Source organism: Schistocerca americana, chromosome 1, assembly GCF_021461395.2.
Source record: "Schistocerca americana isolate TAMUIC-IGC-003095 chromosome 1, iqSchAmer2.1, whole genome shotgun sequence".
NCBI lineage: Eukaryota > Metazoa > Arthropoda > Insecta > Orthoptera > Acrididae > Schistocerca > Schistocerca americana.
Genome location: NC_060119.1, coordinates 210843393 through 210915481, shown reverse-complemented (window position 1 = coordinate 210915481; position 72089 = coordinate 210843393). Strand labels below are relative to the sequence as shown.

The following is a 72089-nucleotide window of genomic DNA, read 5'->3' as shown; positions in this document are numbered from 1 at the left end:
AATTTCATCTGAAATTTCGGTTCTGATTTCAGGATAAACTACTCATATAAAAAGAAATCCATACAAGTTTAGGCCACTGACCTAGCAAGGTTTCTACCGAATCTTTCCACAGAGTCATTCTCTCCTTAAGAATAGCATGAAGATGAACCATTACATCATAGTGGTAGCGGGGAAAGGCTTCATTTTGTTAGAAATAAAGCTGTTTATCATCAAACATTGTGTTAATGTGTATTCCAATTAATTCTTCAAATTAGTCATATTAATTATAGCATTGCAAATGAAGAATGTGGTAAGGGGATTAATGCTGTCATCTCACATTGTCCTATAACTCTTAGTAAGATCAGATTGTGTTTCTAACATGTTTTTGAAAACATCTTAGGTTGATTAATTGTGCCATTTAAGTTCATTATGGGTTTGTCCCACAATAAAGGACAAAGAACCAAATTGTCAGTCCCATTGAAATTCATTCTATTTATCAATATCAGTATAATGTTTGCAGTCCCCATTTAACATTTATGACTTTAAATATAATTTGCTAACAATAACTAGTACCTGACATACCTTTATGTGAGTGAAATCAGTGATATTCATTTTAGGAAGAGCACTTGCATCGACAAGAAGTAAGGTTCGGCCATTAATTCTGTTCTTGGTGAAACATTCCTGCAAAACATTATATATAGTCAACTAATATGCATTGATAATGAAGCAAAATATATACATTGATAGGTTGTAGTTTTTTATTGGCAAATATATTTTTGCTATGTCATTTTTTCACATACATTTCCTGTGTGTTCCTATATTTTACCTTACACCTGTAACATGTTAGAAGCTATACATTTTCTACACAAACATAAATGTCAGTGTGAAAATTAGTCATTTCTGATTAATGTGTTCTCGCTTGTGCCTTTCAAAATTCATCATTAGTCAGGAACACATTAAAAATGTAAACTACTAAGAAACAGAACACATATAAGGCACAGTTAAGCCAATGAGAAACAGTACTTGGTTTTCTTACAATTTGTTGAGTTAATCATTAATCTTCGTCACTGGCACCACAAGAGCAGTAAAACTGGAAGAATGAGTATACTCTAGCTATGCTACAATACAGAATCAAAATTTAAACATTTTACTGTTTGTCTAACTCAGCTAAATTGAGTAAATCAGTTGGTTCTTTTGCAGTAGGTGTAGATTATGGTAGGTCTTACATAGCTTATAAAAGCACAATTAGTTCAGTAGTGGTATCTGAGAAAGTCCTGAAACACTATGATTTTGGGTATGAAAAGTACCAATTGTGGCGTGGGCATGTGTATAATTTCTCTTCATGGTAGATCGTCGAAAATCTTACCATATGTTCTTAAGATGATATTCTCAGGGAATTTTGAAACTTTTATCGACATCATTACCTGTTACCAACGATCCAGGGGCTTAAACTTACCATACTTCTGCAGAAAACTGTAAAACTGGTTTTTATTCATTTTTTGCACCGTGGGCTGCAGTTATGTAAATAACTTACCAAAGAAAATGGCTCAAATTTTAATTGTACAGTCTTTCGTCATTCATCTAGAAATGCCGTTTACCTGTTTTCGAAATTATGTATTCATTATCAAGATACATCCAAAAAACCTGTACATATAGAGAATGTCTAGTTTAGATCTGAACCATTTTTATTGTTAGTTATTTACATAATTACGGCCAATAGGGTAAAAACGGATAAAAATCTGTTTTTGTGGTTCTGAACGTAAGTAAGCTACCTGTAAACCTCTAGATCTCAGTGACAGATAATGATATCGAAAAAAGTTATGACGTACTCCAAGAATACCATCTTAAGAACATGTGGTAAAATTTTCGACGATGTGCCAGAAATAGAAATTATACATATGGCCATCGTACTTTTCGTACTCAAAATCATGGTTTTCCAGGATTTTCTCCGGACTTACCCATGAACAAATGATGCTTTTATAAGCCGCCTAGGTCCATTCTAGATAACATTTAATGCAAAATAACCAATCGATTTGCTCAATTTGCCTGGACTGGAGCAACTGTGTAATATTAAAATTTTGATCCTCTGCTGTAGGTCAGCTGCAGTACGTCCAGTCTTCAGAAACATATACAGATGGTAGATAGGCCAAGAGCTATCTACAACACTTGATCTTATTTCTGCATCAATAGAATCCAAGATATGTCTCCCGAAAAATCGCGTTTTCACACGCAGCTTTTTGGAACATATGGGTACCCTGCGCTGTCACTTATGGACTGATACATGTGTCGAAATATACAAACAAACTCTCATAACTTTACTGACCTATAGAATTTGTTATGTATAAGCAGTACACGCTGCCGTAGCAGGGAAAAGAAGGGAACCAGTGGCTAGATGCTCTTGTAGGGGAACGAAAAAGACGAATATGTCAGTCTTTAAAAGACGCTGACAGAAAAGAAGTGAACCAGCTCTCAGTCCTTTTTTCACCTACCTCGCCGAAAACTTTGGCATAGAATCATTTTGGCACTTTTTTGTGGTGATATAGAGTAGCAGAGAGAGAGTGATGGTGGATGAGAGAGGAGACACTGCCAATGAGAGAGAAAGAGCGAGCAGACAGTGATGGTGGGAGAGAGAAAGAGGCAGTGAAAGAGAAAGAAAGATGGATGAAGACAATACCACTGAATCCCAAAGGGAGAGGAGATATTGGTGGTCAGTAAGGGACAGTGGCAGTAAAAGACAAAGTGAGGTAGATTGGGACAGAAACAGCAAGAGCACAAAGGAAATGAAAACTACAGATGAATGGAGACGATATACAGGCTTCGGGGCTTGTACCATCCCAGATCAGCGAACTTTAATATGTAGATGTAGGGGAAGGCCCATTTTGGATAGAAATTTTAAGCACGTGGTTATAGGGGGGCAAATTATGTAGGAGCCTTCAGAATTTTTGAGCTACTGAGGTATGGTGGACTCAGAGGCAGCGGCAAATAAAGGAAAAAGGAAACAGTGTAAGTGAAAGAGGAGACAGTAGAGGTAGTATGGACCAAATCAAGAAAAACAGACGAATAAATACAGGCTTTAAATACAGGCTTTAATATTCATGTCTTAAGAGCTATGGGCACTTGTTCAATAGAAGAGATGTGTTTCTCAGAAATGAAGATGATTAAACGCCCATAGCTCTTAAGACACGTTTTCAGAGCCCTTGCTTGCTAAATGTTTTTTCTAGTTTTATTTCTACCCTACAATCTTTGCAACAACAGCACTGGTACATGTATTCCTCCGTTAGAAATATCAGAACGATTTTCCCTTATAACTTTCGACTTGGCCGTTATTCACCAGAACCCCTGATCTCAAATTGATACATGTCCCCTTCTCATCGTAGGGACTGATGACGCTATAGTTTGGTCCTTGTACTGCCCAAAAAACCAACCTTCTCATCGACCCTGAAAGTTTGTAGCATCGTCACAGAATCACACTGTATTGACCGCCAACACTATTGCCTTTCCTGGACATGTATGTGTATTGATTTCCTTAGTTATTGCTTGGTTATTGTTACAGTGGCACCAAGAGCTACACCACGGTATTCCAGTTGCAAAGAGATACAGATATGCACATAGCAATTCCAAGGAATGTGTGGATAATTTACAAAAGATCGCAGTCTATATGAAAAATTTTTGAGGAAGACTGAAAACAAATTGATACTTTTTGAGATACTTAAGGAAATGATCAGAGAAACTCTCAAGCTCAGTCAATATTACGTGAAGGTAATAATTCATAAACGTAACTCAGTCTTCCATGTTATATAACCAGGCCAAGTAAAACTGACAACGAAGGTCTCCAGTGGTGGGATCGACTTTTTAAAACAGTCTATATGGAGCTGTAAGTTACGGTCCAAGGAATCACACTCTGCAACAGTTCAGCCTGGTGGTGTCTCATTTCCGTGCAATCGACGAGAAAGTTTAGGAATGTCACGTGAAATGGTAACAATGTACAGTCTGGTTAAGTAGCGTAAAGATTAAGGTACTGACCTCACATGCAAAAGGTTGTTGGTTTGAATCTCGTCAGGAACACTGAATTCTTTTTTTATTTTTAAATCTTTATCAAAATAACTTTGATCATTATTTTTATTCGACTGATTGTTCCACACAATATTTATTGGTATTCTTTTGTCAAGTTATTTTAGTCAACATTTTAACTTCTTCAGTTGCACTTATTTTTTCTTCCTATCATCCTCTTTGTACTTGGGATCTTTATGCATGTAAATCTAATTATTTTCATTTAGCGGTCATAATGTTTAAACATTGGAAATGCAACTCTGTCAGTTAAAAAAAGAAAAGATGTAATAATACATTTCTACTGACTGTGCAATGGTGTCAAGAACGTATTTTTTGTTACAAGATGTACATCGTTGTCGATGTAAATCGTCATACAAACATTTAAAACGTAAATTCTCATTGCACTATGGACACAATAAGATGGATGATCATTTAAACGAAAGTAGGGATTATAACCAAAACGAAATTCAAGCAAAACGCGAAATAGAAATAATGAATACAATATCAGATGACAAAAGGGAAGCAATTAAATCGAAGTTAATACACCACGATAGTCAAAATCACATGAACAATGCGTCTGCTTCATTGTGTTTCTACAGGTTATCAATGGAAGGAATTCCGAAAATTCCACACCAAAATTAAATACTCTGAAATGAGTGAGCACAGCTAAAATAAGTTAACCTCAAACGTTAGAGATGACGACGCTGTCAAAACTTTCTTTCCAAGAAGCCTTGACATGATGTGATGAGATGGTTCATTGATGACCTGTGTGAATATCACCATGTGAAACACATTCTTGAATTTTTCATGTGACATGACATAACAACCAGTGTGAATTGGTCTTAACTGCATAGTTAACAATATGTGACACTTATTCAATGGGATAAAATTTATTTGCTCAGGAACTAGTCTCACGAAATCAAAAAGTAAACTGCCATCTGTGAAACAAGCATTAAAGGTTTTCTTTTAAAATTTGGGAATGTGTAAATTAACTTTGCATCAATGTATCTGCCATAGTTGTTTGGGAAGTGATAAAATCATGAATTCTAACATAGGAACTGACAAACTGTATACCAAAATGAGAAGCTTTGAACCAACAATGCAGGCAACGATAAAATCGTGACGGAAGGTCGTCAGAAAATCCACAACAGTAAAGAAACAGATTTTGCTCAAAAACTTGTAGACGTTTTTGACATAGCCCATACGAATGGCTAAAGAAGGACACAATCAGTTTAACAAATGGTTGGAAAGACACCCATGGCTCATTCATGGAATCATTCACCAACTGCTTTAAAAAGAGAGGAGAGAGCATTTGAACAAGTGGAGGCAGCAGGAAAGAGGAGAGAGCAAAGTGAATACGAATGTCAAAAATTCGGCAACCCATTTTTTATGAATCTACAACATATATCATACATATAAATACATTAAAAGAAGTAGGAAAATCGAGTACTGAAACAAAGCCCATAATTTTGTTTATATTTTGGTCATGGAACTTGCTAATGTTCAAATATTTCTAATCTTTTGTCAGACCAATATACTGAATTAGCGATGTCGAGTTCACGTGGTGTTGAAACAGAATCACTTGATTTTGCGGAAGCTTCACCAACACCGACTAACAACAGTGTTTCAAATATTCCATTGCCACAAATAAAACAGAGAAGAGAGCATCAAGCAGTAATGTCCTCCACATTTGCTGCTACCATTAGTAAATGTAGGCTCAGTGACAAGGAGCAGTTCATGTCCTGATAGCTACAACTGAAGCATTATGTCAAAATACCTAATATTTTGCAATGAACACGAGTTCTATTGACAACTTCTACCAGAAACATCACAAGAAAATGGCTACTGATGTCAGAACCCAGTTTAAGAATAAAAGGAATCGAACAATATGGCAGAAAGACTTTCTATGATTCTTTGAAGTTGTGGTACTGAGCAACTTTTTGGGGTACTCTCAGTGTAATCTACAACAAGAAAATAGCAGGTTACATACTGCGTATGAAAGTCTTATTGAATATAATCTTCAGGTCTATGTCAAAGAATTAGTCATTCAGAACAGCATCAAATAAACTGGAGCTTATGTAGGTACATGCTGTTTCGTCGCATTTTTTTTAGAAACAACGGCTTGTATTTACAGTACACGCACCACAAATATGAAAACATTCTCAGTAGTGTTTTTGAGAGAAAACTGAGCTAGAGAAGAACATGTCTGACCATAAACATTTTTTAAAAATACCAAAACTCTTAGTGTGTAATCAATGTTGGTAAACCTCAAACTGGCATTCAGTAAGAAAGAGTCAAGGAATAATTGGGCGAAGTCGACGTTTCTCGAATGCTCGTTTTTCGTTTTTTTTCCGAGATACTCTGAGGGAGCAACAATCTGAAGAGGATTACAGGGAATTTTCAGAGCTAACTGTGATCTTTCTTGTCAAATCACCATCTTGTGGAATACCATATCTTTCCATGATTCAGGGGCTGTTCATGATGCAAGAAGGATGGCGGAAACCCTGAAAATATTTGTGTTTCCTGATAAATCGTAATTACCACCAAAAGGAAAGACTGACTTATTTATTTCTTGTTGCACTAATGCAGATCATATGGCCTCAAAGAAATTTCGCCAGTGCACCCGATTTTGAGCGAGGTTCATCTACTCTGGAAACGTTTTCCTCTCTTTCTTGGCCTCTTCCCGCACTGCCGTTCTTCATGGTGTCCTTGGTCTTCCTCGTTTCCTTTCACCATTCCTTGTGGGTTCCAGCAGAGACCTCGTTTCTCCACAGCATTCTAGCTTTTCCAGAGGGTGTGTTCAGTCCAGCTCCACTTCCTTCTCGTGATCTGGATGGTGATGGGTTCTTCTCTACTTCTGTTACAAAGGTCTTCATTGGATATCACATTTGTAGAGGTAACCTGCCACATCTGTATTGCAGCAATGATTTCACGTTTGTTCTAAATTTTCATAGTTAAGTTAGTATGGAAATCTCTCTTGCCCTCCATAATTGATAAAGTTGGACGAAGGACCCATTTAACTCTCAGGTTCTTGCTCTGACGTCAGCAGCTGCTCCTCCATCTTCATTAACTACACCCCAAGGTACGTGAACTCATTTACCTCTTCAACATTCTCGTTGTTCAGTCTCAGCTTTCCTGTGTCTCTTCTAATGATTTCCATAATCTGTTCAAGTTCCTACAACTTTCCCTCCATATCAACATGGTTCTGCGAGAGAAACCAGATGATGTTGGCAAATTCAAGAGCTTTCGATCGTTCAGTCACTCCCTATTGTATGCCTCACTTCTTCTTTTCCACCACTTTCCTCATCATTTCATCCAGCACCAGTAAAAACATAGTTGGAGATGAAAAACATCCTCGGTGATCTACAGACTTAACAGGGAAGAACTCCATAACCTTATCCTTGTGGATGACTCGGCATATGTGCATACGTAGTTATTATAAGTGTCTCTCATAATCTACAGTATCTACTCTGATGTCGCATACTTTTTCAAAGTTTTCTACATATTTAATGGAGTCGAAGACCTTTCCAAAATACTACAGAAAGAATGTGAAGACTAGTGATTTGATCATTCGATAACCACTCTAAGCATGTTTATTTGACCTGTAAAGGAACGGTTACTTCTAAAACCAGCTTCCTCCTTTGTTACCACCTTTGTTACTTGCGCATTGATTAAGCATTATTTGAGTCAACACTTTGCTTGGAATCGAAGCAAGTTTCCTCCCCACCCCCACCCCCACCCGCCTCACCCCAGTTATAGCAGTTGCTGATGTCTCCGTTTTTGGGCAGTTGGACAAGGAGTCCTTTTCTCCAGTCCTGTGGCGTACTCTCCAAGTTCTCAATTCTTTTACTTGGGAGCAATCCCACTCCATCCCCCATGTGGATCATCAGAATATAGAAATGTACGCCCACGCAGGGTCTTCATTTCTCCACAGTCATTTCATCTCGCTTTGCTTGCCCCTAGTCTTTATCTCTCTGCTACTGTTCTGGGCTGTGCCTGTCTCCCTAGCCAGGTATAAGGTTCGAACGTTCCACAATCTGATAATCGTATCCTTCTTCATACCAAATGATTTTGTTGTTAGGTCCATCCAAGCTGCTTCTCTCAGTTCCTTTAATGTATCGATTTTAAGCAATTGGAGGTTATTAGCCTACAACAGCTGATTGCCATGGCGACGCTGCCACCTCTGAGCCTTGGCACTTGCTCCCAACCAACATCTTATAGGTGTGTAAGGAATATCGTTTTCTACAATTTCCTTTGCATTGTTTGGTTATACCGCCTGTACTCGGTCGTGACAGCCTCGTCTGTGGTAATGGAGTGCACCACTGGAAGGTGAGGTTAACATTTGAGCATGAGAGACTATCTGAGTCACATCACTGTATCTTAAAACACACAAAAAAAGGATGCTACTTCTGATATTTTTATTTTCCTTGTCACTGTGTATGTAAAACGCAGTTCTTTGCCGCTTCTGTAGCCTAAGCACCATATCCTTCATGAATTTCAGCTTTCTTTCAAAGTTCTGAAATATTAGGTTATATATGGCAATATGTTTCATTTACCTTTACAAAAACGAAGCAGTTGTGTAGTATATCTGTTTTCTGAATTTGTCATCTTTGTGCATTTTGATCGTAATTTGCCTTCTGACTTAAAAATGTAAATGGTCTGTGGATTGAAACCATCAGACGAAAATATTAAAAGGGTTAAAGAAGGAATCGATAAAAACCCAGAACCGTCAATAACAGGGTCAAATAATTTGGTTCTAACAAATCGAGACTAGAATTGACTTGAAACGAGTTTCTTATGATAGATCCATTGTGGTGGTGTGAAAATGGAGATTTCGTCAAGGCTCTACACTGAATGAATGAAGTGAAAATTATAAATAAGCAAGCAGAAAGAGACATCAAGCTTGTGGAGGGCTACAATAAATTATTAGCAAACAATCAGAAGCAGAAGCAATACTTGCCTACATAATGTATCCCAGCATTGCATAAGTTTCTAGGTACTGAAAAAGAGACTTTATCGACAATTAAGGATTTAGAAAATAAAATTTCATATTCTCATCCGGTTTTCCTCATGAAGAAAATGCCTAGCAGTATTGTAGATTAAATTATTACAGTTAATACAACAAATTTAATAATTAAGTTGATAGTTGTTAGTTTATCGGCAACTTCAGTGTAATGTTTTTGAGATAAAAGTGAGATTTTTATGTTTTTTTTCACGTTTGCAGAGGCCTACAGGCACAGTTGCCACTTTTCCTATTGAGCCTAAATTACAAACAATTGTTTTTTTCGTGTAATAGAACCAAATTAGAGTAAGAGCCACCATAGTATTTATGTTGCATCTGTACTATGCATATATCCTAGGGCAATATGTGTGTTTGCACCACTTTGTGATGCTTTGAGGAAAGCTTGGTGGCAACCACACTGAGCACTTCCTGTAGTGTCAACAGTCAGGTGGCTATCATAAGGCAGAATGGCCCATACTCAAAGAATATTTGTTTTCAAACATTTGTTTTTTTTCTAGTTTTAAGCAGTAATATCTCCTATAAGAAAATGGGACCTTTTTAAATATCATGTGTATTTATGATTTACTAAGTGCCATGGCAACCGTTTAAAAATAATTTAAGTATTTTTGTATTATCATTAAATCAGTTTTGCTATGGCATGCACTTTTACTGATGGACAAGAAAGAGCTGCAGCTTGCATTTCAGTTAACTATAACACACCTTAACCATCTACTGTCTCCTTCAAATGTTAATCTGATGTTTCACATATTTTCCTTCTATATATCTACAGCTACATACAATGGTTTACTGAGGCTTTGCAATACAGAATCTCACTTTCACAAGAATGACTCTGATAGTTTTATGTGCAGCATTTCCCTAATAAAGGGGTTTCTTTATCCAGAATCATCCTTTTATTCTGCAGTGTGTTCTATGGTAGAACAAAACTATCCAATAGATTAAAAATTCATGTTGGGTCATCATATCACTCAGTGAAAGATGAGAATCTAAATTCAGTTCTTGCTGGAGCACAAGTTTCACTCTGTCAGGAAAATTTAGCTATTTTGGTGATAATGTGGATTGCTATGTTGCAGCATTGTAAACTATAAATTATATTTACAGTTTTACATTTCTGTCAATATGTTACAGGTTTTTAGGATCACTTAGGAAAATTTATCATAGAGTCTCTGTTCTTTTCTGTAACAATACCTCCCTTCTTTTATCTACGAAATGTAAAACATTAGTTTTATTATACGAGGGTCAGTCAAAAAGTAATGCCTCCTATTTTTTTTTCTACGTTTAATTGTCAGGAAATTTAAATGCAATTACATAGGTTGAAAACCACAACATTGAGGATCATTTTGTCATTTTTCAATGTAATCTCCGCCCATCTCTACAGTTTTGGTCCATCTTTGAACAAGGGCATGTATCCCAGCACGGTAAAAATCACAGCTCTGCTTCCTAAGCCATTGACGCACGGATGTTTTGACGGCCTCCTCATCTTCAAAATGAATCCCACGATGAGCTTCTTTTAGTGGCCCGAACAGATGGAAGTCTGATGGTGCCAGGTCAGGGCTGTATGGGGGATGAGGCAAAACTTCCCATCCAATTTTGACAATCTCGTCAGAGGTGTGACGACTGGTGTGTGGTCTTGCATTGTCATGCAAAAGAAGAACATCTGCCATTGATTTTGTTGGGCGAACTCACTGAAGACGTGCTTTAAGTTTGTTGAGGGTTGTGACGTATTGAACAGAATTTATTGTGCATCCCTGCTCCAAAAAATCAACCAGAATCACACCCTCTGTATCCCAGAAAACTGTTGCCATAACTTTCCCTGCCGATCGCACAGTTTTGAATTATTTCTTCCTCGGCGAGCTTGTGTGACGCCACTCCATTGACTGCCTCTTTGATTCGGGTTCAAAAAAATGCACCCATGTTTCGTCCCCGGTCACAATTTTTTTCAGAAACTCATCTCCCTCCAAACGGAAGCGCTGCAAGTGTTGGGAGGCTATTGTTTTCCTTGCCTCTTTATTCTGATCGGTTAACATTCTTGGAACCCACCGTGCACAAACTTTTGAGTACCCCAATTGTTTAATAATCGTGATCACACTGCCTTTACTAAGAGAAATAATGCGACACACTTCATCTGCAGTCACCCGACGGTCACCACGAATGATGTCATCAACTTGCTGAATGTTGTGTGGAGTCACTGCACTCACCGGCCTGCCGCTCCGCTTTTCGTCAGTCAACGGTGTTTGCCCTTCAGCTTCCTTACAACGACGAACCCATCGTCTAACAGTGCTGACATCCACTGTCACAACACCATACACCTTCTTCAGTCTTTCATGAATGCGTATGGGCGTTTCACCTTCTGCATTCAAGAATTCAGTCACACAACGCTGTCTCAAACGAACATCGATGTCGGCCATCTTACAAACTTCTGCTGTGCTGCCACCTGTTGACACAGAAAGTTACTACTGCAGTGGATTGCAGAAGAAGGTTTGAGGAATGGCGCCAAATTCAAATTTTTCACTTAACTTAATTTCTTTAAGTAGAAAAAAAATGGGAGGCATTACTTTTTGACCGACCCTCGTAAATTGTTATTAATGTCATTATTAGTAGCAGTAGAACTATTGTATTGTACTTTGTACTGTGGGAATTGCAGCTCTGAAGCAACCCAGTTGGAAACCTCATCTGGGGTCCAATTCCATGGAGGTGGTAGGGGTAAACCATTAGCAATTCTTCCAGCAATTTCGACAAGGGGTGCTGGACTAGGAAAGTGATGGTTGCATGCTCTGAAATTAAAAGAAATTATGTGTCTCACAATCCATTTTGACAGTTAATGGAACTATAATACAAAAGAAACACCAATTTAGAACAATAGTTTTGAAAAATATTAGTTCTGTTCATTACATATTTATACACAAGGTATAGCAGCCAAAAACAAAATATTCTAAATTTTCTCAATGGTTTACAGTACTAGTTAACGTTCTACATGAGATTTACATTCTAGGTTACATGTGTCACACATAACTCCTTTACTCCTTTAATTTAGAACTATTATTATATGCTCAAATTGATGAATTTTACATGCTTTTCTTTCTCACTGCATTGCCTATATAAATACAGGCAATGCAGTGAGAAACAACATCATGCAATATATATAATAGAGGGAAACATTCCATGTGGGAAAAATATATATAAAAACAAAGATGCTTTAACTTACCAAATGAGAAAGCGGTGGTATGTTGATAGACACAACAAAATAAAAAACACACAAACACACACACAAATATTCAAGCTTTCGTAACCCATGGTTGCTTCATCAGGAAAGAGGGAAGGAGAGGGAAAGACAAAAGGATGTGGGTTTTTAGGGAGAAGGTAAGGAGTCATTCCAATCCCGGGAGCAGAAAGACTTACCTTAGGGGGAAAAAGGACAGGTATACACTCGCACACACACATCCATCTGAACATATACAGACACAGGCCTGTGTCTGTATATGTATATTTTCTCATTACGTGGCCTACACACAGTAGCTATATCTGTAGCCACCCTTTACATCTCCAGTAGATGTTGCTCTCTAGCGGCTGCAACTTGAAGAATTACGTATGTTTCAAATCTTAGCAGTCACACAAGTGAACAAAAACAGCCGTTTTTGTATGTGGTACATGATAGTCTTTGTTTTCAAACTGTGACTGAATTTGTCTCTATAAGGCACGTTTTGCACGTGGATTAGGTATAGAAAACTGTCCTGTTAAAATTTATACTCTGTGCACTGCAATAATAATTAAATTAATGTATTTATTTTCATAATTATTGTGGTGGTTCCTTTTGACACCACTGAGAGTTTAAGGACAACATGAAAAGCTGGGGCATGTTGTTGTACTTCCAGTTTCACATGACATACTCTCACAGAAAGAGGAAATTCCTCATGTGCTTTTTGGAAGTGATTTCCTCTGATGCCGAAACAGATTGGCAGTAGTAGCGAAAGTGGAGATGATGTGTTAGCTGAACACAGTGATCTCGGTTTTCGAACAAAAAAATCAGTTTATCTTACATTATTTCAGAGAGTGAGAGTGAAGAAATGTAAAACTGTTGTTCCAATTGAAAAACATACAACAGAATCCAAACATCTACCAAAATATGGCACCTCAAGGCACTGTGTCCACTGTATCACAAAAGAAGGAACATCTCAGAAGCAGATGGAAATGTATTGTCTGTCCCTATGCTTAACTCCAGAAAACAACTGCACTTTACCTTACCATCAAAAGCAGCGCCGTTTCATGCTCAGTGTCTCTGTTTGAAATCGCCCTTTATGTGTTCAATTAAGATATGTAACATTGTTGTTTTCTCACATTGTTCTGTCTCAATGTATGCCTAATGATCTAGTAAAAACAAGAAAGTTCGAAGGATTTAATTTTTAATATCACAAGTTTGAAAGGGTTGAAAGCTTCCATGGGAAGCAAAGCACCGATGGCTCGTGGCCACTGAAACCACTTCATACCTTATTTCACTTGGGCACAATGTACTGTTAATGAAGAGAGTGTACCCTGCGGTACCAAATGTGGAAATATATGACTGGTGTGGTTAATCATTCTGTTAAAACAACTGTGAAAGTTAATGCTAGGTGACTACTTCTTGTAAAAATATAAAGGGCTAATCGTTTGAAAATGTTAAATAATATGATAATGAAATTGCTTTGTTCACCCTTCTTTCTATTGTGGACTCAATGTGCAACAATGTGTCTGGCTCTCACTCCACTCAGTAAGGTCTCCTACAGAGGCAGTTGTACCATTGGACTGTTTTTTTATATGCACGCACTATAAGGCAGTATCGTAACAGTCTGATGAAATAGGCTGGTTTGGTGAAAAATCTCACATAGAAGGATCACAGAAGTGCCACAATTTTATATGATTCAGGTGAGTGCCACAGTTTTATATGATTGAGGTTACCTATGATCGCAGTGAATCTACACAAAAAATTATGTGAGTAAAAGGAAGTTGCTAACTGATTAAACGTGAACATGCACCTATGGTTATTGACCTTAGATGGGGGACGAATTTTCCATATCCATGTCAAACGAATGAAGCTCTAACAGAAAAGTCTGCTTCTAGACCGTCCCCCAGCCACAGTCCAATTAAGACGGATCACCTGATGTCAATAACGTGCTGCCACTATATTTCGGCGCAGAGTCTTCTGGCCTTCTTCATGTGTATATTGGTGAAAGTGTACCAAGTTCCCCTATTTTAAGGCCCTACATGCATCGTACATCATGATGCGGCAGCGATGTCTTAAATAGGGAACTCGAAGTGCTTTCGTTAGTATACACCTGCAGATAGCTGGAAGATTTTGCGTCGAAATACTGTGACAAGAAGTTATTGACATCCAGCAATTTCCCCGAAATTTCATAGAACAATCTATATGCAGTTTTAAATTTGACATCGCAAATGCTGTTTATTGATACAAGCAGTTCCTCATTTGGTCTCATAGGCCACAGCACACAGCTTAAGCAAATTGATGGCCGTTCAGTCAGAACTGAGCCTGGCCAGAGAAAATATTCGCAGTCTTACCTCTGACGGTTGACAGTAGCAGTTCAGTTCGCTCTGTGACTCAAGTGTATTACGTCATGTATTCTTGTATGTATCAAGTTTCTACAAATTAAGGTGTGTTGTATACTCCGAACCATTAGCTATCATTACGTACTGGAGCTAACCACTGGTGACCCCGACTACGGCGTCACGCCGTATTTTCTGTTTTTACTACCGAGCCGATCACCACGCTACGACAATTGAGCCATTATCAGACTCTGGTGCTAAGTATATCGTGTGAACTGTCCTCCAGCCTTTTTTTACGTGCCATTCTACGACATACAACATTCATGAGCAGTGGATCAAACTGTGTTCGAACTTTGAAACAACAACACAACTGTGTAATGTACTGACTCCCCAGTGCATCTATGGTATTAGGCCCTCCATCAGCGCTGAAGAGATGGGTCGTTCGGACATGGAATATAAAAGCGACATTTTTGGTGCTCTGCAACATCGCATCCAACAATCTCCAAGGGACTTAAATTCAGATACAAAGTGTCATTACAGTGCCAGACAGAGACATGGTATCCAACTAGTTACGCAGCGTGCTCTTATCGACGCTAGTGTTTCGACTGCAGTGTGTAAGACAGTAAACATTTTCACTATTATGCCTTTCAACCAGATGAACAGTGCTCGAACGTTATTTTCTGCCCTATTATTTTGTACAGTCAGCAATGTGTACCCAACTCTGATAACAATGGCAGCCATGTTACCTTGCGGCAACCTCCACTTGCCTCGCAATGACAGGAACCAGAACTCGCATGCATTCAACCATCACCAAGCATAGCTCCCTTGTCAGTGTGTCATCCCAGATGGCCGAGGTATCACGACTTCGTCCTGCCAGCGCGGAAGAAGCAGGCATCCCCTCCCCACCTTGGCAGTCGGCTATTATATCACGCCTTCAAACGACACCAAGACGACGCGACTCAGTCTGATCACTGCCTCATGGGGGGACAACACTTCCCCACAGTGGCTGCCAGACAACGAAAACTTTGTCACGTGGCGGATACCAATCTCCCGCCGTGCGGCACACGTCTATGCTGGTTCCAGCGGCGTTTCGGCTCTTCCGCACACAAGTGCCGATGACCACGCACACTTCGCCACCACATCTCGCGACCTGGACCATGCCCGGTGAATAGCAGATGCTACCCAAATGCGACTACGTACCAGATATGACGACACTCTCAACAACGCCATACTGCAGCATTTGCGCCACCTCGAGAAGAATGTTACTCCACAGAACGAAACACTTCAGCAGCAAACCATGGTTCCATCAACATCTAGTGGGCAACCTGTTACACACAAGAAGCAATCTGTACAACATCTGTTCCCTCCTGAACGACTACAACGCCATGCACATTTCACCAATGACAGCCACCTGTCCATCGCCACTACTCGGCCGCCCCCTCCAGACAGCGAGCTCCTCACAGACACATTCAATGCACACAATGCACATTCATCTTCTCCATTTGCCCCATCAATGAATACATACTCCTGCTCAGCAGCTTCAGCTATTTAAATGAGGATTCATTGTTGGTCTGCACGAAGCTGAATGGATGTAACAACAGGTTGCTGCATATGTTGGACATGATGCATTAGTAATGTGTCACTGCTTTAAACAGTGGTCTGTGAAACATTCCCACACACATAGATCAGGTTATGAACATCCACATTATACAAACATATGTCAAGATCGACGCATTGTGTGCACAGTGGTGGCCATCCGAACATCATCCAGGGAAGAAATTCAGCCACATGTTACACTTGCTGTCATCAGAGATCATTGGAAACCATCTGCTTTGAAGAGGATTAAGATTACATGTGCCTCTGGCCAGTAAACCACATTTCCACACCTATAGACCAGGTTTTCGACTTCCACATGGTACAGATGCAATTCAGGATTGACACATGTGTGAGCAGCAGTGACCAATCAAAGATCATACAAGGACGAAATCTGGGCACGTGTTGTACCTGATGTGTCAACACTGGAAACCATCTGCTTGCAGCAGAATTAAAATCATTCGTGCCTCTGGCCAGGCTACCCCTCACACCATGACACTACCTAGCACATTTAATCTGGTGCCATTAAAGAGTTGACTGAAGAGTGAAATGGGGCTCTGTTGTCTTCAGTGATGAGAGTGGGTTTTGTCTGTATGCGAGTGATGGATGTACAGCTGTGTGGCGTAGACCTGGTGAGCTGCCTATTCCCAATTGCATGACAATGCACATCCACATATGGGTGCTGCAATACAACATGCGCCTCATGGTGTACAACAATTGCCCTGGCCAGCAAGATTACCAGACCTCTTGCCAATTGAACATGTATGGGACATGATAAAGTAGGTTCTGACTAATTCTCCAGGGCCTACAAGAACCATTGCAGAATTGCAACAAAAGATGCAAGATTCTTGGGACAGTCTACATCCTCATCTACATTTATACTCCGCAAGCCACCCAACGGTGTGTGGCGGAGGGCACTTTACGTGCCACTGTCATTACCTCCGTTTTCTGTTCCAGTCGCATATGGTTCGCGGGAAGAACGACTGTCTGAAAGCCTCCGTGCGCGCTCTAATCTCTCTAATTTTACATTCGTGATCTCCTCGGGAGGTATAAGTAGGGGGAAGCAATGTATTCGATACCTCATCCAGAAACGCACCCTCTCGAAACCTGGCAAGCAAGCTACACCGCGATGCAGAGCGCCTCTCTTGAAGAGTCTGCCACTTGAATTTGCTAAACATCTCCGTAACGCTATCACGGTTACCAAATAACCCTATGACGAAACGCGCCGCTCTTCTTTGGATCTTCTCTATCTCTTCCGTCAACCCGATCTGGTATGGATCCCACACTGATGAGCAATACTCAAGTATAGGTCGAACGAGTGTTTTGTAAGCCACCTCCTTTGTTGATGGACTACATATTCTAATGACACTCCCAAATAATCTCAACCTGGTACCCGCCTTACCAACAATTAATTTTATATGATCATTTCCACTTCAAATCGTTCCGCACGCATACTCCCAGATATTTTACAGAAGTAACTGCTACCAGTGTTTGTTCCGCTATCATGTAATCATACAATAAAGGATCCTTCTTTCTATGTATTCGCAATACTTTACATTTGTCTATGTTAAGGGTCAGTTGCCACTCCCTGCACCAAGTGCCTGTCCGCTGCAGATCTTCCTGCATTTCGCTACAATTTTCTAATGCTGCAACTTCTCTGTATACTACAGCATCATCCACGAAAAGCCGCATGGAACTTCCGACACTACCTACTAGGTCATTTACATATATTGTGAAAAGTAATGGTCCCATAACCCTCCCCAGTGGCACGCCAGAGGTTGCTTTAACGTCTGTAGACGTCTCTCCATTGATAACAACATGCTGTGTTCTGTTTGCTAAAAATTCTTCAATCCAGCCACACAGCTGGTCTGATATTCCGTAGGCGGAATTGTATCGAAAGCCTTCCGGAAGTCAAGGAAAATAGCATCCACCTGGGAGCCTGTATCTAATATTTTCTGGGTCTGATGAACAAATAAAGCGAGTTGGGTCTCACACGATCGCTGTTTCCGGAATCCATGTTGATTCCTACAGAGTAGATTCTGGGTTTCCAAAAACGACATGATACTCGAGCAAAAAACATGTTCTAAAATTCTACAACAGATCGATGTCAGAGATAAAGGTCTATAGTTTTGCGCATCTGCTCGACGACTCTTCTTAAAGAGTGGGACTACCTGTGCTCTTTTCCAATCATTTCGAACCTTCGCTCCTCTAGAGACTTGCGGTACACGGCTGTTAGAAGGGGGTCAAGTTCTTTCGCGTACTCTGTGTAGAATCGAATTGGTATCCCGTCAGGTCCAATAGACTTTCCTCTGTTGAGTGATTCCAGTTGCTTTTCTATTCCTTGGACACTTATTTCGATGTCAGACATTTTTTCGTTTGTGCGAGGATTTAGAGAAGGAACTGCACTGCGGTCTTCCTCTGTGAAACAGCTTTGGAAAAAGGTGTTTAGTATTTCAGCTTTACGCGTGTCATCCTCTGTTTCAATGCCATCATCATCCCGGAGTGTCTGGATATGCTGTTTCGAGCCACTTACTGATTTAACGTAAGACCAGAACTTCCTAGGATTTTCTGTCAAGTCGGTACATAGAATTTTACTTTCGAATTCACTGAACGCTTCACGCATAGCCCTCCTTACGCTGACTTTGACATCGTTTAGCTTCCATTTGTCTGAGAGCTTTTGGCTGCGTTTAAACTTGCAGTGAAGCTCTCTTTGCTTTCGCAGTAGTTTCCTAACTTTGTTGTTGAACCACGGTGGGTTTTTCCCGTCCCTCACAGTTTTACTCGGCACGTACCTGTCTAAAACGCATTTTACGATTGCCTTGAACTTTTTCCATAAACACTCAACATTGTCAGTGTCGGAACAGAAATTTTCGTTTTGATCTGTTAGGTGGTCTGAAATCTGCCTTCTATTACTCTTGCTAAACAGATAAACCTTCCTCCCTTTTTTTATATTCCATATTCAGAGATGCTGCAACGGCCTTAATGATCACTGATTCCCTGTTCTGCACTTACTGAGTCGAAAAGTTCGGGTCTGTTTGTTATCAGTAGGTCCAAGATGTTACCTCCACGAGCCGGTTCTCTGTTTAATTGCTCGAGGTAATTTTCGGATAGTGCACTCAGTATAATGTCACTCGATGCTCTGTCCCTAGCACCCGTCCTAAACATCTAAGTGTCCCAGTCTATATCTGGTAAATTGAAATCTCCATCTAAGACTATAACATGCTGAGAAAATTTATATTAAATGTATTCAAAATTTTCTCTCAGTTGTTCTGCCACTAATGCTGCTGAGTCGGGAGGTCGGTAAAAGGAGCCAATCATTAACCTAGCTCGGTTGTTGAGTGTAACCTCCACCCATAATAATTCTCAGGAACTATCCACTTCTACTTCACTACAGGATAAACTACTACTAACAGTGACAAACACGCCACCACCGGTTGCATGCAATCTATGCTTTCTAAACACCATCTGTGTCTTTGTAAAAATTTCGGCAGAATTTATCTCTGGCGTCAGCCAGCTTTCCGTACCTATAACGATTTCAGCTTTGGCGCTTTCTATCAGCACTTTAAGTTCCAGTACTTTACCAATGCAGCTTCAACAGTTTATAATGACAATACCGATTGCTGCTTGGTCCTCGCATGTCCTGACTTTGCCCCACACCCTTTGAGGCTGTTGCCCTTTCTGTACTTGCCCAAGGCCATCTAACCTAAAAAACCGCCCAGCCCACGCCACACAACCCCTGCTACCCGTGTAGCCGCTTGTTGCGTGTAGTGGACTCCTGACCTATCCAGCGGAACCCGAAACCCCACCACCCTATGGCGCAAGTCGAGGTATCTGCAACCCACACGGTCGCAGAACCGTCTCAGCCTCTGATTCAGACCCTCCACTCGGCTCTGTACCAAAGGTCCGCAGTCAGTCCTGTCGACGATGCTGCAGATGGTGAGCTCTGCTTTCATCCCGCTAGCGAGACTGGCAGTCTTCACCAAATCAGATAGCCGCCGGAAGCCAGAGAGGATTTCCTCCGATCCATAGCGACACACATCATTGGTGCTGACATGAGCGACCACCTGCAGATGGGTGCACCCTGTCCATTGTAGGATGCCATCGCATTTGAGAGGACGTGCGTATTGGGGAGGGGGGGGGGGGTTGCTGGGGTATACTTTGTACTGATGCTATAGTTTGGGGGCACCCTTTGCTATGTCGTGTGTTTCATTTGGTCTGAATTAGTTACGTATTCCTACAATGATGAACTACCTGTTGCCTTGCTTGTCAATAAAGTGCAGTTGACCTTGACAATGTTGAATGTGTGTTTGTGTGTGTTTGTGTGTGTGTGTGTGTGTGTGTGTGTGTAAGGTAAACCAGAACTTCACTGACGGTCTTTCAGAGATTCGTCAGGAATACATTCTGAGTGCTTTGACATAAAGTGATTATGATTCCTTCAGTTCGTTATCGCAGTCATTCTTGTTTCTATATAAATAAACTAAAGTAACAAAAGTCATGGACAGCAATATGCACATATGCAGATGTCTGTGGTCTCACATACACAAGGTATAGAAATGCAGTGCATTGGCGAAGATATCATTTGCACTCAGGTAAGGACGGGAATTATTAGACTTTGAACAAGGGACAGTAGTTGGAGCTAGATACACACGACATTCCATTTCGGAAATCGTTAGGGAATTTATTATTCTGAGACCCACAGTGTCAAGAGTGTACCGATAATACGAAATTTCAGTCATACCTTTCACCATGGATAATGCAGTAGCCAACAGCGTTAAGACAACAACTGAGAGCACGCTGTTTGCATACATTTGTCAGTGTTAACAGACAAGCAACACTGCGTGAAATACCCACAGACATCAATGTGGGATGTACGACAAATGTATCCGTTAGGACAGTGCAGCGAGATTTGGCATTAATGGGCTATGGCAGTAGACGATCAATGTGACTACCTTTGCTAACAGCATGACATCGCCTGCATCTCCTCTGCTGGGCTAATAACCATATCAGTTGGACCCTAGACGACTGGAAAACCGTGGCCTGGTGAGATGAGTCGCATTTCAGTTGGTAAGAGCTGATGGCACAGTTCAAGCGTGGTGCAAGCCGTATGAAGCCATGGACCCAAGTTCTTAACAAGGCACTGTGCAAGCTGATGGTGGGTCCATAGTTTTGTGGGCTGTGGCCTCTGGACAAATTGAACCGATCATTAACTACAAACTGGTATGTTTAACTACTTGGAGACCATCTGCAACCATTCATGGACTTCATGTTCCCAAACAAATATGGAATTTTCGTAGATGACAATGTGCCATGTTACCAGATCACAATTGCTTGCAACTGGATTGACAAACTTTCTGGACAAATGGAGTGAATGATTTGGACACCCTGGTCGCCCAGCATGAATCCCACCCAACATTTGTGGGATATAATCGGGAGGTCGGTTCTAGGACAAAATCCAGCACCAATAACACTTTCGCAATTATTGATGGCAATGAAGGTAACACAGCTCACTATTTCTGCAGGGGACTTCCAACAGTTGTTCAGCCCATGCCGCATCGAATTGCTGCACTATGCAAGGCAAAAAGAGGTCTGACATGATGTTATGACCTTTGTAACCTCAATATATCTTCACAACAGTGAATAAGACTGTAATGTGCAATAACCAAAACATACAACACAGGATACAAAGCCGTGCAGCACCACTCATATGCAAAGGTACAGTGATGTGTTTGCCATCAGTGCAGGTACAGCACAGCACAGTGAACCCATACACGAGGTGCACATCAGCCATCTCTTCATCAGTAAACTTATCCATAGTGCTGCTGTGTATCACTGCTAATGCACAATTACCATTGCCAGAAAACAAAACCCTAGACGGAACCGAGTATTACTGAATGCAAACTAGAGGGCAATGAGTTGGAGGCATTACTGTTATCAACAGCCGCTACCTCGAGCAAATGGAAACTAGACACTTAGTGCATAGAGTCGAAATTTGCACTGCTGTGCACTGTTTTCGGTGCATTAGAAACAGAATGCTAATTTGGCCAAGACACTAAACGAAATGCAATAGCTTTGTAACGAGCTGCCAGGGACTGTGGGTACCTGATGCCAAAATATTCAGGATGTATCTCTGAATAGTCTTTGAAAGTATCCCAATGGAGTTCTAGTTCACCCACACACACACACACACACACACACACACACACACACACACACACACACACACTCACTAACATGCACACACACACACACACACACACACACACACACACACGCACGCACATATATATATATATATATATATATATATATATATATATTATATGATCACGCAAGGCATTTGTCTGGCCGGCTGGGGTGGCCGAGCGATTCTAGGCGCTACAGTCTAGAACCGCTCGACCGCTACGGTTGCAGGTTCGAATCCTGCCTCGGTCATGGATATGTGTGATGCCCTTAGGTTAGTTAGGTTTAAGTTGTTCTAAGTTCTAGGGGGTTGATGACCTCAGAAGTTAAGTTCCGTAGTGCTCAGAGCCATTTGAACCATTTGTCTCATTTGAGCGATTTTTCTGAGCTTCCACGATTCTCTAGTTTTTCTCCATGGAGTCTCTCTCTGTCTTCAGTCCACTTTGTCCCTGGTTTCTTTGGGACTTCATTATCTAACCTCACGTTCCACTTATGTATCTTGTCCCTGTATACATTTCTGTCTTCAATTTCTACTGGATCGCTTTTTGCTGCTTCTATGTCCAGTTTGACTTGTGTGATCCATGCGCTTGTTAATTTGACACCTTGTATGTATCTTAGAATATTCTTGGTGAGTCGTTTTGGTGATAGCCTGATGATGTGCCCATAGAACATCAACCTCCTTTTCCTGACAGCTGCTGCTATGTTTGACATCTTCTCTGTCGTTTGCCTACAGTGTAATCTGCATCCCTCTTCCGTCAGTATTGGGCCTAGATCTTTCCTTGTGATTTTCCGTTCTGTGGTATGATTTCCATGTCACTTTTCGTATGGAGTGTTAGCGTCTCACTTGCATATAGTGTTTCAGGCTTGATTATTATGTTGTAGGGTCTGACTTCTTTGTGAATGGGCATGCATTTTTTATTATATATGTGCTGTGTCTTGTTGAACGCTCTCTTCATTTTTTGTAGTCGAGACTACTGTGCGATCTTTTCTCCTCCTGTAGTTTCAATGATTTCACCTAGATACTTGAAGTGTGCAACTGTGCTTATTTTGCCGTATTTTGTGCCTAATTTTGTTACGTTTCATTTTGCGCAGAGAAATTCACTTATCGAAAGAGATTTGCAACCAACTTTTTCCGCGCATTCTTTTAGTACATATATTTGTTTGGTTGCTGTTGCTTCGTTGTCTGATAGTATGGCCAGGTCGTCTGCGAAAGCTATGTTTTATATTTCTATTTTGTCCCAACGTCTTCCTAGTTATGTTGGTTTCCAGTGTTCTTGAGTTTTCAGTTCTTTTCCCCATTCCCTCATTACTTTGTCCAGGACTAGGATGAATAACAGTGGGGATAATCCGTCGCCTTGGGGCACTCCAGTTTTGATCATGAAGGCATCAGAGATTTCACCCATGAATTTAACTTTCGATGTTGTGTTAGCTAATGTCTGTCTGATTAAGCGTAATGTTTTGAGTAGAGTCCTTGTTCTTCTAAGAGGTTGAACAAGGATTGTCGATCAACAGAATCATACGCTTTCTTGAAATCTATGAAGGTGCAAATGATTGGCGCATTCCTGATGACCTTGTATTTTAGAATTGTTTTCAGACTGAGGATTTGTTCTGCCCATGAACGACCAGGGTGAAAGACTGCTTGGTAGTCACCAGTTTTATGTTCTAATTGTTCTTGTGTTTTCTGGAGTAAGCATGCTGAGAAAATTTTGTAGGTGACTTGTAGCAGAGAGATTCCCCTGTAGTTGTTCACATTGGTCCTATCTCCTTTCTTGTGCAGTGGATGGATAAGAGCACATTTTCAGTCGTCAGGAAGTTTTTCTGTCTTCCAGTTGATAGAGATTATTTACGTAAACTCCTGTAGTGACTTTGGTCCGAGGTTCTACAGTAATTTTGCAATGATGTCGTCATCAGCAGATGTCCTGCTATTTTTTAGTTCTAGTATGTGTTTGTTGATCTCTTCACATGTTGGTGGGAGTGATTCTGGTTGGGTGGATGTGCAGTTCTGTTCTGGAAATCTTGTTATAGGTTCAGGGCAGCTAAGGAGATCAGAAAAATAACATGCCAGTTCTTTACAATTCTCGCGGTCAGTTAGTTCTAGTTTTTTGTCTGGTTTTCCGAAGCACAAATTTTGAGGTGTGTACCCGCAGATTTTCCTTGAGAAGAACCTGCAGACTTCTCTCGTGTTGTGGTTGCGGAAGTTCACCTCTATAGCATACAGTTGCTCCTTAATGTCCCTTCGCTTCGTTTGCCTAATACGTTTTGCAGCCTGTTTTCTTGATACTTGGAAACATCATAGGCTTTCTGGGGATTTTTTTTTATTATTGTAGTCCTGAAAAGCTTGTTTGCGTATTTCTAGTGCCTATTCAACTCTGACTCCCACCAAGGGTGTTTAGTGCTCTTTTTCCATGGTATGTTTTTGCTTTTTGTATGATCTTTCTGCGGCTGATCCCGGCGGAGGTTCGAGTCCTCCATTGGCCATGGCTGTGTGTGTTTGTCCTTAGGATGATTTAGGTTAAGTAGTGTGTAAGCTTACGGACTGATGACCTTAGCAGTTACGTCCCATAAGATTTCACACATTTGAACATATTTGTATGATCTTTCTATGGAATTCTTCCCATATGTTTGCTGGTTGATTTCCCATTCCTGTTTACGTTGGAGTCCATGATCTTCTTGGTGTCAAACTTTTCTATGTGCATTGTTTTCTGATGGATTACTTTTGGTGTAAACTTTATCATGATTCGAGTTAGATAGTGGTCTGAATCAATATTGGTACCTCTGCGTACTTAACATCACGGATCTCCTCTGGACTGGGTGGGAAATCGCTACATGGTCTATTTGGAATTTTCTGATGGAAGTTTTCGTAATATTTCCCACAGTTCTTTGATACGTTTTTCTTTGTCGATTTGTGCGCTGAAATCACCTGGCAAAAATTTTATATCGTCTTTGAGGATCTTGGCCATCACTGTCTCTAGTGTTGCCCAGAATTTCTCTCTTGATATGGGGTCTTTTCTGTTATACCCGTTTGTGGGGTACGTGCATTGTCATTAACTTGTTGTTTATTGGAGTGACTTCTCTAATTGAACTGATTTCTTATGTACCATGAAGGCCATGCCAAGAAGCGGAGCACTGTTGGCGACTCGTTTGTCTGTCTTGCTCTTGAAGATACGGTAGTCTCTGTCTGTCATGCGGGTTTTCTGCAGGGCAAGTATCATATATATATATATATATATATATATATATATATATATATATATATATATATATATATATATATATATATATATCTGGGCGGACCAAAAATAGCATATATACATAAAGAATAGGGTGTTTCAAAATGAATTCCGAGGTTTTAAAGCTCTGTAGCATTTATTCCTTCCATCCAACTTACAATTATAAATAATACATCATATGAAATAGATCAAAGAGTTTTAGTTGTTTAGGCCAATCTGCTACAAGCTCCTAAGCCTACAAACTATGGTTTATCTGCCAATTTTGTAAACCAAATATTGCTGCATGACGATGGAGATTTTATGGATTGTATTGTTTCCAGTGATGACTCAACATTTCACCTTAGTGGAAATGTCAACACACATAATGAGCTCATGTGGGGGGTCTGCAAATCCCAATGAGATGGTGCAGTTGCAACGAGATTCTCATAAACGTAATGTTTTTGTGGCGTATCCCAGCGGAAAGTTTCGGTGACGCAACAGTAACCGTAGTTTCTGAACTTGATGCACTCATACTATGGCTGTTTCCTCAAGTGGAAGAAACTGAACCGCAGGACTTTATTTGGCAGGAAGATGTTGCGCCGTCTCACTAATACAACTCAGTACACGACTGGTTAAACGAATTTGTCACACGACCGCAGGATGGACCATAAGGGGCTGAGTGACAGAGCTTGTTTCGCATGATTTCGACCTTCACCTGATGTGTCGCCATGCGATTTTTACGTTTGGGTATCAATAAAGGATCATATGTATGTGCCTCTGATACCTCACTCAAGAAAAAGGACTGAAGCAGTTATTGTAACAATTACTCCAGACATAATGATCAAGGTTTGGAAAGAACTTGCCTACTGACGACGTGTGCTGAGTGATGACTGGTGCTCACACTCAACACTTTTAAGAAAAAGTGTTGGAGTTGCTGTTTCATTTCGTATATTATTTATAACGTACATATTTATGTCCTTCGTCCAATTTCTCACAAATGATGTGTGAAACACTTTGCGTTGATAGTAGGAAGGGTGCCTCAAGTAATTCTAACAGCACCAAGTGAGGTGTCGCTTTTGTTCTTATGGTCACTGGTTTTCTGAAGAGAAGCACAACCATTAATTCGAAGCCTGTTGTATCGCGATTTAATTTGCTTCAGGACCACACTGACAGCTTTCAAAGAAAATAATAGAGTATCTAGCCACATTTTCAGCTGGATCGAAAATTCCCTAAAATACAGTCATTACACGTTAACCTCGATAGAATCACCTGTACACATAGTATTAGTATGTGCTGCGCCCCAGTGAGCTGTAATATGATCAGTGCTGTTTATGTTACATGTAATGTATTAAACGTTTTCTCAGACTCTTTGCGGGTCATGCGGTTGTCTATGGGGAAAGTCTGCCTGGTACTAATGATAATAATAATATCTATTTCGATCTTGACAAAATACCTATCTCATTCACTGGCAATTAGCTGTTAATGTACAGAAATGTGAACTTTTGCACTTTACAACTGTCAGCGGGATTAAGAATTCACAGCTAGAGTCAATGTTATACAAATATTTTGGAGTAACAGTCTGTAGAGATCTGAAATGGAAGGACCACCTTGTCTCACTTACACGCAAATTAAATGGCAGGTTCTGATTCATTGGTAGAATAATCGTAAATGTGGCGTCACGTATCGATACCATCCTACGGCATATCATAGTTGGCAATGGAATTGCAAGTTTCCGTTTGACGCCGATAGCAGATCTGGTGGATCCAATAGTAGGCGCGCGCTGAGCCATGCCTCCAACGCTACATAAGCGCCCACTGCTACAACAGCGGCAGGCGCTCACCCCACTTGCACTTGGAGCTTCTACGCTACACCACCATCATTCCTGCTTAGTACAGCGAGCCTCATCCTGTTGCTGCCCAGCTTTCCTACGATGACAGTTACACCACCACTCTGTGGCCCACCTCTCCTTCTCAGTGAAAATTTTTGGAAATTTGTGGTAAGTCCTATGGGACCAAACTGCTGAGGTCATCGGTGCCTAAGCTTACACTCTACTTAATCTAACTTAAACTTACACTAAAGACAACACACACACCCATGCCCGAGAGTGGACTCGAACCTCTGACGGGAGCAGCCGCGAGAACCGTGACAAGGCGCCCCAGACTGCACGGCTACCCCGCGCGGCCTTTCTTAGTGGGTACGAAGTTGTGCACAACAGAAAACTGCACATTTTCTACACAAGACAATACCTACAAAACAGCTGAGTACAGCTTGAAGTGTACTGGATCCATTTTCAGTTCCTCTAACAGCGTACATTGAACTTATTCAAAGAAGTATGGAACGAATGTTCAAAGGCTTGCCTGACTGGCGATAGAACGTAACAGAAACGCTCAAAAATTTAAAACTGGCACTTATTCGACAAAAAGAAGCTCTATGTCTTCCAGGAACCTACTTAAAAAAGCTAAGAACTTTATTTCACGTCAAAAACTAAAGGATGTCCTATAAAGAACGCAACTTTTGAAATGCTGCCCATTTCTGTTATAGTAAATAAATTTATAGATCTGAACATTGCACGATTTTCAATTGTTTTCTTTGTGGTTAAATAGTAATGGAGCACTTACCGAAAGAACAGTGTACTACAAGGGCACCCATACCTGTGAGCATGTGCCCCGCTCCCCTAGCTCTCAGGGAAACGAAAAATATAGTGTAGTCAGGTGTTTTTCTTTCAAGAAAGTGATTTAAGAATCGGTATTACGCAGGTTTTTAACAGGGTCAGAGTTGGAACTTTCTTATGGCTACTTACAAGTCGCCATATGTCTTCCAAAATATTAAAAATACTCTGTACCCCCATGTCTAACCACTCCCCCCCCCCTCCCCCCCCCCCCCCCCGCCATCAAAACTATCATACGGGAGCATTGGTGTATTATCATAGCGAAAACTTATTAAAAATGTGGTGAATGTTATACAGAGACAGTTCATAATTTCCATGGAATGACTGGTCAATGTAATGAACCTAGGAAGTCAACTGTCATGAGACTGATAACTTACGATGAGGAAACTGGTACGGCTGTGAACATTAAATCCTCTGGGACGATCTCGTGTTAGTCATTCTGTCGAAAAATCGCCACACAGAGGGATAATATTGCTTTACGTCCGATGAAATCTATTTGTCAGCATTCACCACTCGATGTTCCCAGAACCAGTATGTACCCAAATATGAAAGAAAATCTGCATGTTTGGGCCTATAAAATGCAACTGATACAAAACTGAAGTAAGGTGACCATTTTTATCAGTTGAAAACATTAAGTCTGCAAATGAGTCCACGATCATGTTACAGCACTGTATTTGTGTTGTCAAGATGGACACAAATAAGGTGACCATATTCCTCGGAGTTGAAGCTGAGACCAATTTTATAACTGTTTCCTGCTCTGAATGCGACAATGTTTGTAATTGTTATACATTAAATAAGCTTGCAAAGAAATGAATAGTAGGCACCAAGTGATAATAAAACTAACATAAAACGTAGGCAGATTCATAGTTACTGTATAACTACTATACACTTAAATCTCAAAAGTTAAAACACCTTACAACTGTCGCCTAGGTAACTATACACATCTTTTGACACTCAGTTATTCATACCACTATACGTCTGCAGATGAATAAATTGGATTCAGCGGATATTTGCATTCCTTTAAGTTTGATACGTCATAGAACTACGAACAACGGTATTTCAAATTAACTTTCACCATCATTACTGCCTTCAAAGTCTCTACTTTCACTTGAGTTTTGATGTCAAAATCTTATTCGTCAAAGAAAATACACACTCAGGTGCTACATTTGTACAGGGAAATCATAGCACAAACTTCATAATGTTACAAATATTTTCATAAGACATATGTCTGAATGTGAAGTGCTGGAACATTTTTATCCAATGCATGTCAGCGTCAATTTTTTTTATGCTCCATTTCTCTGTTTGTAGATGCAGTATTGATACTGCGCCTGCCACGAGACGAACAGCAGGTTGGCAGCAAAGTTGCTGCGGGCCGGCAAGAGGGCGCCCCGCTACGAGGCAGCCAATAGAAGAAGAGCACCGAGTCTTCCTGCTGAGAAGTGCACCAGCTTGCCAGCGGAGAAGAACAAATTATCTATGAGCATTCTATCCTGTACTTTGCTTCGCTCAACATATCAGAAGTTATTTAATCTGCTTATTTCTCTTAACACAAGTTATTACTAATTGTTTGCTTTGTGTTGCATATCCTCACATCCTGGAAAACTTCCTCGAATTGAACCCACATTTTTGCCCTGCTTATCCACTAAGGATACAGCAGTAGATATATGACAGACTGCTGCATATTAACACGCTCTTAGAACAAGTCATTACCGTATCATTGATTTTGTAGGTTGGTAACGCATTTATAAGAGACTCGTAAAATTTTTGTACCTCACCCCATGTCGGTACATAGCGCAAAAGAACCAGTTTGTGGTCTGAACAGGCATTAGTCAGTACGCCGTTCAGTGTGTTGTGCACTGCTATCATAAAATTCACGCACGGTTTCAGTGAACTCAAAGACGTTTATAATCCCCTCGCATTCAAGATTGCTTAAAACACTTCCTATAACGTGTGACGTAAATCTGATTTTTCGTTTTTCTTTCACATTCAATGTTAAATCCTGAAGTGCTTCTCCAGCTTCTAAAACTGCAACGTGATGTCTGTCCATCGTCAATACTGCCACATGAAAATCCCTACAATATTCACACTAAGGAAATAGACGTGAAAGCATTAGGGTTAGCACTAAATAAATCCAGCTCAGTAATACCAACTTCAGCGCAAGTATTATTGAAGATCTCGATCTTGAACACGTCATCAAGTAGGCCATGTGAACCCATTTCATAATACAGTGTCACATGGTATGTTATATTAGGGCTACGATATTGAAATAATTTATATATATCTGCTAGAAATATAAAATGTTATACCAGGTGATCAAAAAGTCAGTATAAATTTGAAAACTTAATAAACCACGGAATAATGTAGATACAGAGGTAAAAATTGACACACATGCTTGGAATGACATGGGGTTTTATTAGAACAAAAAAAAAAAAAAAGTTCACAAAATGTCCGACAGATGGCCCTGGACAGCAAACCGTCAGTGACTGCGCATGACAATCGTGTATAAAAGGCGCTGTAATGAGAGAGAGAATCAGATGGGCCAGCTGTCGCAGCATGTTGACGTTACCTGAAAAGGCGCTTTTAGTGAAGCTGTATCATCAGAATGGGAAATGTGCTAGTTCAGCGTTACGATCCTATCGCCGTAGTAAGGGGATTCGAACGGGTAAAGGTCCGTTGACAAATGCAGCTGTGGCAAGAATGATTTCGAAGTCCGAAGCCACGGGTTGTTTAGACGATAGACCCCTTAGTGGCCGACCGAGCACAAGGCGTAATGTTGCTGAGACAGTTCAGGAAGAAATAGAGACTGCAGCGGGCCCGTCTATGCACGGGGAAGTCAGCGCTCGTGCAGTCGCACGTCACACCGGCATTCCATACAGTACTGTTTGGTTGGCACTGAGGCGTACCCTCTGAGGCTATCCGTACAAAATCCATCGGCATCATGAACTGTTAACTGGCGATTTAGTGAAGCGGAGGGCATTTACGGTGTGGGCGTTTCAAAACATGGCGGAAGATGACGATTGGTTGAGTAACGTGTTGTGGACCGACGAAGCTCATTTCACGCTCCGAGGGTCTGTCAACGCCCACAACTGCAGAATTTGGGCTACCGAAAATCCAGGAACTATCGTGGACACTCCATTGCACGACGAGAAAGTCACGGTATGGGTTGGATTTACCACATCTACCGTTACCGTTATCGGGCCTTTTTTCTTCGAGGAAATGCGTGATTCTGGTTTTGTAACTGCTACCGTGACGGGTGAGGGGTACGCCGATATGTTATGCAGGATGGCGCTCCACCCCATATTGCTAGACACGTGAAAGATCTCTTGCGCGCGTCGTTTGGTGATGACCGTGTGCTCAGCCGCCACTTTCGTCATGCTTGGCCTCCCAGGTCCCCAGACCTCAGTCCGTGCGATTATTGGCTTTGGGGTTACCTGAAGTCGCAAGTGTATCGTGATCGACCGACACCTCTAGGGATGCTGAAAGACAACATCCGACGCCAATGCCTCACCATAACTCTGGACATGCTTTACAGTGCTGTTCACAACATTATTCCTCGACTACAGCTATTGTTGAGGAATGATGGTGGACATATTGAGCATTTCCTGTAAATAACATCATCTTTGCTTTGTCTTACTTTGTTATGCTAATTATTGCTATTCTGATCAGATGAAGCGGCATATGTCGGATATTTTTTGTTGTATTTTTTTGGTTCTAATAAAACCCTACGTCATTCTAAGCATGTGTGTCAATTTGTACCTCTCTATCTACATTATTTTGTGATTTATTCAGTTTTCAAATTTATACTGACATTTTGATCAACCGGTATGTTGAAACCTCATTTGGCCGAGAATTTGATTTGATTTCTAAAAACTGCAACATTTAGACGTCCCTAAAAAGCCCAATGGGGACTGGACTCCAAGACTCGGAATTGTCATAGCCAAATCGGGACTTCTGGTCAATTAACTGAAGCCAAACAGTTACGAAAAACGCGAGCATTTACTCTTTGGATGCTTACGAAACAAACAGTGGACAACAATTTCACCAAGAAAATAAAGTTCAGCGCCCTTGCTGTTGAATAATTTCATAAACAAGCAAAACTGGTACGATTTGGAGTATAGAAAACACACGACAATTTTTGGGAAGCCATTACATCCATAACGAGTGATAGGGCATTGTGGCTAAGAGCGTAATTGGGCCATACTTCTTCGAAGATGGCACTGGAAACGTATTAACAGCGGATGGTGAACACTACTGTAATATGTTAAGACGTTTCAGTGGTCTGAACTTGATCGTGTGAAGGTTCAGGATGTTTAGTTTCAACAAGATGCCGCAACACAATAATGGACTCGTTACAAGAGAGGTTCTCGGGGTTGGAGGTTGGGTTGTTTGGGGAAGGAGACCAGACAGCAATGTCATCGATCTCATCGGATTAGGGAAGAATGGGGAAGGAAGTCGGCCATCCCCTTTCAAAGGAACCATTCCAGTATTTGCCTGGAGCGATATAGGGAAATTACGGAAAACCTAAATCAGGATGGCCGGACGCGGGATTGAACTGGCGTCCTCCCGAATGCAGTTCTCGGGCCAGGTGATTTCTCAAAAAGGTGTCGTGATTTGTGGCTAAGCTGATAGTGTAATTTGACACCCATGTAATCTATACTAATAAACGGCTAACCCAGTTCATGGCGCACGATGCTCGGTCCCAGTTTCAAGGGCACCTGTCTAACGGCTTCCAGGGAAATAAAAATATTACCTGTAATTACTGACCAAATTTAAAATGTTGTCATAATCTACTCATTAGGAGGTATAATCGTAAGCTCAGGAAACAAAAATAAGTCACCCTTAGAGAAACCGTTACAAGCATCATTTAACACAAGGTACATTGAGGTAACTATAGTCATAGGATAACGATATGCACATATACTGATGGCGGTAGTATTGCGTACACAAGGTATTGTATTGTATTGGACTGGGGACCTTGAAAAGACGGAGAGCCCTCAGTGGTTCACAACCCCACAACAGGCTACAGCAGTCCACTCACCCCACCGCCGCCCCACACCAAACCCAGGGTTATTGTGCGGTTCGGCCCCAGTGGACCCCCTGAGAACGTCTCACACCAGATGAGTGTAACCCTAAATGTTTGTGTGGTAGAGTAATTATGGTGCACGCGTATGTCGAGACAGTGTTGCATGCCTTCCCGCCCGGAAAGCAATGCCTTAGATCGCACAGCTAACACATGGTATAATAGGGCAATGCATTAGCTGAGCTGTCTTTCGTACTCAGGTGTTTCATGTGAAAAGGTTTCCGATGTGATTATCGCCACACGACTGGAATTAACAGACTTTGAGCGCGGAATGCTAATTGGAACTAGAAGCATGGAACATTCCATTTCGGAAATCGAAAGGAATTCAATATTACAGATGCACAGTGTCAGCGTGAATACCTAATTTCAGGGATTACTTCTCACCACAGACAAAGCAGTGCCTGACGGCCTCCATTTAACGACCGAGATTGGATTGGATTGTTTTGGGGAAGGAGACCAGACAGCGAGGTCATCGGTCTCATCGGATTAGGGAAGGACGGGGAAGGAAGTCGGCCGTGCCCTTTGAAAGGAACCATCCCGGCATTTGCCTGGAGCGATTTAGGGAAATCACGGAAAACCTAAATCAGGATGGCCGGACGCGGGATTGAACCGTCGTCCTCCCGAATGCGAGTCCAGTGTTTAACCACTGCGCCACCTCGCTCGGTAAACGACCGAGAGCGGAGGCGTTTGCATAGAGTTGTCAATGCTAACAGACAAGCAACACTGTGTGAAATAACCGCAGAAATCAATGTGGGACGTACGACGAACGTATCCGTTAGGACAACGCGGTGAAGCGTGGCTTTAATGGACTATGGCAGCAGACGACCGACTTAAATGCCTTTACCAACAGCACGACATCACCTGCAGCGCCTCTCCTGGGCTTATGACCATATCGGATGGACCCTAGACGACTGGAAAATCGCGGCCTGGTCGGATGAGTCCCAATTTTAGTTGGTAAGAGCTGATGGTAAGGTTCGAGTGTGGCACAGACCCCATGAAGACATGGACCCAACATTTATGGTGTGGGCTGTGTTTACATGTAATGGACTGGGTCCTCTCGGCTAACTGAACCAATTATTGATTAGAAATGGATATGTTCGGCTACTTGGAGACTGTTTGCATTTATTCATGGAGTTCGTGTTCCCAAACGACGATGGAATTTTTATGGATGACACTATGCCATGTAACTAGACCAGAATTGTCTGTGATTGGACTGAAGAACATTCCGAACAATAGAAGTGAATGATTCGGCCACCCAGATCACCTGACATGAATCCCATCGAGCATTTATGGGACATATTCGAGGGGTCAGTTCGTGCATAAAATCCTGCACTGGCAACACTTTCGTGATTATGGACAGCTATAGAGGCAGCATGGCTGAAAAATTCTGTAAGGGACTTCCAACGACTTGGTGAGTCCTCCGACAAGATGTTAGGAAACATCCTATGACTTTTGTCACCTCAGTGTAATTCATGCCTTAACTCGATAACCATCTGGATACCATCAGGAAGTGAGTCCACAATGTTATGCAGGTACGTCACATCCAGGTTAAGCCTCATGCTGAGGATACGATTGCGCAGTTCGACCAAATTAGGGCGATGCTGTTGTTGGCATTGTCCCACAGTTTTTCCATGGGGTTCAAGTCAGGTGATTTTGTAGGCCAGTCAGTTGGTTGGTTAGTTGATTCGGGGGAGAGGACCAAACAGTCAGGTCATCAGTACCATTGGGTTAGGGAAGGATGGGGAAGGAAGTCGACTGTGCCCTTTCAAAGGAACCACCCCGGAATTTGCCTGAAGCGATTTAGAGAAATTATGGAAAACCTAAATCAGGATAGTAGAACGCGGGTTTGAACCGTCGTCCTCCTGAACTCGAGTCCAGTGTGCTAACCACTGCGCCACCACGCTAGGTCAGGCCAGTCGGGATGGGGATGCGTTCAGAAAACCGGTTTTTCCAGCCTGATATTCTTTGCTGTTGCCTTTATGTGCCTGTGTAGCAATGTCCTTCTGGCAGATGACTGCCGCCGATTGTTCATTGCATGAGTTCCTGTCGCAATGTCATCTCGCTAACGGGTTGGGAAGGACCTTCATTTCCTGGTTGTAGCAGTTCCTGTTGGATTCAGAAGCGATTTTGATTTACAAGCAGTGAAACGCGTCCTCTGTCCCTCTCAGTCAGGGTCGTTTTCCGATAACAGTTCTGACATCGTGTTTCGTGGTCATGTGTCTTACACCAGTCTGCCGCGAAACACCAACAAATCCAACAACTTCACACACAGTACGGCCAGGGGCACGGCCAAACACGATTGCCCCTCTCTGCCACGTCCTTACATTTACCCATGTTTACGTGCAATGTTCGCTTGAAACATAAATGTCTCACTGGTCGCTTTTTCCTTATTCTCACGTAGAGACTGCGCACGCGGTTGAACACGTGACTCAATCGTTGCGCCATCTGTAGAGGCCTAACGATTCCTCAGGGCTTACGCTCTGTGATAACTAATTTTTTGTCGCTGAGCTTATGTTAATTGTTCAGGACAGTAAGACAAGTATTACAGTTAGAAACTGACAGCACTCAAATAACCGGACTTTATTCATCTAGTACTTGAGAATGAGATCACTCAGCGACTTGCAATAAACTTTACACACAATTTCAAACCTTTACGAAACTTTTTGTTGATGACAATCCGCTTCACCCCATCACAAATTGATGAAATGAAAAAAATTTATCGCTTACTATATTTTCCGTGTTCGTGCACTAAAACTGGCGCATCAGGCATGATTTTAAATTTGCTGCTCCTTTACCACTAATTACTATAATTTCGCTGTTCGTGTAGTAAAACTGGCGCATCAGGTACGACGTTTTAGTTTACTGCTCGTTTACTACTACTCCTATCAGCAACATGTTTTGCAGACAGAGTCCACATATGCCACTAAATATACCTGCAAAATTATGCCGTTGTACGACCCATATCTAAGGAGATATGATATCATAAACATTGACATGCATGACAAACTTGCTTCTGCTTAAAATGGTGCACAAATTACTCAGACTACACACATCCAGTGAATGAGCACTTTACGACATCCAGCAAACTTTATACTCAGTTTCAAATTATTTCAAAACTATTTCTTGCTAACATGTTTAACGTAAAACATTTAACACTAATTCTTTTGTGAAGCAATAACATGTTTGAAGCTGTTTAACCCTGCTGTTCTGTTCACTTTTACTTGACATATATACTGTTCGGGTCAATATGACCCGACATATCAAAATGCTTTAGAAACATAAATTTTGGTACAGTTTTAGCTATCGACATTGTTGTTCTATTCCAGTACCTTGTTAGTAATAATAATAATAATAATAATAATAATAATAATGGTAATAATAATAATAATAACAATGCATACAACTTTATTGAGGGATATTTTTCATTTAAATATGCACATAAATTTGAAACAACAGACAGTTTCCATTACAGGCATTCAACTTAGAAAGCACTACAGTTTTTCCATACTTCTATTCTTATTGTTGACAGTTTAGACGTAAGTATTGACATTTTCTAACAACAGACAGTTGTCATTACAGATATTCATCTTAGAGCACACTACAGTACAGAACACACTACAGTTTTTTTATTACATTCCAACATAGAAAGCACTACAACTTTAGAATCCTCTCTTCTTACTGATTGTAGTTTAGGCACAAGTATTCACATAAATTTGAAACAACAGAATTTTCAATACAATCATCTTATAAAATACTACAGTTCTTTTCTTACTGCTTGCACTGTGGACACAAGTAGGTTACATGTTTCTTGCAAATATGTTTACTACATTTTCCACACACCATGTTTGTTTTATTGTCATTACTTGATGGACAGAACTTACAGCGTGCACGTTTTGTAGATTTTCTTGTTGTTACCGATTCTGACACACCACCCACATCATTCGGGTTTTGGATGCTTGTGACCATTCTCAAAGAAACTTCTGTTCTTGGGAAATGCGTTCTTGATGCAATATGTTCTTTTATCAGTGACTTTCCAAGTTCCTCCAAGAATATTCTCCTTCTAGTCAATTTGCTTGCATTCCAATTAGGGTCAACCGAAATCCACAAAACGTATGCATTATAAGCAGAAACATCAAGAATATTGTAGAAAACTATCATTGGCCACCTATTACTTTTTCGTTTGCATGTATATGTACCTAATAACTGATCAAGCGTGTCTACAGCACCTTTGGTTGAATTATAGTCCAAAATCATTTTTGGCTTCTTATCAGCCCTGTCACTGATTTCCGCATCATGGTGGAGAGTGCTCATAAGTACAACATTCTTGTGTCTCTTAGGAATATAATTAACCACAGTAGTGTCATTTGTGAAGTAAAATGAAGAGCTGTGTACCTCCTTGTTGGTCATTTTGTGTGGAAGCTCCGGCTTATTTTTCCGTATAGTTCCCAACATAGTCAATTTCCTTTTCAGAAGCAGCTGCCCCAAATTGTACGACGTAAAAAAGTTGTCACACGTGATATTCTGACCACGTAACTCAGAAGTGAGATCAGATACCACCCTCATTCCCTGATTTCTTTCTGGTGCCGCTCCACTCACCTTTCCTGTATAAATTTGGGCTTTCAGTACGTATGAAGTTTTGCTGTCACACATGGTCCATATTTTGATCCCATATTTTGCCGGTTTACTTGGGATATACTGCTTGAATGGACAGCGACCTCTAAATGCTACTAACTGCTCGTCAACAGTAACATTTTCTCCTGGATTATACAGTTTAGGAAGGACCTCTACCCACTTCTCCCAAATACTACGAATTGCGGCAAGTTTGTCAGTACGTCGTCTTTCCTCTCTAGTAGATTTCTTGTCAAATCGCAGGACACGTGATATCTTACAGAATGTTTCATGAGACATGGTTGCTCGAAATATGTTTCGCCCAGTATCTTTATCCCACAAACTTTTTGTAGACTCCCCATGAGATCGATATACACCCGCTAGGAGTAAGAGTCCTAAGTATGCATGGAAAACAGAACCATCAATATCTGTCCACTGTTCACCATAAACTCGCTGCCCTTCAATATTTGTCATCTCTATTATTTCATTTTGAAGCGCTGTGTGAAATACTGCTTCAAATGAACATTTTACATCAGATATTCTGCTGACTGCATACCTGGTAACTCCTGGGGTACTCTTGATGATGTTCGAAGCTGGTAGGCGACCATGTTGTGCTGGTGGATGCAACTGCCATTCTATATTCCCATTTTTAGAAAGAAAAGTCTCTACACTATTTTGTATGGGCTGTGGACTGTCGTAACTGTCATCGGAACACTCGCTTTCAGATGCATTGCTGATGTGATCTTCAAACTCAGAAAGTGATCCTTCATCTGGTGAGGCATTTACTATTTCTTCCAACTCACGATCATTCAATGGTCTCATCGCCATGGTGTCACAAGTCAAACTGGGCAGAAACAAAGCATTCCAATTATTGAGAACTGCCAATTATTATTTCCTGGGGAAAGCAACAAACAAGCCCATTGTTGTGAACGCATGGAGCTTTAGGTGATTGTTGAGAGTAAGTTGGAATGATGCAGTCACTATTCCCACACAACACAACAAAAATAATTTTCGCCATTTCCAGATTTTAGAAATAAATACGAGTTACACTAAACATATTTGTGTCGGGTCATTATGACCCGAACATTACATATGCAACTATTACAGTTGAAGCCCAAACTTCTTAAACTTTTTTAAAACCTTTTAAAACACATGCTGCTCATCCATTTTCAGACAAAGTCACAAAGTTTCATAAATATATATTGGTATTTACATAATGTAAAATAACGTTCATATTCGTTTCGGGTCATATAGACCCGAACAGAACAGCAGGGTTAATACATGGGTGTTTCTATCTGTGGGAGTATTGGAAATCTCGGATGTATGCCAATCCCTAGAGCTCAAGTTCGAGATTCAGAGAGTAATTTCAGAACTACAGGTGCAAGTACGGCGAAATGACACGGAAAATTTCATCCAAAGAACGAGTGAGTCTCTGCACAGTCGCGGAGGGCATTTGAGTACCATAAACTTTCATATGTAGACACAGATAGCATGTACTGACTGCAGTAATACGTACATTATTTAATTTCATCTATAAATTTGTGTCAGTATGTACTCAAAAGTTATGTTCTTTATGGAACATCCGATATAAATATTTCTAGGCTGCTATCTATCTGCACCATTGAGATGGTGTAGAATCGGCAAATAAAAACACGCACAGTGACCTAAAATCGCACATTTCTCTCCAGTTCACTTCGTGAAATGAGTGGGCCGAACCTTAAAAAGCTGGTAAGTTTAAAATACACTCTCTTTCTCGCAGTTCACGGTGATTTGCAGACTAAAGATATAAATGTACCTGAACTTAATCTCTGTTTATATCACGGAGAATCCGTCTATGACGAAGCTGGAGTGTGCTATCACTTATAGGTTTTGATGCATTGCCTGATAATATCGAGCACCTTAATGGGTATGTGTCCCTGTAATGTTGTTTACGTACTACAGGCCCAGATCTTCTACAGAACAATATTGGTACATTGTTTCATGATCAGAAATGATCGTATGAATCTATTTTCGTAGAATGAGAAATAATGTAGACATATTCCTGTTTTAGCACTTGAATAACGTCACATGGTAGAATTGGTTCAAATAAGCACTCTTATAGCGATACGAAAGATTTTTTTTAATACTTACTTGGGAATGCAAACCTTCTCAACAGCTTCAAGAGCTGCTGGTATACGTGTAAGATTCCCTCTGTACATTTTGTATAGAACATTTTCAAACTTTTCTATTACAGTAATTTATTTATGGGGAACCACATTACTAACACTAATACATTATTTTGCTAAAGTGTCAAAGATTACCCTTATCCAAATATTTTAGATTATTTGTAGTGTCTAAATCTTTGACCATAGATGATATAGACTCCGCATGAAGCCATTACATTCAAATCAACCTCTTCGGCATCTGACTAGTGGCTGCATCCATTTGTAGGCGACACGTGACCTGCTGTTCAATTTATTTTCGTCTTAACTGTAGTGTTTTCAGTGAAGATTTCTTTACTATAATAGTGAAATCTTGTGCAGCATTTGGTTGCACGAAGTAATATTTCGACCACACGCAAAAAAATTTGTCAACACATTTGTTGAGAGTAAGTCAGTGGATTTAGAGGCTGAAACCAAGAGATAATATCGTTCTCAAGCGTACGCGAATGATTTTCTATTTGAGAGCGATTATTTGTATCTAAATATTAGGAATTGAATGATAAGAACCATTCTACATTTATCTCGTAAAAACAGGCTGGTCCCCAGATCTAAAACTGGATGAATGACACCTATTTTGAGGCGACAGGATGCTAATATCTAAATCAATGCAAGAGTTGTCACTACATTCAATATTTTCTAGTGTGTTATACTTCTTAACTTTATACTGCTTCGATATCTGTTCTGGATTAAGCAAACAAAATAAAATATTAACTTGTTTTGTCCATAAATTGAACTTCATGAACAGAAATTGACTTCAGTTCTCATAAAAGCGTAATGAAACACATCACACATATCATTGAGAAATCGTTAGAATACTAAATGCTTTCTGCAAAACTGATATTTTCTCTTGTTCTGTAGTAACAATGAACTTAACGGCTCAGTTCACAGGGACCTGCGCGGACTTTCAGGTCAGCAGGGGCAAAATATTTTCTGTATGCATTTGATTGAGAAGATTTGAGGACATTGTTATTTTCTCATAATATTCCCCTTGTTCCGTTGGGTGCTGGGAGGACTTAGGAGTGGGCATCCAGGATGGAAAGGACACAGAAATTAAATACGTTGGCTTATTTATTCCAGCGTTCGGATTACATAGAGTGCACCAAAGAAAAATGTCGGTGTCCGAAGGGCCACACGGCCGAATTAGGCAGGCAGAGTACCAGAGGCAACAAACTCATTTGTCTTTGGGATCTAGTTCACTGGTGATAGTTTCTTTTTGGGAACCGTTCGTTTTCACGCGTTCACAGTTCCTTTTTTTAATGTAATTTTGCACGCTTCACGGTTTTTACTAGAGTTCCAGAAAAATATCAAGTACGCACAATTATTACTTCTGCGTGTTTATTTCATTGGTTGTCTTTTGTAGACACTTTCTTTACTTAGGTTTCCTTGACTTAATGCTTCGGTAGAAAGCATTACATTAACCTGCTGACGTGACGGGCCAGTGACAGCTAGATAGGTAGAGGAAGTGCCGCAGCACGCTGTATGGAAGTATAGATTACGTTATCTGTGAGGACCACTCCCATCATCATTCACTTTCGAAGGAAGCTCGCAGTTGTAGGAAGTGCACTGTCTTCGTTTCTAGTTCGTTTACAGAAAATAATTATACAGTATCGCTCAAAAGTATTTTGATAACATAAAATTCGTTACTATTTCTCTTAAAATAAAACACTATCGGACAGTGTCTTGGGGTATAGTGGAGACCAGTATAACTGCGATTACTTGAAGGTCTCAGGTTTCGACTTGCTTTTTTATATTTTGTGTTGCCGAACAAATGCAACCTTCAGAGAGCTCAAAATTATTTTGACACGCAGTTTGATCCATAAATTAGTGGACGTTACTTGCTTCTTAGTTCTGATTTCTACTGATATGTACTTACAGTGATTTTTTTCAATATGCCGAAACGTAAGAAAAATTACAGTGACTTTAGAAACCCTGTGTAAATGCACTTACGCAAATACTGAAACAAACCGAAGTTCAAGAATGGTTCAAATGGCTCTGAGCACTATGGGACTTAACTGCTGTGGTCATCAGTCCCCTAGAACTTAGAACTACTTAATCCTAACTAACCTAAGGACATCACACACATCCATGCCCGAAGCAGGGTTCGAACCTGCGACCGTAGCGGACGGGCGGTTAAACCGAAGTTGCTCATAGTTTTAAAATGTCTCGTCAGGTCGTTAGTACATGAAGACAAATTGTATAACAAACGAAAGACTGTAGAAAATAAGCCTCGCAGTGGACCCAAAAAAAAAGGTCTTTCCTAAAAAAGTCGATCACATCATAAATAAATTATCAACAAGTGATGCTCGCAAGTCGGCTGTGATTATACAAATTACAAAGAGAATTGAAAGAAAACTGTAACGTCGACATTCACGTTTCCACTGTCAAACGACTCTTGAAACTCTTTGGAATATATGGACGAAGACCGACGAAAAAACCTTTAGTATCTTCAATAAACAGGAAGGCCCGACTTGCGTTTGCAAAACGGCACAGATTATGGTCAGGTTAAGACTGGTCTAAAATTTTGGGGAGTGACTAGAGCAAATTTAATTTAATGTCATCTGATGGTATCAAGTATGTTCGACGACCTATAAATAAAAGATATGACTTGCGGTAGCCAATTCCCACGGTCATATATGGAGGTGGAAGTGTGTTCGCTTGGAGATGTTTTTCATGCTCTGGAGTTTGATCATTACTTCGAACTGAAGGTAATATGGATTGTTTCGTTTTCGAAGAAGTATTGATGACTCAAATGCATCGTACGCTAAACACCCCATGCCAGCTGGACGAAATTTTCAACAAGATAACGATCCCAGGCGCAAGTCCAACTACATTAGTGATTTTTTAAAACGCAAAAATATCAAAGTTTTTGAGTGGCAAAGTCAAAATCCGGATTTGAATCCTATAGAACATCTGTGGGAGGAGTTGGTTCACAGAATAAGAATAAAAAGTTGTTCGAACAAAGACGCTTTTTTTGAAACTCTCAAAAATGAGTGGGATAAAATTCCAGAGATGTTACGCTGCCACAGAGTCCCCATCCCGCCCCCCGTAGTGTGGAGCATGTGAGCAGAGACTGCAGCTGGGTATCATCTGTCGGAAGTGAAGTAAATAGCTGTGTGACGGCGGATGCGATGGATGATGTGTTATAATCAGCAACATGCGCTGGGGACGACCAAAGCGCGACATCGGCGCTGCGACCAACAGGTTGCTGCCGGCAGCTTTAGTAGATGAGGACGTAGTCTCGGCAGCATCTGTAATTGTTGCTCCGCTATGCTACGCTATTTCCTAGCAGATGATCCTGAGCCTGTGTGGACGGAGACTTAACAAGTGTATGCTATTCCTCCATTAATCCTGACGCGTGGATCTGGGTGGGTCTCCCGATGTGAACTGGTCTGGCATTCTCTCTGGCGGGAACTCTGAGAGATGGAGATGCTGAAGATGCCAGGTACCCAGCATGAGGAGTGGCTTGAATGCGTTCACATCTGTGGGAGTTGGATTTACCTACAGCAGAAGCAGCTGCCGGACTGTCTCTATAAGTTTCTCTTCCTGCATCCACACAGATGAGACTGCAATAATGTGATCCCAGTCCACCGATAACTGTTCTTCCTGAGACTACAGAGTGCAAGACCCCTACGTGCCTGGTGAAGTTGTAGAGTTCGTGAGGGAGGTCGCGCTTGGGAGGGGGTAAATCCCCCTCATTGAACGACCCAGCAACCTCCTTCAGTATGGCTTGAACACTGCGCGCATCTGGTAACAGTAGGTAGCTGCGCTCATCCACTGCCAAAGTGGCCACAACATGTGCAGCAATGATAACGGATGCGCCCTCTTGTCCATATGCCTGCCGCATATCCTCCTGGTTGGGAGGGAGAGCAGACAGCTTGTAGTCCATGGACGCCGGTTCTAACCCCAGTGTGACTGTGGGAACCAATGGGGTGTCGGTCTGTGCAGCTGCATCCACTGTGGCGGAGTGGACATGCCTGTGTTTGCTGCCCTCAGCGTCCTTGAGCAGCTGAAGCTGATGGCATGCAGCCACCACCTCCATACACAGTGCTCCAATTCCGCTGCCACAGCAGTGCGAAGGGCAGACACTGCCTCATTGGTCGCACCTGCAGAGCAGCAGGCGAGTTGACTCTGTCCGTCGGGCAGTGCGTCCCACCTTCCTCTCTTGGAGAAGGGGTGGGGCGACTGCTGGCACTGCCTACACAATGTCACAGGATGCTACAACAGCACCAGGAGCGGCGTTACGAGAACGTCTTCTCCATGAAGTCTTGTCACTGCGGCCCCAGTTCTCAAGGCAAGGCTGCAACCGCGATGGTTTGCTGTATGCACACCTCCACAGTTGACGCACGGAGCAGGTTCGTCACGATTCTTGGTGCAGTTGTGAGTGTCGTGGGCTTGCACACACTTCAATCAGCAAAAGCATTGCTGCATGACTTGGCGATGTGACCAAGTTTCTGACAGCAGAAGCACTGCCAAGCCTTCCTCGTCGGCGTCTTCCTGTCGCCGCAGTTGTTCCCGGCCAGTGTGAGCAGTGAATCTACAGCGCCATCAAGCTGACCTCCCTTTCCACACATGCAGTGGAAGTGGGGGGCAAACAAGACGAGCGACAGCGACGATGTTTTCAATTGTTGCTGGCTCGGCGGCGGTATTTGAAGGGGAGGGAAGTTGGTGGCGTTGCCTTGCATTGTCAGGTCTACAGGAGGTGTTGCGGGGCTATGGCAGTGTAAGTTGGGGCGGTGAAGGTTTATGTCTGCTGAAAAACAGGAGGTGAGTCCTGCTGTGTCAACTTCTGGGGGGACATGAGTGATATGCACGAAACTGTGTATGACGATGCTTGCACCTGACGCCTGTCTGTGTAGGTATCAGTAATCACGAGGTAAGTACCGCATAACGTGACAGGTATGTCGTCAGGCAGAAAATCGTGGAAATCCACACACACACTTGTAAACTGACTAAAGGGTACATAGGAGGCGATGGGGTGGGGAGAGTCTTGCTAGTTTATGTCGGTTCAACTACACTGTTATTTGTTTTCCAGAAATTTCGAAATCAAAAGTGTTGGTATCTCATTTCAACACTAGGTATGGTCCTGCAAGTGGCGGTTGTAGGGCCAGTTTCACTGCATCTGTACATAGCATCACATGAGAGCATATGACTAGGTCTTTGTCCTGTAAGTGGCGGTTGTAGGACAAGTTTCACTGTGTCTGTACATAGCATCACATGAGAGCATATGACCAGGTCTTTATCAATAAAGATTGTCATGTGATGGGACGGGGTGGCACACTGATGTTTTTATATGTGTGTGCATTTACACAACTAAGTCTGGTAAGTATTGGTCTGTGGGGACTGTTTCATGCACTACAAATTCAGCGGGTATGGTGAGTGATGCATCAAGGTCATCTTTTGTGCTGTGTGGATGCCTAGGAGAACCCATAGAAGGGCCTCTACCCACAATTCTGAGTGCGCATGAGAGCGGCTTTCATTATTCGATGCCACTGTTCCACAACGCTATTGGATTGACTATGGTAGGCGGTTCTGTTGAACCAGTGGCATCTGCATGGGCTCCATATGTCGTTGAACAATTGGAATTCGAACTGACAACCCTGGTGCAATGTCAAGGAGGCTGGGCAGCTGAATCTAGCAATCCAACTGTTGACGAAAGTTTTTGCTACTGTCTCTGTTGATATGTCGGAAAAGGGTGTGGCCTCCAGCCATCTTGTCACACCATCTACCATTGACAAAATATAACCATAACCATGCAGTTTGTGGAGTGGCCCTATGATGTCAATGTGGGAGTGTGGAACCGCCCCTTTGGAACCGGGAATTTACCAAAGGGTAGCTGAGTGTGGTGGCCAGTTTTTGCCTCCTGGCATGAAATGCAAGTCCTGGCCCATGTGGCACAATTCTTTCTAATGTTTAGCCAGGCAAACAAATCTGTCATCAGGCATACAGTAAGGCATCTACTCGGATGTGCAAGATTGTGGAGAAGGTCAAAAATTTTCTGGCTCTGGTACGACTGGTCAGACCAATCGATTGTTAGGTAGCTCTGGGTAGTGTACTTTGTTGAACTGGAGTCCGGAATATGTTTTTTTAAACAAGTTGTGGAGATCAGCGTCTGTCGCTTGTACATCTGCGGTACTATCAGAATTTGAGCAGAGGTAGCTGTGATATGGAAAAGATAGTCCACCACAATGTTATCAGCACCTCTGACGTATTGCACATTGGTAGTGAACTGTGTTACGAAATCTAGATGGTGAAATCTCCTGGGTGCAGAATTCGCTGGGGGTTGTGCAATGCATCTTCCAATGGGCCATGATCTGTATATATGGTAAGGGGTCTCCCCACTTGAAAGCGACGAATTGCTTCATATGCAGCTAGTAGTTCGCGAGCAAATGTGGACCATTTTTTCTGGGTGTTGGTAAAATTGCACAAAAAAACATGAGCGTCAGAGTGACTCCATCAATCTCTTGCTGTAAAGCAGCCCAAATCACGTACTTTCTAGTATCTGATGTGATAATTAGATGTGCGTCGCATGATGGGTGGGGAGGGATGTCACATGTAGCATGTGTTCTTTTATTTTGTCAAAGGCTGTCTGCATTTGCGGTGTCCAGATGTATACTTGCCGCACAATGCTTGTGTGAGCGGTAGTAAAGCCTCAGTGGCGTGTGGCAATTGGTTCCCATAAAAATTTTATAATCCCTGAAAACCTATGCAGCTGGGAGGTGAGAGGAGGCGTATCTGTTCAATTTTCTCAGGAGTAGGACGCACCCGAGAAGCGTCGACGTTGTGTCCGCCAAAGGTCACATGGGTTGCCAAAGTTGGCACTTGTCATCGTTTAATACACCCTGTGAGAGGCCAGCTTATCAAGGACGATACACAGATGGTCATTATGGTGTTGCTCTTTTTGCAAAAAAATTTTGACGTCATATAGATAGACGTAACAAAAAGACAAATTGAACAGTATGCTGTCACTAAATCGTTGCCATTCTGTGGCACGTTCTATAGTCCATACGGCATGTAGAGGAAATTAGAGAGACCAAATGGCGTGATTATCAAACTTTGTAGTACATCTTCGGCCGCCATCGGAATTTGCAGGTACGCTGTTTTCCAATCGACAACACTGAAACTTTTTGCCCCAGCCAAGACGTGGGAAAAATCGTTCACGTTCAGAGAGGGGTAGCTGTCAATGACTGCAACGGCATTGAGGTAGCGGTAGTCACCACATAGGCGCCAAGTACCCTTCTTTGTAGGAACTAATTTAATTGGGGAGTCCCAAGCACTGTCTGATGTCCTGATTACGCCAGCTAACATAACTTCGTCTGCTTTAAGTTTGTGGGGAGCTAGACGATGAGGGTGGCAATGGAAAGGGGACCCTAGTGTGGTTGTAATGTGGTGGGCGGTATCATCCTGTATGATACAGATTGTATGTGGCCTAATGGAGGAGTGTGTAGTGAGTCCAGGAGGTGGATCGAGATGTGATTCGCCATCATTGCATCACTGTTAATGTCACAATGCATTGTCTCGGTAGCACACTAAAATAGGGATTGTGATGCTTCACTAACCTGGGAAGCGCCTGTAGTAGCAGTGCCATGGTAGTGATCAGTGGCGAGATGATGAAGGTAGTCAAGATGCTGTCAAGCTGCATGAAGTGATGCAGTGACGTCCACAATTCATCTCTGCAGTTGTTCGTTGTTGAGGCGCATGACCTCGTTCTCATGATATAATGATGAGTACTCGGCTGCCTTTAAGCATAACTAGTTGAAAAGTGCTTCACTTTGTAGCTTTAGGCTTTAGGTGTGTCGAGCTGCGGCAGTGTGAGTGAGGGCGTTTCTGTGCCGGCAGGTAGTTTATCGCTGACCACACCATGGATTGGATGCTGGCTGTCCCGTCATAACAGTAGGGCGCAATTTAAATCCATCAGTAGCTAGTAGTGCCATAGGAGATTGGCTCCCAGGACTGGCTCAAATGTCTCTGCCACTAGGAATGCCCAAGGTATTTGCGTACCTGTTCTGAGGTTGAGCATGGCCTGTGCAGTCACAGCAACTGCGATTGCAGTGTAATTGGCCACATGTAATTGCAGTGGCGACGGCGACAGTTAAGCAGGTGTGAGAGCAGGCAGTCGGATGCTCACATCAGCCACGGTATCAACGAGAAAATACGTTTGCAGGCGCCTGTCATGGACGAATAGTCGGCAACTGTCTGCTCATTAAAATGCTGCATCAGTGCTGTTTTGTCGTGGTGTGCAGAGGCGTCTTGTTAATAAAGAGTGGCCTAATGTGCCTATATCAGGCCGCCTTTCTAGTTTGGGCAGGTGCAGGGTTGTCTGCAGTGGTGTGTGTCCTGCCCAAATCTGGTGTGAAACCAGCAGTAGCATTGCTGTGTTGTTGTTGTGGTCTTCAGTCCTGATACTGGTTTGATGCAGCTCTCCATGCTACTCTATCCTGTGCTAGCTTCTTCATCTCTCAGTACTTACTGCAACCTACATCCTTCTGAATCTGCTTAGTGTATTCATCTCTTGGTCTCCCTCTACGATTTTTACCTTCCACGCTGCCCTCCAATACTAAATTGGTGATCCCTTGATGCCTCAGAACATGTCCTACCAACCGATCCCTTCTTCTAGTCAAGTTGTGCCTCGAATTCCTCTTCTCCCCAATTCTATTCAATACTTCCTCATTAGTTATGTGATCTACCCATATAATCTTCAGCATTCATCTGTAGCACCACATATCGAAAGCTTCTATTCTCTTCTTGTCCAAACTACTTATGGTCCATGTTTCACTTCCATACATGGCTACACTCCATACAAATACTTTCAGAAACCACTTCCTAACACTTAAATCTATACTCAATGTTAACAAATTTCTCTTCGTCAGAAACGCTTTCGTTGCCATTGCCAGTCTACATTTTATATCCTCTCTACTTCGACCATCATCAGTTATTTTACTCCCTAAATAGCAAAATTCCTTTACTACTTTAAGTGTCTCATTTCCTAATCTAATTCCCTTCAGCATCACCCGATTTAATATGACTACATTCCATTATCCTTGTTTTGCTTTTGTTGTTGTTCATCTTATATCCTCCTTTCAAGACACTGTTCATTCCGTTCAACTGCTCTTCCAAGTCCTTTGCTGTCTCTGACAGAATTACAATGTCATCGGCGAACCTCAAAGTTTTTACTTCTTCTCCATGAATTGTAATACCTACTCCGAATTTTTCTTTTGTTTCCTTTACTGCTTGCTCAATATACAGATTGAATAACATCGGGGACAGGCTACAACCCTGTCTCACTCCTTTCCCAACCACTGCTTCCCTTTCATGCCGCTCGACTCTTATAACTGCCATCTGGTTTCTGTACAAATTGTAAATAGCCTTTCGCTTCCTGTATTTTACCCCTGCCACCTTCAGAATTTGAAAGAAAGTATTCCAGTTAACATTGTCAAAAGCTTTCTCTAAGTCTACAAATGCTACAAACGTAGGTTTGCCATTTCTTAATCTTTCTTCTAAGATAAGTCGTAAGGCCAGTATTGCCTCAAGTGTTCCAATATTTCTACGGAAACCAAACTGATCTTCCCCGAGGTCGATTTCTACTAGTTTTTCCATTCATCTGTAAAGAATTTGCGTTAGTATTTTGCAGCCGTGACTTATTAAACTGATAGTTCGGTAATTTTCGCATCTGTCAACACCTGCTTCCTTTGGAATTGGAATTATTATATTCTTCTTGAAGTCTGAGGGTATTTCGCCTGTCTCATATATTTTGCTCACCAGATGGTAGAGTTTTGTCAGAACTGGCTCTCCCAAGGCTGTCAGTAGTTCTAATGGAATGTTGTCTACTCCCGGGGCCTTGTTTCGACTCAGGTCTTTCAGTGCTCTGTCAAACTCTTCACTCAGTATCGTATCTCCCATTTCATCTTCATCTACATCCTCTTCCATTTCCATAATATTGTCCTCAAGTACATCGCCCTTGTATAGACCCTCTATATACTCCTTCCACCTTTCTGCTTTCCCTTCTTTGCTTAGAACTGGGTTTTCATCTATTCATACAAGTGTGTTGGACATGAAAGCAGGTGATGCATTTCATCAACGCTGCTTTTGCTTACACATAGAGTCGTGGCAGTGCCAGGCTGGAGTGGAGGAGGACAACAACCTCGTTTGTCGCGATAGATGTCTGTTGTACAATGGAGCCGTGAAAAGCGCCCGAGGTGGTAGCGGCGGGGTGCACAGCCTGGTTCCTGTCGGTCTGGTCGTCGTCGAGCAGTCCACTGTTACGTGTAATGTTAGAACAGCTCGGCTGGGATCGTGCAAAATTGGTTTCAGTACAGGCGTACTGGGCACCAACTGTGGCATAGTGGTGTTGATTGTTGATTAGAATGTGGTGTTGTGATGGTGCCTGCATTTTGTCAGTAAGGCGAAGTTTAAACTTCAGAGGTGCCTTCTCATGTGCTAGCATCGCTGACTAGATGTTCTCTGGCAGTTTTAGGAGCCAAAGTGTCCATAGCACAAGATCAGGCAGTAGCGTTGAATCAATTAGAAATCGCAGGCGGCACAGGAGCGAAGACGGCGTGCCGTTGCCCAATGTCTCTTTGATGACGAGATGCAGCTACTGTTCAGGCGTATGTATGTTAGTCGTTGTAGCAGTAGTGTCTTGGCAGTTTCGTGTTTGTGAGAAGCTGGAATGTCCAAAAGTAAGTAGCTAACAAGGTCCGCACTGTCTCCAAGGTGGTTAAGGGGAGACGGAAGGCAAATGGGCTTTAAAAATTCGATTTTTAGATTTTAGCATATTTTCGTGGTCTTTCCTGTGTGAAACAGTTGTTGTTTTATATAAATACTACAATTTTTTCGTGAGATATGATGGTTTCCTGACGCTCTGTGCAATCTGGCATTTAAATGCCACACCTTCCATTTTGCAGAGATAATGCACAACATTCTTTTACCCCTTGTATATTGTTTCATGCTTCTATTGTTTTATCGCTTCAGTGTTTCCTACCCTGTGTCTACCATCGGTACTCGTTTTTCCGATCGTGTTTGTTATTGTTTTCGAGCGTTAATGGTTGTGCTTAGCGAAGTTTGTTGTGAGTGAAGTATGTGTTGATTTGTATTTTCTTTGGTTCCGCGTGTTTTCATTAAACGCGAAAAAGGAATTCTCGCCTAAATTAAAATGGTTCAAATGGCTCTGAGCACTATGGGACTCAACATCTTAGGTCATAAGTCCCCTAGAACTTAGAACTACTTAAACCTAACTAACCTAAGGACATCACACACACCCATGCCCGAGGCAGGATTCGAACCTGCGACCGTAGCAGTCCCGCGGTTCCGGACTGCAGCGCCAGAACCTAAATTAAAATTCAGAGGAAATAAATAACGTAAAGCGAAATGAGGTTAGTGGGTCAAAAGACCCAAGAATGTTAGACATAAAGAAAATCAGTACATCAAGAAAGAAACTGCAGTGTCCTCAAGGCATTTCCTTTCAGTCTGCTTGTGGAGATGAATATTCGTTTGGAAATATTATGGTGAACCTTAGCATGCTCTGTTATTTCATTTCCAAAAATACTGTGTGCAGAATATGTGGTGGTGACGTATCTTTGGATGAGAATCAGCATCTTCGTAAGGGATTGTGTCAAACCTGACATTGAGTTGTACAAAATGTGGTGCAGTTGCTACAACAATGACATCAAAACTGGCAAATAATAATTTATATGAGAACAACATAAGGCTAGTTTATGGTCTCAGATCTATTGGTAAAGGGATGGAGACAGGCAAACTCTTATATGCATTATTTGACATTCCAAATCCTCCTGCAAAATTTCTGACTTGCAATAATGTTATTGCTAGGTTCGCAGGAGAGCTTCTGTAATGTTTGGAAGGTAGGAGACGAGATACTGGCAGAAGTAAAGCTGTGAGTGCCGGGCGTGAGTCGTGCTTCGGTAGCTCAGATGGTAGAGCACTTGCCCTTGAAAGGCAGAGGTCCCGAGTTCGAGTCTCGGTCGGGCACACAGTTTTAATCTGCCAGGAAGTTTCATATCAACGCACACTCCGCTGCAGAGTGAAAATCTCATTCTGGAAATAATGTTATTGCTGAAGTTTGGAACATCTCAATGAAGGAAGCAGCTGAAGAAGCGCTCAGTGAAAGTGATGACAGTGAAAGTGGTGATATTTGTGCATGTTTTGATGGCAGCTGACAGAAACGTGGACACACTTCACTAAATGGTGTCGTGACATCTACATCATTTGATACCGGCAAGGTAATTGATGTAGAGATTCTAAGCAAATACTGTAAAACTTGTGGCAGTGGAACTGAGAAAGAGCATGAACATAACTGTCAGATGAATTATACTGGTCCAAGTGGTAGGATGGAAGTAGCAGGAGTTCCCAGGAATTTTAATCATTCAGTGGGAAACAGAGGTTTCAGATACAGTATTTAGGGGATGGTGACAGCAAGGCTTATGACTGGGTATTTACAGAACAATCCTATGGTCCTAATGTCACAATTTCTAAATTAGAGTGCATTGGGCATGTCCAGAAGAGAATGGGGCCCAGGTTGAGAATATTATTGAAAGAAAAGTAAAAAATAGTATTGGAAGATGGTAAGAAGATAGGTGGTAAAGGTCGCCTGACAATTGCTGAAATAGATAGATTACAGAATTATTATGGTTTGGCCGTAAGAAGAAATGTAGGGAATTTAGAAAACACGAAAAAAGCTGCATGGGCTATCTTTTTCCATAAGCTTTCCACAAATGAAAATCCAGTGCATGGTCTTTGCCCGAATGATCCTGACACTTGGTGCAAGTACAGAAGAAATGCCAGATATGACCACAAACATTCTTTAACTGCATCAGTAATGAGTGAAATTAAACGCGTATTTAGAGATCTTTGTAAAGATACCTTGCTGAAGACATGCCTTCATGGGAAAATCCAAAAATTAAATTAATGTGTGAATACTGTCATTTGGAACTGGTTACTGAAAACTGTATTTGTTCAGCTTACAACCCTCAAATTTGGTGTTTATGATGCTATTTTATGCTTCACTGATGGTGTAATTAGAGAACTGGATGTTTATTGGGCGTAAAATCTAATGGAAATGCTGCAAAATCCTTGGTGCAAATGGATAAAGAGAGAATCCGCAAAGCAGATATTGCTAATCTAAAATACACATAAGAAGTCACAGAGTAAAGAAGAGTTACCAAGAGAAGAAAAGAAGATCGGTTTGATTCAGATGATGCTCAGCATGGTGCAGGAAAATATTAGTGGTAAGTAATTCTCATCAATAACTATACTAGAATTGCAATATTAAACTTTAAATGGATTTTTCTCAAAACTACATTTTTTTCACTTTCATGTACCTATATTTGATAAACTAATGGAGTTAGAAACATGAAATTTGGTCAATTTGTACTGCAGATGGTAATAAGTTATTACAAGTAAATTGAGACAAACCAAACAATCAGATACTGTTTTATAATAATTAATGTACCAAAAAGTTAAATTTTACTAGTGAAAGAATAAATTCTTTTCTTCAACATATAAGAGGTATTATGTTCATTTTACTTGTAAATTGAGACACATTGCTATATAGACATGCAGTAAAAATTTCATTGTTTTATCACTTATAGTTCTTTTGAAAAGTGTACCTATTCAAAGGGTAAAATAGCATTGGCAGAATAGCGATAAAAATTGCCTTTTGTCTCCCCTTAAGGAAAGTGGCGAACTTCTCGTCATGCCACTGGCTGACATCAAACAGTCGCTGAGGGCAAACCACATTACGAAAGAAGCCGCGCGGAGCATCGGTAGTTTCGGACGGTGGTTGACAGTATGACGGGTGTCAGTGGTTTGATTGTAAGACATCATCGCGAGGTGGAATTGGCACGGCATGGTAGATGCGGGAGCATCGGTACGCGAGGCGGGCAGGAAATACAGCTCGCCGTAGGATGCACGTGATGAGGTGATTCGTGTCGCGGCGCTGGTGGCATCGGCGGCAATGTGCGTAGAACTCTGTGGCAGTTTGAAGAACGGCTGTGCGTGTGAATGAAGTTCCGGGGCCGACGCGGAAGGTACGACTTTCTGAGCCGGCGCAGAATGTATGTGAGAATGCTCATGAGGTCGTGGCACTGTGAACAAGGAAGGTGTGGTCTATTTACTATCCAGCAGCACAGGTGGTGTCCCAAGGAGTACGTGCAGTCGTTCGCGACGCGGCTTACGCAGGTGTGACATCACTCGAACCGGGAGGCAACGATATCTGACCTTGCCGAGGCGAGGTCGTGACAAACGCGTTCTCGGAGTCCATAGTTTGTTTTGGTACTGGGTGATGCACACACGAAGCACAGTGCTGGACTGGAAGCATGTCAGTTGTGATGCCCAGCACGGCTGGCATATGAGTGACGTCATAGTCTGTCTCGCGAAACTCGCGTTTAGACGCAACAGTCGGAATCGGAATTGATAAACGGGATGCACAAGCTGAAAGATGGTGTAAACCATGATCCCGCGATCGGCTGGCAGATGGGTGACGAAACAGAACACGGAGTGTTATGGTGTGGGTCATTGTTTTTCAACTGTAACGGCACTTTGGGAGGCGTCGGTATGGTTCAGGTCGTTAAAGCGAGTGTCATAACACTCATAATCACTAGCATTGGAATATGCGATGCTTTGTCCTGGGTGAAGGTCGAAGGCACTTAGAATAACGTTTGTTACGGAGAAGGATAGCCATTGTTTATTGTGATTCTCTGCAGCACTTTTGTCTGAAGTACCAGGAATAGATTCACTTCGTGTCAAATGTGGAATGTTCATCGTGAAGTCACTTGTTCGCTACTTGACGTCGGCGGCCATTCGAAGTTGGTCCAAAGATGCAGCGAACAATGAAGACATTGTCGCTATGTCGCTCGTCACTGTATACTCTGTTCATAACAAGAATAAACCTGATGTAGACAAACACAATGCGATGATTGATCAGAAGCCATAGTACACGCACACACTATATCGTGGCAGTTTTAGGTGGGGTGTATTTTGAACCATGGTTGCGTAAGATACTGGTAGAGATTGGGCCTGAACTACCACTGCCAACCGCTGCAAATAATTGCGCTGAAGCCACTACCAAATGCTGTGTGTACTCCAATTTGCTCTGTGTTGTGGATTGCTTGCTTTCTTTTTTTTTCCTAATTTGAAATGAGTGATGAGGCTAATCCTGGTTCACAAATGGATTCGAATGCGACTCTCACCACAACAAAAGAAATCAGCAATCCTTATGACCCGTTATCGTTATGTCAGATCTGTTGTTCCTCCCCACCTTTGCTTTTTCCCCTCATGTGCCCGCCCCCCCCCCCCCTCCTCCATCTGCCTTAGCTTAGGCTGTGGTGTATCATCTTCATGTCTACCCTTTAGTGCAATGTTTAAGTGAGTGATAAGTGTTGTGCGTCTTTTTTGAAGTGTCGCGAACAGAAACCATACTGTTGCTAGGTGTGATTTTTTTTTAATCTCTCGTGAACAAAAACCAGACTGCCGCTGCGTTTCTTAATTGTCTGTCTACTATTGTACCTGTCTGCTTATTGTGTCCTTAATTAGCATCACCAAACCTTTGTTTTTATATTTTAAGTTACACAACTTTCCCCCTTTTCACAGTTTAAAAAAATCACCGTTTTTATCGCCTGTTCTTATCGTTTATTATCTTCTTATTATGTTTTTAAATATACTGTAGGCTGAAGAGCGGCGCACTAAACTGCTACCAGCCCGCCCTCTCTGGGGAAATCGAAACCCAATAAAGGAAAAAAAACAGAGGTCTGCTTTTGTGGAACCACAAAACGTAGACGTAGGTAGCCTTTCGAGAAGGTACCACTCCTCCCCCCTCGGTCACTCTTAAGTTCTCGTTTGTTTAAGGTCCCGGCCGACTGCCATGATATACTGTCTGCATAATACACTGGTGTTGTTACATTCTTGGAAGTAGGTCCTACTAATGTATCGCATTAGATAATATTATTACTACGTTACCTTAAATGAAACTTTAGGATGTTCTAATGTATTAACAGCCGTCAATGTTTTTCTCAATTACGCTTTAGCAATGTAGTTTTTATGTCAAAAATTGTGTACAGTCACAGTCTCCCTACTATTGTGCTCTGATAGTCGTACTTCTAATACGTAGTACAGTATGAAAATGGCTGAGGCTGCTTCCTGTACCGTAGTGAAACACGTGCCAAGATATAGGTTGTTCTTAACGTTTTTCATAAATTTATAGAAAAATTCAGCTTTGAACTTTTCCAAGAAACTGTATTTGATACAGTTGTGACATAAATAAACATTGGTTTTTGATGTAGTTTTTTAAAAGTTTCCAATAATGCAAATTGTGTCCCAGAAAATATCTTTGTACTAACACTGAAGTTATATAATGCTGGCGATGCAATGAATATAAGTGTTGATTTTAGATGTAATGTGCCTGTGAAACTTGTTCCACCTGTCTGTTTTATGTCACAGTGTATGTAGAAATGGTGCACGTTGTGAACAGCTGATAGAGTCAATAAAGTTTTATTTCTAATCATTAAAATAAAAATAGCGGAATTGGTAACCTTGTAGATTGATAACCTAGTGCAGTTCATGGTTTGGAGGTTCAAGTCCCATCTTAGTATTTTTTTTTCGTTAAATTTGAAATACCGACATCTCTAAAATTCATAATTTCTCTATGAATAATGCACTTCTTCTTGTTTCTAATTACATATTGCACGCAAAATTCCTGTTTTCATTTAAAATATAAATTCTTAATTATTTTTATTTTACTAAACATTGTTAATAACTATTGGTTAAATTAAGAAAACATAATTTAATTTTTTAGGACAAATATGAAAAACCGAATATTCACTCTTTGGACTATGCTCATTGTTTTATGCCATGGATTTACTCTCACACGGACCACAATGGTTGTCGTAGGTACATGAAAAACAAAGATTTTCACATCACTGAGCACACCATACAAAAGCTGCATTTTTACAATTGCCACTGTACCATTACAATATGAACCCAACAGAACTGGTATGAAGCTCCGTTAAGGGACTGGGCCCGAGAAATAACAAAAAATGGTTCAAATGGCTCTAAGCACTATGGGACTTAACATCTGAGGTCATCAGTCCCCTAGAACTTAGAACTACTTAAACCAACTAACCTAAGGACAACGCACACATCCATGCCCAAGCCAGGATTCGAACCTGCGACTGTAGCAGTCACGCGGTTCCGGAGTGAAGCGCCTAAAACCGCTCGACCACCGAGGCCGGCTGAGAAATAACGAGAGTGTTAAGATGCCAGACGTAATGGACCTAACGTGCCCAACTTTTTCACATGTCACTGCCAAACGCTGGTGGGATAGAGAAGGCACATCATAAAAGAAGAGGAGAAAATGTGGCGCCTGTGTGGCTTTGTGGATTCTGTTGATCGACTCGTTATTAACATAGCAGATGACAGTTCCAGAGTGAGTGTGTTACACGATAAGCTATCTGCATATCTACATAGGGCCTACTTACTTCACAAGCCACTGAATGGTGAGTTCTCCACTATTGGTAATTTTCTTTCCTGTTCCATTCGCAAATAGATGGAGGGAAAAATGACTATCTATATATCTTCCTTCTCTTCATAGACCTTAGGCGGAAGGTACGCTAGCGGAAGCAGAATCGCTCCGCAGTCAGTCTCAAATGCCAGTTCTCTAAATTTTTTCAATTTTAGAACAGTGGAATGCTTTGCATCTCGATTTTGTATCTAAATACCTAGAGGAGAGAGTGCTTGTAGCAGAAGAAATTCGCTGATCCCTCCATGCCCAATTTTTTAAACTATTTTATTTATTTGTAACCTATATTTTACCGAAATTCGCAGATTTAACTAAGTATTTCCAGAATGGTAAAGTTGTTATTGTTGACTTACATGAAAATATCGTAGAAGGATGAAAGGAAATTTTCTTTGCTATATGGACCGGCAGTATGTTGTAACCAATAAATTAATTTACATTGACCCCAACAACAGGTCAAAGTTTCTTCCTGGCAGCCGTATCTATTTTGTAGTTGAAGTTCTGAAGCCAATTCAGAAACCATAAATATATAAAGAATGGGAAGTGATGAAAAACTTTTACTGCAGATGTAGGGATTTCATGAAAATGGGATGTTCGGAACTGTAAACGAGATATGACTTTGATCATGATTTGTTGCCATTTCTTGCAATTTTGACGCCTAAAAGGGCTCTTTCAAACAAAAAAAGAGAAGAAAATCCTCCTCTTACATCTGTTATATCAAAATTGCCAAGAATAATTCCACTATATGCTGATGAGGATCTACAAAAAATCGATGATGACTGGAGGAAACTTTCTATCGTAAAACGAAAATATTAAGAACTGTTTGGAAGTGGGAGTATTTTGGCGGAACATACTTTACATAAAAACTTCATTTCACAAGAGGGAATTCCCAGCCTTACCAGAGTTTGTGCTCACGTGTTTATCTCTTCTATATTACAATACTACGTGCGAAAGAGTTTTTAGTAGGACGCATCTTAGAAAAGTGAAAATAGGAACAGGCTCATTACTTCCACAGTAAATGGATGATTGCTTGTCAGCAGCAGCTCATACTAAAATATTATTTCTACAGTAGCATGAAGAGAAAGGTGTTATATTCGCGGCCATCCACTTCCAGTTATTCTGTTCCTCAACCTCCAGAGGAAGAAGATAATAATGTAGATGATGATGATGAAGCACTTCATTTTTAAGTCTTCTTCCAAGGTAAGTAAATAACGAAGCAATTTTATATATAATTTTATGAACAATATTTAATTTTTATAAATTGTTTCATAATTAAAAAGTTAAAAAAATTAAAAGCATTAAAATGTGGAGAAGTTAATGTGAAATAATCGGACAGGCCTATTTTTGTGTGGTACCAGTATAACGCCCCAGCCGAGGCCTTCTTCCAATTCTTCCCATTGCACAGCAACAATCATGATAGCGCTCTTATTCCGTTATGCTTGACGATAACCACGTAAGCGAGAAAAAATTTAGAAAAGGATTGAATTTATGCTTAAAGTTTGTTGGAAGTCGCAAAGTGCATTCATTATAAAGTACTGGATGACTATAGGACAGGTAATTTGCGCTCCGTTTTAAGTAGAAGCGCGTTTTTTACCCATCTCATTATTTCTGACGTCATATCTCCTGAACTATTTGTTGTGCAGTGATATTATGTTGCAGGTGCTTTCAATGATATATGTACATATTATATGCAAAATGTGTTGCTAATGGCATTACTAGTAAAGAAATAAGTTAAATCGTCATGGCAGATGCTGAAGTTTGGCCACGTGAACAGCGAAAATGTCGTAAGCGATAAACTTTTTTCCTTCAATCATTATGTGTGAGCTGTCAGCGAAAAAAAGTTTAGAAAAGATTTGAAGTTACATGTGAAGTTAGTTGGAAATCGCTAAATGTTGTAATTTTCGAGTAACGTATGAACGAAGTTGTAATATTTGAGCGCCGTCAGCTTCAAGAGAAATACTTATTTGCTAAGTGTAATAATTATCGTGTTAAACTTAACTTACACGTAATGAGTAGATTATTATAGCATGGTAAATTTTTAAATTTGGTCAATAATTACGGGAAATATTGAAAATTAAATTTTTGGTGCCCCTGGGAGTCGTTAGATAGGTCACCTGCAATGAGACGTCCAGGACAGACACCTAAAACCGGATTTTATTTTGCGGATTATAGTTATGTAGATCCCTTAACGAAATGTGCGATAATTTCGATGCAATTATACCACCCAGTACCGCTGAAATGGCGACGCTACAATCGACTTTCGATATCATAAGTAAGGAAAGATAACTAAATATGATGCGTGGTAGAGTGAGGTAGCGTACAGTGTGGAAGTTGTCAACGCTGGTCATCGCTTAGTTGCGTAAAAAGATACGGGAATGTTGGTGTCTACATTTTTAGTAGTATTTAGCACACGAGTGCTTATGTTACATGTGACAATGCCAGAGCTACCTGCTCGATGCAAAGGCAGATATTGTACGTAGAGCAGAAATACAGACTTAAAGCAATGGATAAAAAGCGCAAGCCGATTATGCCATTAAGTACTGAGAATGGAGAAACAAGTCAATAAAAAGTTGTAGAACCATGTCGCTCTATAGCATATGTTATGAGAATGAACTTCAGGCAGAGGGTTGCTTGGTTACTGCTGTTTGTTTACCTCATTGGAACACTTGTCCTAGTGTACTATGTATTTGAAATTTCAGAACGGTACGGTGCGTATTCTTACGAACATGTAGCTCAATATCATAACAAAGGTAACATTTCCAGCAGCAAGTCTATCGTATGGGAACATCTTGCTGACGTTCCTTTTATTGTATGGGTTGTACTGGCATCACTCATACATTTTCATTGTTTCATTTTTCTCTACATTTGTACAAAATCTCAACCATATGCACAGATGAGAGCGTGTGTTCTACCTATCATTGGACTTGTCTGCATTTGTTGCGCTAGGCGCAGTTCACAAACAAGTCCAATGCTTAGGAACTGGAAAGATGTAGAAATTGAGTCAAAAATATGAGTATGTACAGCATATTTAAAACTTCCGATCAAGTATCGGTCCTGGGTATACCGTGCGCCTATTACTGAGAATGAATACAGTACGTGAATGTGATTTTTCGATATCACAGTAGAGTGGCTTCTTAGCCCGTATATTTGGTTGTGGGAGTATTAATAAACTGGCTGTGATATAACAGATAATAACTTACAATGATTAATGTCATTTTTCAATTTTTATTTACATAAGGAAAGTTTAAATAAAGAGGTTACAGAAAATATGCTTAGTCATTTATAACAGTCCAATTTTACTAACATGTGAACAATTTTGAAGCTGATATGATTGTAGAAAATTTGTGATATAAGTAAATTGTTTTGCCAGCCTGATTAAAGGCCGAAAGAAGTTGCTAATTTTAATAGCATTTATTAACAATATGTATCCCTCTGAGCTTGTAAAAGACAATGAAACCTGAAACAGCTTACTGAATGAAAAACAAGTGTAATTTTTCAAGGCATAGTAACTACTACTTACTACTGTGCAAGAAACATTTAACCAAACATTCGTGATGTGTGTTTAACCTATTGTATCTTCATTATTTAACGGCAAGTAAATACTGGGCAGTGCGTGGAAAGTCTCAAATATTAACAATTCAGGCTTTGCTAATGCATGTAGGACCACTTTGTTCATTGCACACAAACATTGAATGACTACTATTTTACAACGTGAAGATTTACTGAAAGTATAATTTTTGAAATAAGTATTTTCTGTTGTAGTTACTACATCAGTATTTAATGCTGAATAGAATTACAAAGCATTAAGGAGCTACTGAAAGAGGTGCTAATAAGACAAAGCAGTTCCTGTTGATTCATTTAAGCTATGAGTAGTAATCTTATTGTTATGATCTTGTATCAGAAGATTGTATTGTATGAACACTTTCAGATGGTGAAGTCCCTGCCCACATTTATTTTAAAAGTTGTTTTAACAGGTGTATTGTGAGTCATGTCTTCACCTTGTGTAGAAACAAAAGAATAGAATCTCTTTCTCCCCTTGTGCTCTGCAGAGAATAAAATTGGCATGTGAATAAATAACACAGTAGAGATAAAAAAATTGCATTATTTTAGAACATTTTTTGCCCTTGCCACCATTAGTCATTGTTTCAAACTAATTACCAATTGTTTTCTGAGAAAGCACGTAGGGCCTATTAAAATTTCAGTAATTTGTGGAACTTCTGTTGTGCATAAGAAAGTTGCAATAACCACACTGACTGTTTCTAACACTAGTCATGGGTATATCAGCCGTGCACAAGATGTGAAATTCCGTAAACAGTGCAACTATAGATCATTCAATTTTTCTATCACTTAAAGTGAGAAATGTCAAAATTTCCAGATTACAATTATACTTGAACATGGAGGAGTGTATATGCTTTATCCATTTATTAATTTGTAATTACAGTATGGCTCTTACTTGGAAGTTGCTTTTACCCCCACCTCCTCTCCTGTTTTCACTCCCTCGTATTTTGATATGCACATCTTTCATTCAGTTGAAGGAATAAAATCAGTTTGATAATTTGACAGCAGAAACTTTCAAAGAGGATACTTTCTGCTACAGGTATGTTACAGTGTTTATACACCACTATGTTATTTGTCACGCCAGTTCTGTGGCCATCAGAAGCTATGTCATGCTAGAAACCATTCAGCTAGCCAAATTAGAGACTGATGCGGCATTCATATAGCAGTCACAGTTACTGATGGCACACAATTGTATCACAGTTTTTACCGTGTATTGTTTATGTGCAATATCTGTTAATCCTCGTAAATGTTAACTGTTTGGCACACGAGCGTTTATGTACAACGAGGAAATTCATGTTAGTTGGGTACATGTTGAAATAATTGAAAGTTCTCACTAATATGTAGAATACATAATTAAATGTGTGGTCTTCAGGATGAAAAACAGGCTGTCTTATCCTGTTTATTTTGTACAAATTTTAATACCAAGCTTAATGTTGAATATCAATTTCTAATATATAACTAGTGTGTTGGCCTAATGGTGGTCTGTCATGGTTTTATGTTACGTTGAACTGTCAAGAATTTCTGTGGCTATTCTCATTACTGTAATTTGTGTGTGAATTACTTTGAAGTTCAGAGATATTACTTGAAAGTGTTATTTGTTGTGTTCATCTTTCATATCTTGTGTTCAATAGATTATAAAGCAGTATACTGTCATTTCAGCTTTCCTAGAATGCGGTTTTCCCATTTGTATACAGTACTACTTTCTGTAATGCTAATAAAAAAGATGGAAACAATCTATTATCTGAGACATTGCCATTGCCATTGCCATTATCATAAATATGCTAAGAAGCAGATACATAACAGAAGTTACTACTATTAGGAATCTTAATGATTTTCATATTATCTTGAATGATCCTTATGTTGGCATATTGTGAAGTTTTTCCCGTTATCTTATTCCTTACTGCCTATCTCTTTGACTGCACTGTAATAGTAATTGGTACATTGCAAATGCTCCTGCTGTTGTTGCTGATTGTATGTGGAGACATAAGAATATTTTGTCTGTTTTTTTTTCTTTTGTGAGAATTGGGAAGGCTGTTGTATTGAATGGATAGGGTACTTCATATGGTGTGAGGAGATTGCGCCTGAAGTAGTATGAGTGCACAGAAGCTAAAACTTAGTTCCAATATAGTTCAGTCATAAAATTACATATAAGGGAGATATTGGCAAGTTCATAAAGTGTCTCCATGGCTTTTTATTATCATTTGTGGGGATGTTACTAAGTGTTTGCATGATCAAGTGAAATAAACTATATGAGCACTAGTTTATCTGGGATAATGGTTAAAATTATATGGTAAAAGTTCAGCTGCGGGAGATGTGGCAACACTAGAGGCTGTGTCAAGTGAAATACAACCTAGTTTCCACAGTGTCTGTAATTTTTGTGAAGCAGTAGTCTCTGTGAGGAGAGTGAACAGTTGAGTTTCATTTGCCAAATGCTAGAAGCTATCTTTTGACTCCAGTGCTGTAGTAATATTACTCAGAAAGCAAACTGACATGATGATGATGATACATGAGATCAACCTATGTTTTATCCTCATCATCTTGCCCCCTTTATACCCATTCACAGGAGTAGTCAGTACCTAATAGGTAAAATACTATACTTGTATAGAGGCAAAGGGATGGAGATAATATTGTAAGAACTCGTTTGTTTCAGTAATGCAACAAGAGGCACAGAGGTCGTGTTTGCATTGATAATATGAAGTGGTATACAGTCATCTACACAAGGGCTTTAAAAGACTGTGAATCACAGTCTCAAAACCCATCAGCACTTCAGGGGATATTTTGAATTTATTAGTGTCCGAGAGGCCTGAAACACATACTTTATCACTTATCATGGTGAGACACATTGAAATGTATATGGATTGTAAAATTCATGTGAAAAGTGACTGTTAACTAATTTGCATTTTTAAAGGCTAAATTTTGTATTTATGCAGCAGTAAATAAAGCATGATAATATTCAACATGGACTAAACTGACACTATGACATTATAAATGGAGTAATTGTGTTGATTTTCTGTGGTTTCTTAAATCACAGCATACAATTCACAGGATAGTTTCTTATTCAGTACTGATTTTCTGCATCATTCTTTGTCATTAATACTTGATTTTTTAATGTTATTTACTATTCAATAGGTGGCAGCATTCACTTGGTTGACATGACCTGTCTGAATACCCACAAACATTTCAAAGTCTTTGTAGTCTGGGAAAGTTTAAAATTACAGATGTGATCTGCCTCCAATAACTTCACAGCTAATTAAAGTTTAAATATGAAGAATTTAGAGAAAAATAATGGTGTGTTACACTAAGATGAACAAATATGAGGCTTATATTAGAAGGCATGTAATGTTCTGTGATTATTTGGGCAGAAGGGAGTTAGACCAATGGAGTCAGTTTTGGTAGGAGATAAATGTTTGTGAGCAAATAAACAGTAAAGTATGCTACAGAAAATTTACATGTGATCAACTGACTTTCGGTTCACTAGTTGACTTAATATCTGTAACAGAGTACTCTTACTGGTGCCCCTTCCTCTGCCCAAAACTAAAAAAGAGCTGTTGGATTGCATTTTAAATTGAATGGTTTAATATAACACATTTGACACTAGCCATAGTTTCATTACTGAATTTAAACAGGTCTGTTTTAAAGTGTAAGGTGATTATATAGAAAGTTGTCACTGCTTTGTGTTTGAAACTTCCCAGCAGCATGTTGAACTATTAAAATATGGAAGCCACATAACTTAGTTAATCCTTTTTTTTTTATTGTTAAGCTGTATACAAAGTGTTGTCGGTGTAAGTCAGCTAACGAAAATATTTAAAGTATTTGTGGATAGGTTCCCAGTTTATTTCACAACCTTCTGACTGCAAGTAAAAGTTTTAAACTTCAGGTTCACTTGTTGGCTCAAGTAGCAGATAGCATTTTTCTATGTCTTTGCAAAGATGGCAGATGTAGACAAAGTGTAATTGACAGCAGAAAAGTAACTTGATAAAACCATGTACATAATTTTGATTTTCTTTTCCATTTAAAAAGCCAACCTTACCATCAGCATGTTTTCACGATTTATTTGCATCTGATTGCTCGACACATACAGCAAATACGGGCCATAATTCACTGGATTGTGGAATCAATGCAATATGTGTATGAAGATATGAATCAGTATCCTTAACAGAACAGACCACAGTAATCAGCACAAACATTATGACTTGGATCACATACCTTTATCACCATTTTGAAGGACAGTGTTGCATAACCATGTATTTGCTTTGGTTTAACTAGTGTATGAAAACAAATATTCCTTCCTTGCCTTGCCTGGTTTTAAGCTCATCATGAAGGGATTTATCTTTATGAAATCAACCACATATGCCTCTGTTCAGCATGGTTTGTATTTTTAATGCACTCTCTCTCTCTCTCTCTCTCTCTCTCTCTCTCTCTCTCTCTCTCTCTCTCTCTTATTTATTTATTGGTTCATAGACTATGCAGTACAGTGGAATCAGACATTTTAGATACATTACAGAAATAATGTATATAAAACATTAACAAAGAAGAATATGATTTGGTGAGAATATGGCTGGAAGTTGGCCATGGCCTAATCAAACTGTACAAGCATTCACCTTGGCAACATGAGAAAACCGATGTCACAATGGGCTGGATGGGAAATAAACTCCAGTCCTCCAAAATGCAAGTCCAGTACATTAAGACTGAAGTAGCCACCACTCAGTACATGATTGGAAGGGGAATCAGAAATACATTATTGACACCATGAGTGCAACATGCACAAGAAGTAAGTCACGAACAAAAAAATTTTGAAAATGAAAACACTACTAAAAAGTGAAAACACTGGAGCACATTACATAACACTGCTCTAGAGGACAGCATGCAAAATGATGTAGGTAAACCATGAAACTTTGATGCAAAATACATGAACACATTATAAAGCACTGCTGAAAAGTATAACTAGTGAAAACCAGCTGTCGCCATATCCATCACAACTAGGCTAGCACCAGATCCATCAGTAGAGGCATATTGCACTGTATCTGAAACAGAAATCTGATTGCAGTCTTTGTAAAGACAAACACAGCATAAATGATACACCAGTTAACAGAATTAAAACAATTCAACAATAAATGAGGGCCTAATAATCCTGTAAACTAATGTATTCATTTACATGACAGAAACACTTTTCAACAAGAAATTATTTTAATTCTGCTCTGAATGCTGTTCCCGTCTCCAACCTCTTTATTTATGTTGGCAGGACATTATAAAGAATGACACCAATGTGGCTCACATGTATTTGAGTATATGTTGTTCTAATGTGTTCTATATGGAGGGGCTCACAGCTGCAAGTATTATAACTCTGGTAATCAGAGTTGGTTTGCAGGTCACCAAGTCTAGCTCCTGTCATCAACACACATTTGTATATGTGCAATGAGGATGCAGTAAGCAAACACCACACATTAAATAGGAGCTTGCAGTGGGCCCTAGCAGAGCTATGTGACAAGATTTGAATAACTCTTTTGTGCAGTGTTAAAATTTCATTTAACTGGCTAGAAAATTATTCCATAAGCTACAAGGGACTGGAAGTAACCAAAATTAGCCATTCTAGAACCATCTGAGGGGCAAACTTCAGAAATAATTGTCAGGGTAAAAGATGCAAAAGTGTGTGTTGTACCCTTTCGGACTCATTTCCATCTAGTACCAGGTGGAGATCTAGCTTTTGATTCATCTTCTCAAACTGTATGTAGTTTATATTCTTCACATTAAATATCAGCCCGTTGCCACTGAACCATGAATGCAAGAACTTGCTCAGTTGTAATGGACAGAGAGTCCTTAACATCACTCACTGTTACTTTACTGACATCTGCAAACAATGTGATCTTGGCAGCAGTTTCTGAGTTGTGAATGTCATTTATATAAATGAGGAACAGAAGTGTTCCTAAGAAACTACCGTGGTGTACATTTATTTCGACTTGTCTTACATCAGGTACTAATGAGATTTTATGAGCAATGTGAACTAATGTGACGTCCACAACCTGTCATCTGTTTTGCAGATATTACTGAAACCACTTGTTTTCTATTCATTTTATCCCCACTGCTCCCAAATTATCTAAAAAGATTTCATGACTAACCAGATCGAAACCTTTAGAAAGATCTCAATTAACTCCTACAAAATTATTGTTATCCAAATTTCTTACTATTTCATTGCTGTAATCATTTATTACTGTTTCTGTACTTCTGCCTGTTAGAAAGCCATGCGGGTAACCGTTCTGTAGGCTGTGATCATCTAAGTACTTGGTTATTATGTTGTTTCGTTGATCTCTCAATTACTTCAGAGAATGCTGAGGGAGGGGTCAGATGAGTTGGTAATTTTCAACCTTATATCCATTCCCACTCTTGAATAAAGGTAGCACTTTCGATATGTGTAATATTTCAGAGAACACTCCCTCCGTGACTGATGAATTAATAATGTGAGCCAAGGGCTTTGTAATTTGCAAAACATTATGGATTATAAGTTTCACTGGTACATCATCTATATGAGCTGTCATTTTTCATTTCAGGCTTTTAATCACATTTACTAGTTTGTGTTCACTAGTTGGAACTAACCTCACACTGCTGTGCAAAACCTAAGATTATCCTGATTCGTGAAAGTTAAGCTAAGTGTTTGGAAAGAATTTATAAAGTAATCGTAAGTTATTTGGCAGGTCTTTTTTGCCAATATAGATTTTGCAGGCATTTGAAAGTGTATTTTTCTGCTCTGCATGTATCTTTCCTGTTTCACTTTTTTACAGTATCCCATACAGATTTTGATTTGTTGTCCAAAATTCTTATTATGTTACCATTTTTAAGAAGCTGTGTGTATGCAATTACCTGTAAATACATTTTCTCATATGTATTCACATATTCTATAAACTGGGTGTATGTGGATCCTTTAATTTGAGAATTGAGCTGTTTTAAAGTCCTACAGGAAGTCTTAATGCCTGATGTAATCCAGAAGCTGGATGTAGTGATCTGACTAAAATGGACTAGGCAACTTCAAGTTCAAGAGATTTATTCCCAGACTATGGATATTACAGTTTAAAATAAGAAAACACAAGAATAGAGACTGTTGACAGTTGTACACAAAGTTTGCTGTTTTGAGACAGGGTATTAAAAATTATTTAGCACTACAGGTTTTTTTTTTCTTTTCCACCTTGCTGCTCTTCCTCTTGAGTGAATTGTTGTGATCTCCATAGCTGCTTCTGGTGAAGCTGGATCAACAGCTGCCAGCAAAGGGTCTCCTGCTGCTGCTCATGTCTGATCTTCAACTGCTGGAGCAAGATCCTCAGTTGCCAGGGAAGGGTCCCCTACTGCCACATGAAATGACCCCCCCCCCCCCTCCCGCCCCACTTCCCCTGCTGGTGAGATGCCCCCCCTGCCGGTGAGGTGTCCCACGTTGCCCATAATATGTCCCTCACTACCAGGTGAGGTGTCCTCCGCTGCCAGTGCAGGGTACTCCACTGCCAGTGTAAAGTCTTCTGCTGGAGGTGTCCAACCTCATCTGTAGGTGGCATGGCCTCTGCTATGGGTGATCTGATATTTGCTGTAGGTGGCCTGACCTCAACTGTGTGTGACCTGACCTCAGCTGTAACAGAACTTGATTTCACGATACTTACGATTTCAGCTGTCATACTTTCTTTTCCTTTTCTACTCTGAAGCAGTGCTCTCCACATTCTAGCACAGTGACTATAGGGAACAACCTGAGAAACAACAAGTGAAAAATCACTCTAATTCTGCAGGTAAAGTACTTAAAGTGTTTATATCACCGTTTACTATGAAAGACCACATATGTAAGACATAGTAGTTTCACAATTGTTAATGTGGGCAATCAGAACTACTGAGTCACAGATAGGCACAACAAAAAGACTGTCACACAGCCTTTTTGTTTTGCCTATCTACAACTCAGCATCTCCGCTATACAGTGAGTAGCAACTTTCCTTTTCACTATATTGCTACATTCCATCCTGGATTTTCCATTGTTTGATTTCAATCTGAACTGCCTTAATTTTGTGGACAATATTAATTGTTAGCCTAAGTCTGGGTAAGCTTCATTAATGAGTGAAACAATAGAGCAAATTTTAAAGTACACCTGAAACTCAGTTACAGCAAGAAGAAAAAATGCATAACCAACATACTAATAAGAAAACAGGACAAATCTGGAGCGTAGATAGAGAAATAGCTGATGAGATGATGTATTAAGGAAAGATGGAGACAATAGTTGCAGGACCAGGAAAACATACGAGCAAAAATAGTATGGAGTGCTTTTGATAACCAAAATGGAGTTTTAAAATGAAGATTCTGATGTGTTTCAAACAGAAACTTACAATCAGTTTGTTACTTGTTTTGACTTAAATAGAGAGAAATGGACTTTAAATAACTGAGAAGTGGAACCATGTTGGCAGTTATTAGGAGAGCCAGGAAAATGAACAAATGGATCAGGGGATGAAACGGAGTGGGCTGTTATTAGGACTGAAATGGAGCTGAACAGAACATGTAGCCAGGTGAATGGATGACAGATGGTCTTCAGGAGCTAAGATGGTCTCATAGCTGGAGATCATTGCAATTCCTGGAGAAGTCAGATGAGACTTTTATTTGGCAGTGAATGTCAAATAGCTGACCATGATTTTTAAAACTGAATAAGGTTCTATTTATTTACTAAGTATGTAGTTATTCGTTGTAGATTATAGTAGTATTCATACATCATTCATAAAACGTACATGTTTCATGAGTTAAATTCATACAAGAAGCATGAGAAAAGTAATGAGACTTACAAGACTGTGAGAAATCTGGCAATGCTGTGTTGTTCTACTTGTGTAGACTGGTGTGTTCACCCCTTCCAGATGCTCAGTGAAAGTTTCAGCTCCATACAGCCATCACATGGTTTTAGAGAACACCATTAGTGAAGTTTTGTTTTTATTGTGTGTTACAAAAATGGAACAGTGGAATTTAGAGCAACATTATGTCATTAAGTTTTGTGTTAAACTTGGGGAGTAGCGAGCTAACATCCCAAACATGTTCGGCCTACATGCGGTTCCTCTTCATCGAAATGTCTTGGCTCCAATTCTTCTAGGGGTTGAACCGCATGTGTTCATTACACACCCTAAATTAGACACTTGTGACCCTTTGGTTAAAATGTCTGGCTGATGGCAAGTTTGTGAAACATACAAAGTTAATATAACATATAATAACAGTAATAATAATATCAGGAACTAAATTAACGAGCCATAAATAATGTAGGCCACACAGTTGTGGTTTGGTTAGAATGACGTTTATTCAGAAAGCAAACTAATAGTGAAAGTGGTTGTATTTAGAGTTACTGTTACACTCAAGCTCATGTCCATTTGACACTGTTCGATCATTCACAATCTTATTGTGAAATACATGTCCTATACTCCATCTCATTGTTCATGCAAAAAGTTAAGACTTCACACCGGGAATTGGCTGCTCACCGCTCAGATACTATGTCCCGCGATACCACACAACGTGAAATTTTCTGACTCGTTTCACTTCTGAGCTACCTAAAGACCGACTGTGCGCCTTCACATCTCAATCCGAAATGTCCTCTGCCCACCTGCGGCCACATCTCCCGCTGGCCGTACATTGGCATTCAACTGACTAGTGCAGTTCCCTTCCCTGAAGCCGTCCATCTGATTAGCTACAGCTTATTCTACATTATTTTATATTTTTATAATGGAAGGAAACATTCCACGTGGGAAAAATTATATATAAAAACAAAGATGAGGTGACTTACCGAACAAAAGCGCTGGCAGGTCGATAGACACACAAACAAACACAAACATACACACAAAATTCAAGCTTTCGCAACAAACTGTTGCCTCATCAGGAAAGAGGGAAGGAGAGGGGAAGACGAAAGGAAGTGGGTTTTAAGGGAGAGGGTAAGGAGTCATTCCAATCCCGGGAGCGGAAAGACTTACCTTAGGGGGAAAAAAGGACAGGTATACACTCGCACACACGCACATATCCATCCACACATACAGACACAAGCAGACATATTTAAAGACAAAGAGTTTGGGCAGAGATGTCAGTCGAGGCAGAAGTGTAGAGGCAAAGAAGTTGTTGAAAGACAGGTGAGGTATGAGTGGCGGCAACTTGAAATTAGCGGAGATTGAGGCCTGGCGGATGACGAGAAGAGAGGATATACTGAAGGGCAAGTTCCCATCTCCGGAGTTCGGATAGGTTGGTGTTGGTGGGAAGTATCCAGATAACCCGGACGGTGTAACACTGTGCCAAGATGTGCTGGCTGTGCACCAAGGCATGTTTAGCCACAGGGTGATCCTCATTACCAACAAACACTGTCTGCCTGTGTCCATTCATGCGAATGGACAGTTTGTTGCTGGTCATTCCCACATAGAATGCATCACAGTGTAGGCAGGTCAGTTGGTAAATCACGTGGGTGCTTTCACACGTGGCTCTGCCTCTGATCGTGTACACCTTCCGGGTTACAGGACTGGAGTAGGTGGTGGTGGGAGGGTGCATGGGACAGGTTTTGCATCGGGGGCGGTTACAAGGATAGGAGCCAGAGGGTAGGGAAGGTGGTTTGGGGATTTCATAGGGATGAACTAACAGGTTACGAAGGTTAGGTGGACGGCGGAAAGACACTCTTGGCGGAGTGGGGAGGATTTCATGAAGGATGGATCTCATTTCAGGGCAGGATTTGAGGAAGTCGTATCCCTGCTGGAGAGCCACATTCGGAGTCTGGTCCAGTCCCGGAAAGTATCCTGTCACAAGTGGGGCACTTTTGTGGTTCTTCTGTGGGGGATTCTGGGTTTGAGGGGACGAGGAAGTGGCTCTGGTTATTTGCTTTTGTAACAGGTCGGGAGGGTAGTTGCGGGATGCGAAAGC

General features: G+C 40.7%; 1 non-coding gene across 1 annotated transcript; it reads left to right on the top strand.

Moving 5' to 3' along the window:
- The first annotated feature begins 52031 nt into the window (after positions 1-52031).
- Positions 52032-52106, top strand: Trnas-uga. Its single transcript has one exon. It is a non-coding gene; the product is annotated as a tRNA-Ser (tRNA).
- Positions 52107-72089: the final 19983 nt, after the last annotated feature.